The sequence below is a fragment of the Rutidosis leptorrhynchoides genome, chromosome 2 (assembly GCF_046630445.1).
Source record: "Rutidosis leptorrhynchoides isolate AG116_Rl617_1_P2 chromosome 2, CSIRO_AGI_Rlap_v1, whole genome shotgun sequence".
Classification (NCBI taxonomy): domain Eukaryota; kingdom Viridiplantae; phylum Streptophyta; class Magnoliopsida; order Asterales; family Asteraceae; genus Rutidosis; species Rutidosis leptorrhynchoides.
In genome coordinates, this window is record NC_092334.1 from 201,975,158 (window position 1) to 202,047,246 (window position 72,089).

Below are 72,089 nucleotides of genomic sequence, written 5' to 3' on the forward strand. Positions count from 1 at the left end.
TCAAATTACTAGAATACCTTGGAAAAGGCCGAATCATCAAGAAATATTTTCTTGATATTTTAGAGGTTAAATAGAATACAAGAGTCGTATAACATGGCACATGATGATGTTATGATCTGTGAATCATCACGTTCCATTTAGAAACTCAACATGAATTACTGTAATATAATCACGTTGATCAAGTGTCATTATATTATACTAACTCATGCTTCGGTTTCCAACACTACTTCAAAAACATTCATATTTTAAACTCAATGGTTTACAGAGTATAGGAACTAAACAGTTTCCTTTTTGATGTAATACAGATAGTGCAATGAGATAAATGATTCCAGATAAGAATAGTTATGGAAATATCTTCAGAAATATGGAGGATATTTATAATGAAAGATACGATGATATCTTAGAATTTCTAATATCAGAGGATGATGAAGAATATTGTCTGTAAGGGTTTAGTGTCAGGAGCAAGGTATTCGTTAATGACTTCAGCAGACACTGAATCATTTGGATTTTTTGAAGGCAGGTTCAGTCTTTGTGATTTGTCCACAGCCTCCTTCATACTTTGCTCAATCCGTTTTCCAGTTCCAAAACTTCTCTATTTCTGAGCTTTGTTAATACACTAATCTTTATCATCAAACTTTTTACTGCTAAGGTCGTTTACAGTTTTTGTTGCTTCATCAGCATTTCGAGAACTAGTTCGTGGTTCAGAGTGTTTTTCAGAAACTTCACATTCGAAGTATGTAAGCCTTGGAAATAGACGTTATGTATAACTGTTGGCGTCAACATGCTGTGAGATTTCAAAATACTGATTGCTAATTCCCAATGATTCATATGGCAATTCTCGTTACAAGAGGCAGATGAGTAAATGATGAGGTTTCGATTAATATAAAGATTCTTCAGAATGCCCAAGATCAGTGAAGTTGTTGGTAAGTTTATTGCTAATGTGGTGGAATATGAAAGGTTCTCCGGTAACAAAAGGGTAATCACATATATCAAAATTATGATAAGGCTACTCCGAATGAAAAAATCGAAGTTGTCTTGCTGGAGCTGTGATATAATTTGCTACTTTGCAAAGGAATTGCAAGGTTATTTTTGCTAATAAATGCCAAAAGATCTGACAAAGATATGTGTTGAATTATGACTTTGGTTTAGAGAGCTTTTTAAGTACATAACTGTGGGTAATATGTGGTTGGATCATCATCTCGATTGCTCATTATTTGAAGTGTCTTCAGAGATTTTCGAAGGGTTTGAACACAGATTGTAATCGTTTGTATACATTTGATGTTCTAACACACTTTTGAAGTCAAAGTATAGCTTTGAAAGATGTAGGAATCTAAAAGTGATGGTACCGGTTATATCTCAAATTGAATTCTGAGATTTTAAAAGCAGAATATGTAATTGGGTTTGAATGAGTATGGTTGTTTTGATTTCTATGAAAGAATGTATATTATTGTAAAAGTAGGAAATATAATTGATAATTTGCTTAATCTGATTCGAAGAATGTAACATATTAATTGTGAATTTATATATATCTCTCGGGTATTACCTACCCGTTAAAAAATTTTCACAATTAATATTTTGTACATAAGAATTTTATTACAGTCTTTATGAAAATATATATGTATATATTCTCCTCAGATGTAACATAGATTTTAATGAGTTAATACTAAATTAAACTCATTCGATTTACGGTTGGAACTAGAATTGAATAATTCCTTGAAGGCTTTAGAGGTTACATAAGTATTTCTTCAATAATATTGAAATTATGAATCAATACTTCGTTATTTGTTGAGATGTGATGTTGGTTTTCGTTAATTCTTGTGAACTTCACAAAGTACGAATGATGTTATCTGAAAAGTTTCGGTTACATCAATGATGAAGTGTAAAATCAAATATATACTTGATTTATTAGGAATTGGAATTTGTTGAATTGAGACGGAGATTGTAGTTAACGATGGTTAAGTCGCGGGCGAGGGATGTACATTATTGCATATTTGTAATATGAATTAACTGAGTAGTTAAGATTCACACACAATAGCTTAGCACGGAAAGATTTATTTTTTATTTCAAATATATATATATATATATATATATATATATATATATATATATATATATATATATATATATATATATATATATATATATATATATATATATATATATATATAATTTCTTCAGAGGGAATGAGTTAATTCTTCATAACTTGTTGATACAATATACACGTTATTGATTCGTAATGATGTCCACAGTGATTCTTGAATTGACGGAGTTTGTGATATTATAGGTGTTGTTGATTCTGATGTTGACTGTACTGACGATGCTGGTGACGTTGACGGTACTGTTGATGCTGTTGGTAAAACAAGTTTAACTTGTTAATCACACACCATTTTTGTCAGGGTTTCTACTCTTCCTTCTATCATTTTGGTTCGCTTAACTGATTTATGGTTAGGGCTAGATTAGATAATCTCTAAGACTTTAGAGATTATATAATCACCACGGAATGTTTCTCCAATGAAGTTATGAATTAATACTTCGTCAGTTATTGTTGTTGTTACTCCTTGGTATCTATGGTACGTATGACATTGATGCTCGTGGGACAGATTGTGAAGTTGAGGTTTACAACGCGGTTGTGGTTGGAGGTGGTAATGGTACTGTTGGCGTTGATGATGGTGGTACTGGTTATGCTACTGGTACTGCTGCTGGTGTTTGTAATCTCTGCACCATATTCTCCAAAGCCACTACCCGAGCGCGAAGTTCGTTAACTTCTTCTATTATTCCAGGATGATTATCGGTCGGAACGAGCGGATAAATAAAATCTAGAATTTGATGTAGTATATAATCGTGACAAGATACCCTGGAAATGAGAGAGAAAATGGTGTCTCGAACAGGTTCTCTGGTAAGTGCTTCAGGTTCTTCGCCAAGAGGGCAATGTGGTGGATGGAAAGGATCGCCTTCTTCTTGTTTCCAATGATTGAGGAGGCTACGAACCCATCCCCAATTCATCCAGAATAGGTGATGACTGATTGGTTGATCCATTCCGGTCACACTGCTTTCGGAGCTTGAGTGAGATTCCATTTCGGAATCCGAGTGACTTGAACTGATGACAAATTCCATTTCGTACGATTGGATAAAGGATTTTCGATATAAAATGTTTTTCGGCTATCGGGTGGTATTCTATTTACATAGGATATCTATATATAAAGATCAAAATATTTCATAGATTACGGAGGAATTTGCGGGATATGTCAGACAAAGTTTAAAGTAACAGATACGATAAGATATGATTTAGCAGATACGCTAAGATATGAATTTTGTCTATACACTACTCATGCAATTAATGTAGCAAGACGTGTCTAGACTAATAATGATAAGCAGGTAATTTCCTATGGATGATAAGCAGATGATTTCCGACTAGAAATGATAAGCAAAACTTTTGACATGCAGACACGGTCGAAGTCCATACTCACTAATGCATCCTAACGACTTATCAGTTAGACACACTAATGCAGACCTGGTTCGCTAAGACCACCGCTCTGATACCAACTGAAAGAACCCGTTCATATACATTATAAACGATTCACAATAGTTGATTACATTGCGAGGTAGTTGGCCTCTATATGATACATTTTACAAACACTGCATTTGTTTTTAAAAGACAATCTTTCTTTACATCAAAAATTGACAGGCATGCATACCATTTCATAATATCCACTATCCAACTATAAATTGATTTAATAATAATCTTTGATGAACTCAATGACTCGAATGCAACGTTCTTCGAAATATGCTATGAAAGACTCCAAGTAATATCTTTAAAATGAGCAAATGCACAGCGGAAGATTTCTTTAACACCTGAGAATAAACATGCTTTAAAGTGTCAACCAAAAGGTTGGCGAGTTCATTAGTTTATCATAATCATTTATTTCCATCATTTTAATAGACCACAAGAATTTCATTTCCAGTTCTCATAAATATACGTCCCATGCATAGAGACAAAAAATAATCATTCATATGGTGAACACCTGGTAACCGACATTAACTAGATACATATAAGAATATCCCCTATCATTCCGAGATCCTCCTTCGGACATGATATAATTTCGAAGTACTAAAGCATCCGGTACTTTGGATGGGGTTTGTTAGGCCCAATAGATCTATCTTTAGGATTCGCGTCAATTAGGGTGTTTGTTCCCTAATTCTTAGATTACCAAACTTTAATAAAAAGGGGCATATTTGATTTCGATAATTCAACCATAGAATGTAGTTTCAATTACTTGTGTCTATTTCGTCAAACATTTATAAAAGCGCATGTATTCTCAGTCCCAAAAATATAAAGGGTAAAAAGGCAAATGAAACTCACCATACTGTATTTCGTAGTAAAAATACATATAACGTCATTGAACAAGTGCAAGGTTGGCCTCGGATTCACGAACCGAAATTAATTATATATATTTATGTGTTGGTCAATATTTGTCTAACAAATTAGGTCAAGTCATAGTGTACCTCAATCTTAATGCTCGAGACTAATATGCAAAAGTCAACAAAAGTAAATTTGACTCAAAATAATTTCCAAAAATCTATACATGATTAATATATAGTTTAAATATCGTCGTTTTATATTTTTAAATATTTTTAAAAGATTTATTAGAGTAAATAATATAATTTATTTATTAATAAATAAAATTTTATATTATATTTATATAATAAAATATACTTTTATATATATTAAGTAATAAAATTTATAGGGTTCATTTAATATTATAAAGATAATATGATAGGTATTATTAAAGTAAGTTATTACACGTAGTAAAATATGTTTGTATCAAATATTTATTTGATAAAATAATATCTATAATGATAGTAAGTAAAAGTTGTATTATTTTGTAATAATAATTATTATTATAAAAATATCAATATTTATAATTACTAAGATGACATTATGATAAACGATAATTCTAATTATGATAACTTTAATATTTATGATAATTTTTAATATTATCTTTAAAATAATAATTCTATTTAAAATAATAATAATAATGATATTTTATAGTAACAATGACATTTCTATTAAAATGATAATTTTTGTTAAAATGATAGTTTTAATACTAACGATAATTTTAATAATAATAGTAATGATAAAAATAATAAGAATGATAATTTTATCTAAATCAATATCTTATAATATTTTAATTTCATCATGATACTCTTACCCATTATTTCCTAATCGTTTCGTTTAATTGCTTTTCTTCGTCTTTTATATCGTGTTCGTAATAATGATAGTAATAGTAATCAAAATAATTAGGTGTTACAAATATTAGTTTTAATTACACTAATATTAATAATGATAGTTACTATAACATTATTAACGATAATACTAATAATTATCTTAATGATAATATAGTAATAATAATATTAACAATAACAATAACCATTTTTAAATAATGATATATATATTAATAATGATAATAATAATAATAATACCAATAATAATAATAATAATAATAATAATAATAATTGGATAATAATAATACTAATTATAACTTTAACGATAATAACGATAGTAATAATAAAAAATAACAATTTTTTTAATGATAAATCCTTTTATTGATAAAGATAATAATAATAATAATAATAAGATAAAACTAGAACGACGATAATAACGACGATAATAATAATCATTTTTAATAATAATACAAAATTCGATGGACTATAACTTCAAATCCGTTCATCGAAATCATTCGATATCTAAATGAAAAGTTCTTAATTTTTCACTGGCTTTCCAACGACATGCATATCTTATACCTTATCTCAGTCGCATATATAACTAATTCAGGATTCAACATAACCTAACTAAAGGCAATATCAAAAGTATAAATATGCATAATCCTATATACTCGAGCACTAGTCAGGGATACACTATTAGAATGTAAAAGTTAAATTATGAGTACTCACGTATCAATATTGAGATTCAATATTGCAGAAAAGGTACGTAGACGTAACGGAGATGATAAACACTATATTGACCTCACGAGCATACCCATGAACCATACCCAATCACCTCCATAGCTATAACCCATAATTTCCTTAATCCAATCCCACTCTAAAAACAATTTCAAAATCACTCGGACAGCACTCTGACGTAATATTTTATGTATACTAATAATATCTTGAAATAATACGGAGTAAATATATATATGTAAATCGATTGAGAGAGTTTAGAGAAAAATATTTTCAAGTTTCTATGAAATAATGAAACCTATTGAATTCTATTTAAAATAGATTTTTGAATTATTAAAGTGAATTATTAAAGTATGAATTATTAAAGTGAATTATTAAAGTATGAATTATTAAAGTGAATTATTAAAGTATGAATTATTAAAGTGAATTATTAAAGTATGAATTATTAAAGTGAATTATTAAAGTATGAATTATTAAAGTGAATTATTAAAGTTAAAGTAAAGTAAAAATAAAGTAAAGGTAAAGTTTAAGTATAGTAAAAGTATAAAACTATGTACGTATAATACGCGTATAAATATATATAATATTAATTTAAATCGTTATATATATTTAATAAAATAAAATATAAATATCGTTATCTTTATCATACTGGTTAAGTAATGAGTTGTCAAAAGTGGTTCTAGATATTTATAAAAGTTATATACGTTTTAATAATAAAGTTCTTTTTAAACTGAAAACGTTTTTGTACGTTTGAAACTAAATCAAATAAATATAATAATTTTATTTTCCAAAACCAAATATATTTTTAAGAATCATTTTGTTTAAAGGTTAAAATAATGGAAATCTTATATCATAAAATGTTTTAGAAAAGTAGAATCATATATATTCATAATAGGTTTCAAGTTTTTAAATTACAGTTTGTTGGTGAAGCATGGGATAAAGTTCAAAGGTTAAATAAACGTATGAAATCATCTTAATGAAAAATGTCGAGTTACTTAACTTGTCGATATCCAACATCTAAGTTATTTACACTTCACGTTCTTACTTATAAATCACTTTACCATTTTCCGAATGTTGTCAAAAAGAATAGATTTCTTAAATCACAGTGGACCTCATAACATAGACCCGTAATCATATCATAATGTATCTGATAAATCAATCATTTGATATTATCTTCTAATTCCATCGATAAACATATTGAAACAAATACGTTCATGTAAAGTATTATACGTTTAATACTTTATTAATATTCTCAAGTTATAATATATATATACATATATATACATATTTATTTATATATAACGGTTCGTGAATCGTCGGAATTTGGTCGAGGTTATAATGAATGTATGAACACAATTTAAAATTCTTGAGATTTAACTTAACAAACTTTGCTTATCGTGTCGGAATAATATAAAGATAAAGTTTAAATTTGGTTGGAAATTTCCGGATTGTCACATGAACCATTAATCTTTCCTCTGGAACCACCAATCATTCAAAAGGAGATTGTCGAGGAACCAACCATTAAATCAGAATCCTATACTGATTCAGATTCAACAAATTCAGTTATGGAGAATCTGGAACCTCTAAGTATGGAAGACCGAATGAGAGCTAAACGCACTGGCCAAGGTCACGTAATTACTCAACCTGACATTAATGCGCCAGATTATGAAATCAAAGGACAAATCCTACACATGGTGACTAATCAATGCCAATTTAGTGGTGCGTCAAAGGAAGATCCAAATGAACATCTTCGAACATTTAATAGGATCTGCACTCTATTTAAAATCCAAGAAGTAGAGGATGAACAGATATATCTCATGTTATTTCCCTGGACTTTAAAGGGAGAAGCCAAAGATTGGTTGGAATCGTTACCTGAAGGGGCGATTGATACATGGGACGTTTTAGTTGAAAAATTTCTTAAACAATTCTTTCCGGCATCTAAAGCCGTAAGACTTCAAGGAGAAATTGTTACGTTCACACAAAAGCCAAATGAAACTTTATATGAGGCATGGACAAGATTTGGAAAGTTATTGAGAGGATGTCCGCAACATGGTTTAGACACTTGTCAAATAGTACAAATATTCTACCAAGGATGCGACATCACTACAAGAAAAGACATAGATATAGCAGCTGGTGGTTCCATTATGAAGAAAACCGCAACTGACGCTTACAAAATTATTGATAACACTGCTTCCCACTCACATGAGTGGCGCCAAGAAAAATATATCGTTAGATCATCTAAAGCAGCTAGAGCCGATTCTAGCCATGACTTAGATTCCATTTCTGCAAAGATAGATGCTGTCGAGAGACGAATGGAAAAGATGACTAAAGATATTCACTCAATACGAATTAGTTGTGAGCAGTGTGGAGGACCACATTTGACAAAAGATTGTCTCAGTATTGAACTAACAATGGAACAAAGAGAGAATGTTTCATACATAAACCAAAGGCCTGGAAATACTTATCAGAATAATTATCAAACTCCAAGACCAAACTACAATCAAAACCAGAATTATAACCGAAATGTTCCATACAACAACCAACAAGGTCCTAGCAATCAACAACTATCCAATAATACTTTCAACCAGCAAAGACCTATTTTTCAAAACAAACCACCACAAACCGATGATAAAAAGCCAAATTTAGAAGATATGATGTCAAAGCTAGTTGAATCTCAAACTCAGTTTTTCACATCTCAAAAACAAACCAATGAACAAAATGCTCAAGCATTTAGAAATAAACAAACTTCTATTCAAAATCTGGAACAAGAAGTAAGTAACCTAGCAAGGTTAATAGGTGAAAGAAAACCGGTAAGTCTACCTAGTGATACACATGCTAACCCCCAGAATGAAACAGCTAAAGCCATTACCACAAGAAGTGGTATTACACTTAAACCACCTGAAATACCTATAATTTCTGATGAAGCTATTCCTACTTCACAAGAACCACAGTCTGAACAAGATAAGGAAAAATAGCCGGTAGTTGAAAAGTTTAATGAAGATAACACAGTTAAGGCTAAACCTTATATTAAACCATACCAACCACCACTTCCTTACCCGAGTAAAATGAGAAAAGAGAGACTTGAAGCCGAGCAATCCAAATTCTTGGATATGTTTAAACAGATAAATGTAAATCTTCCTTTCATTGATGTGATTTCAGGAATGCCTAGATATGCTAAATTTCTGAAAGATCTAATCACAAATAGAAAGAAAATGGAAGAACTCTCGGTTGTTACAATGAATGCTAATTATTCTGCAGTGCTGTTGAATAAGATACCAGAAAAATTATCTGATCCAGGAAGTTTCACAATTCCATGTTTTCTGGCTATTCTTAGTTCAATAGAAGCATTGGCAGATTTAGGTGCTAGTATAAATCTAATGCCGTATTCACTATACGCTAAACTAGACCTTGGAGAATTGAAACCAACACGAATAAGTATACAACTAGCTGATCGATCAGTAAAGTATCCTAGAGGGATAATGGAGAACATGCTAGTTAAATTTGGTACTTTAGTATTTCCAGTAGATTTTGTTATTCTGGACATGGAAGAAGATTATCGAGTTCCTCTCATATTAGGAAGACCATTCTTAAACACAGCTAAAGCAATAATAGACGTGTTCAGTAAGAAACTGATCCTAAGTATAGAGGACGAGAGTGTTACCTTTTCAGTTGATAGAGCAATGCAACAACCGCAATCTGCAGATGATACATGTTATTATATTCAAACTATAGAATCACATGCAGAATTGTTAGAAGAATTTCCAGAATTACAAGGAACAGGAGAATGTTCTTTAGGAGAAGGAACTGAACCAGTTGATGAAACTGAAATGTTAGCTACACTTATGGCTAATGGATTTGAACCAACAACAGAAGAAATTCAAATGCTAAAAGAAGAAGACAGATATCGATATAAATCATCGATAGAAGAACCACCGACATTAGAGTTAAAGCCACTTCCAAACCATTTATGAATATGCTTATTTACATGGTGAATCTGAATTACCTGTAATAATATCGTCTTCTCTTACTAAAAATGAAAAATCTCAACTTATTTCTGTGCTAAAAGCTCATAAACCAGCTATTGCATGGAAAATTCATGATATTAAAGGAATAAGTCATTCGTATTGCACACATAAAATCCTTATGGAAGAAGGTCATAAAACGTATGTGCAACGCCAACGAAGACTAAATCCTAATATGCAAGATGTTGTTAAAAAAGAAATAATTAAACTGCTTGATGTAGGTTTAATTTATCCAATTTCTGATAGTTCATGGGTAAGCCCAGTTCAATGCGTGCCTAAGAAGGGTGGCATGACTGTCATCACAAATGAGAAAAATGAGCTTATTCCTACTAGGACTGTAACAGGATGGCGTGTTTGTATTGATTATAGAAAATTAAATGACGCCACCAGAAAAGATCACTTTCCCTTACCTTTCATTGATCAAATGTTGGAAAGATTAGCCGAAAATAGTTACTATTGTTTTCTTGATGGTTTTTCCGGATATTTTCAAATTCCAATAGCACCCGAGGACCAAGAGAAAACCACATTCACGTGCCCTTATGGTACTTTTGCTTACAAACGCATGCCATTTGGACTTTGCAACGCTCCTGCAACCTTTCAAAGATGCATGATGGCGATTTTTCATGACATGATAGAAGAATGCATGGAAGTTTTCATGAATGACTTTTCAGTCTTCGGTGATACTTTTGAAACATGTCTAGTTAATCTTGAACGAATGCTTATTAGATGCGAATAATCAAATCTAGTACTTAATTGGGAGAAATGCCATTTCATGGTTAAAGAAGGCATCGTTCTTGGACATAAAATTTCAAAGGAAGGAATTGAAGTGGATAGAGCTAAAGTAGATGTAATTGCTAAACTTCCACATCCCACCAATGTTAGAGGAGTTAGGAGTTTTCTAGGGCATGCCGGTTTTTACCGACGTTTCATAAAAGATTTTTCTAAAATTGCCACTCCTATGAATAAACTCCTAGAAAAGGATGCTCCATTCATCTTTTCAGATGAATGTATCAAATCTTTTAATATTCTTAAAGAGAAACTCACTAATGCATCGATCATGATAACTCCAAATTGGAATCTACCATTTGAACTAATGTGCGATGCAAGTGATTTTGCAATGGGAGCCGTTTTAGGACAAAGGATTGAAAAACGATTTCAACCTATTTATTACGCTAGTAAGACGTTACAAGGAGCACAAATGAATTACACAACTACTGAAAAAGAACTCCTTGCTATTGTCTTTGCTTTTGACAAATTTTGTTCATATCTCGTTCTAGCTAAAACGGTGGTCTATACCTACCATTCTGCTCTTAGATACCTATTTTCGAAACAAGATGCCAAACCAAGATTAATCCGTTGGATCTTACTCTTACAAGAGTTCGATATTGAAATCCGAGATAAAAAGGGAGCAGAAAATCTCGCCGCTGATCATCTTTCTCGTCTTGAAAATCCTGAATTAGAAGTTCTAAATGAATCGGCCATACAAGACAACTTTGCTGATGAATATCTATTGAAGATAGATTATAATGAAATTCCATGGTTTGCAGACTATGCAAACTACTTAGTATGTGGATTCCTTGAAAAAGGATTGTCGTACCAAAAACGAAAGAAATTCTTTAGTGATATAAAATACTATTTCTGGGAAGATCCACATTTGTTTAAAAGTTGTCCCAATGAAATAATACGCCGATGTGTATTCGAAGATGAAGCTAGTCAAATCTTAAACCATTGTCACATATGACCAACAGGAGGGCATTATGGGCCTCAACTCACAGCAAGAAAAGTTTATGATGCTGGATTCTATTGGCCTACAATTTTCAAAGACACACACCTTCTTTGCAAATCCTGTGATGCTTGTCAAAGGGCCAGAAAAATAAGTCAACGCGATGAAATGCCACAAAATGTCATTCAAGTATGTGAAGTATTTGACATTTGGGGTATTGACTTTATGGGTCCATTTCCAAAATCTCATAATAATCTCTACATTCTCGTTGCCATTGATTATGTATCTAAATGGATGGAAGCACAAGCTCTCCCAACTAACGATGCACGAGTTGTAGTCAACTTTTTAAAACGTCTGTTTGCTAGGTTTGGAACACCGAAAGCTTTAATAAGTGATCGGGGTACTCATTTTTGTAATAATCAACTTGAGAAAGTTCTCAAAAGATATGGAGTAACTCATAAAATCTCCACCGCTTATCATCCACAAACAAGTGAACAAGTTGAAAATACCAACCGAGCTTTAAAACGTATTCTAGAGAAAACTGTAGGATTAAATCTGAAGGAATGGTCCATGAAATTGGAGGATGCACTCTGGGCTTTTAGAACAGCCTACAAAACTCCAATTGGAACCACACCTTTTAAACTCGTTTACGAAAAAGCATGTCATCTTCCAGTAGAAATTGAACACAAAGCATTTTGGGCTTTGAAGACATGTAATCTTGATTTATATGAAGTCAGACGTCTACGATTAAGTCAACTAAACGAATTAGAAGAATTGAGACATGAAGCATACGAAAATTCGTTAATCTATAAAGAAAAGACAAAGAAATGGCATGATAAAAGAATCAGAAGTTCAAAAGAATTTAAGGAAGGAGACAGAGTTCTTCTTTTCAATTCACGATTCAAGCTATTTCCTGGAAAATTGAAATCAGGATGATCTGGACCATTCATAGTCAAAAGAGTTTTCCCATACGGAATAATAGAGTTAATAAATTCAAATGGGATTGAATTTAAGGTTAATGGTCACAGAGTTAAACATTACATACATGGTCCGATGGAAGTTGACAATGAAGTTAATCACAATTTCAACACCACAGCTAACTAAGTGTGGGGAGAATCAAGTCTTTAAAGGATAATATATATTTCTGTTAGAGTTAGATATTCTGTTTTCGTGTAGTTCTCGAAAATGGAACCCGAATGGTCTTTCCCTAGCAGACCCTAAAGAACTAGTCTTCTCCTCCCATTCTGAATTTTTATTTTTTTTAGGTTTTACGAGATGAAGACTTCCTGTGAACTAAACCATGGTCTAATGCTACACGCTTTGATCACTAAACGTAATAATGACACCCTTCCAATTGAATTGGTATCATTAATCAGAGGTAAATTGGACTGAGTAAGAAAAGAATCCAGGAACGAATATAATAAGTTACAGTTTGGTAAAGGAAAATCAAAATCCGCAGCGAAAAGAAGAGCACGACACCTTGAAAGATGTCACAAATGCGGAAAATGGTCACACGAAGGAAAATGCTCGACGAATCAGACATATTCCAATACCGAATTCGTTACTTTATGCAGAGATGGGCCGTTCATATGTTTCGAAGAAAAAACATTGAATGCTCGAGGTTAAGCCTATGTAGTTATGGAAAACCAATTAGTCCGACTATCTTATGAGTAGGCTAAAGCAGGTCACTGAGAATTCTATCTCACAGGTAAGTTTGTATAAATTTTATTTTTATTTTTATTGCTTTGAACCTTTTGATAATAAACGCTAATTTGTTTGCTATAAAGTATTAAATTGGTATTCGATAAAATTAGGTCTTGCGACCGAAATTATTGATATCATACAAAAATTTATTACATCACTGCGAAATTTACCGTTTATTCTTAAGGTATAAATATCTTTAATCATTCAACCCAAAATATTTCAAAAATTCATCATGAGTTAAACTAGGTTATGGAACTGAAATTACTTTACCGAAAAGAGGGGCGTTTATTTTTGATAATATTTGATTGATTAAAGTGGGATAAAAGACCAAAAAGATTTTTAATCTTATTTTTACTTTGTTTTTAAAATTAATATATAAATATTAAATTAATATTATAAACTTTTTAAAATCAATATATTTAAATTTGTAAATATTTGAAAACTAATATTTTTAATATAAGTTTGTTTGTATAAAAACAAAAATATAATATAAATTTGGTATGAATTTTTAATATTACTAATATGAATTTTTAATTTTATGCATTTTAAATTTAAGTTTGGTGTGAATTTAAAAACAAAAATTTACTTTATTTTGTTAAGTTAAAAATATGATTTTTAAAATTCGTCGTGAGTTGAAAACTAGGTCGCTGAACCGAAATTGCTCTACCCAAGGGAGGGACGAGAACTTTTATTATCATTATTTTTAATCTTATTGGATTAAAGTAAGCCAAAAATATTTAAAAAACCCAAAAATCTTTACTTTTAAAACCGCGCTTAAAAATGACAAATTTTAAAATTTTGTCGAGGGACGGACTAGGACAACGATCCGAAACGCCCTCATCCTAAAAAAAAAAAAAAAATTAAAATTTAAGTTAATCATATGTTTTAAAAGTTATAAGATTTTTATAAAAAAAAAAGTGAAAATCACTGTACCCGAACCCCATGCGATCGCATGGGGTTTGCACTGGAGCCTCATGCGATCGCATGAGGCTGGAATTCAGGTCAGATAGAAAAAGCTCAGCGAGCTGTGTTCTGTCTCCACAATACACACACACACATATACACGAACCATCTCACCAAATCACTCCTAAAATCGCCATTTTTCACCAAATTCAACCAAATTTCTTGTTACAATCCGCTCTAAACATGAAATTGTTCAGAAGTTTATCAAGAAAGGTAAAAATTACTCCCCTAAACTCTTAAAATTCCTAATTTTTGTGATATTTACCAATATTATACCTAATTTGATATTGTTAATTTCTAGTGTAATTAGAGTTAAATTGTTAGTATTTTATGCATGTATAGCCTAGATTGATGCTATTTAACATGATTTGAAGCCAAAAACTTCAAAATTTTTAGGAATCTAGGGTTTGTGTTCTTGAGCAATTTGGGGCTTTTTGATATAAACAGGTTATGGCCGATTTTTGTCATGAATTATTGCTAAATTAAGTAGTGCAATATGTTTAGGTAGCTAAATGATCCAAACTTTGATCCTAAACATAATTTTTGGAGATTAAAGTAGACTTTTTAAGTCTAAAATTCATGAACTTGATTAATTTGATATAATTGCCATTTGAGACTTGTTTAATTCTTAGTAATGGATGTTTTAACATGTTATTTGAGTTGAATGCTTATGAACTTTGTATACATTTTCATATATGATTATTTGAAAAAGTGTAGAATTGTAAAAATTGAAAAAATGTGTATAAGTTTAATTTTGATTTAACATGTTATTGTAATTGTTTCAATTTGTTATTTTGCTAACACTAATGCATATTTGGGTGCACAAATTTTGTGTTTAATGTGTTTTGCAGAGATTTACAGATACTGATGGTGCAACATCATCATCTAGACAACCACAACCAGAACCTGAACCAGAAACGCAATACGAGCCAGAACCCGAACAAGAACCACAACAGGAACAACAACATCTGCCTGATCAACATGTACCTTATTATGATCCGCTACAGTTTGCTAATGAATTCATAGTAATTTCGATGCATCCGCCTGTAGAATACCCAACGATTCCTGAACATACATTGCATCCTAATCTGAGATTCGATAGAAGCTGGAGAGATTACCCGGCATATCAAAGTAATAAATTCAAATTAGTAACAAAAGATGTAGAGGTGCCTAGGGCAATTGATTGGAATCCTTTGGAAAGGGTCCAACTAGCTGACCGTGTTAGGGAGCATCTGATTCAAAGGTATGGCAGTACTTCTTTTACTGATTGGGAACGTTTAGTCACCATTCGTAGACCTGTATATAAGGAATGGTGTGTTGAGCTGATGAGTACTATAGCATTAAATGTAGATGTAGATAGATTAGATGATAGAAGTTTTCTTAGATTTATACTTAGCCATAGGATGTATAGGATGTCCATGCTGGACATGGCCAGGGCTTTGCAGATATATACGCCCGCTGAATTACTACTACCCGATTGTATGAATTTGATTTATCGTGGTGAAAGGGTAGATAGGAATTTTGATGCGAACGCCGTCTGGAGGCGTATGTCAGATTATAATGTTTTTGGGCGGGCAGGAACACATACCTACTTACATATTAACATGATTTACAGATTTATTTGTTACTACTTACATGACTTACATACCAACACAGACTTACATGACTTACATACCAACACAGATTATAATGTTTTTGACCTTACATGATTTATTTTACCTAAAGTGTATTCGAGACCCAAGAGGTTTTGTTAATATCCCTTACTGTGTTGGTTTTTATTTGTCTAAGATGGTTGAAGGAATACAGGAAGGGGGGATAATTGGAGGAGGTATTTTTGTTACTCTAATTGGAGAGTATTTAGGTGTAGATAAGGATCAAGGGGGTCCACTTTTGGAATGTAGGGAATAGGTCGAGCCTTTAGGATTGAAGGTTTATGTGGGTGCTAAGGTATTGAAGAGTAGACGCAACCAGGCAATACCCTATGAAGGTAGTCATCCACAGGTAGAGAGAGGATCAGACGAGGAAATGGAGGAAGCGGATGACATTAGGGATGTCATTCGGGAGGCTATGACTGATGTCTACCAGCATATAGATGAGGTAGATATGACAAACGCAGAGAGATTTCGTCTGATGGAGCAGTGGCAAGCCCGGAATTATTACGATCATTCCAGGAAACGACAGCATGATAGATGGGACTATCATCAGCGTCAGATTATGAGCCGTCTGTCACCTCAGGATCACTACGTTCCGACCCGACCCGCTTACTATCCTCCAAACCAGCCCGAGATTAGACCACCATATACTCTCTACGATCCTAACCAGGCCTACCAGTAGACCTATCACCAACCATGGAACCCAGACGACGACATGAACTGGAACCCCTATCTAGATTGACATAGTTCCAGTTGGTAATTTCTATGATTTTTATCTTTTTATTATTTTTATTTATTTATGTTTAAACATATGATATTGTGATACATTAATGTATTGTTTAATATTTTTATTATGTTGTACTAATATTTCATATTTGATTTAAAAGTGGGATTTTAAGTCCCATTTCAAATTAACATGCTTGTTTATATTTGTATGTATGTATGTATGTATATTGTCAATTATACACAACAGGATAAAACAGCGCATTTTCAAAGACTGGCATTAAGTTCAGCAAAAGCTAATACTTTTGACGACAAAACGAAAAACAAATGTGATGTAACAACAAGGCGGAATGAACAAATGATGTGCACCATTTATCATTCAGCAAACAAACGCCAATATGTTTAGAAACTTTGGTAAAATTTAATCATTTTTCTACGCTAATCACCCTCAATAATTTAAAATGTTACTGATTTCTTGCAAATGAGGGCATTGCAAGATCTTAAGTGTGGAAAGGGGTTAAATTCTTTCGGATTTTTAAAAATTTTTTAATTTATACACTCGGTTACCATTAAAAATACTAGTAACGCAGTAGTTGTATTCGAATCTAATGCTCTCTGTTAATAAAGAACAGCCCTAGTCTTATATACTGACTACCCAATTCTAGTAAAAATTTTCAAAATTTTCAATTAAATGAATTCAAAATCATGTTTATACATATTTATGAACGATAAAAATAAGTGTTAACACTGAAATTATTGTTACCTTGGAAATGACATAAATTGAGAAACAAACTAAAATGTTAGAATTCATTTAAAATGGAATAGAGGACAATAAAAAGGCAAATAAAAGAAAATAAAAAGCCAAGTGTGAGAAAATTTTACCAAGTTATTTTGAACATATATCACATATTTCCGTAACAAATAATTGAAGATACTTTTGCTTTGGACTAATTTAATCAGTTTTACCCGATTTACTGTAAGAAAAGATGGATCTACACGATGAATCAACTCCATCATTAAAAGGAAGTAATGTCTTTCGAAAAAGAAACGCGCTTCTTGATTTAGGTCATGAAGTTGTCGTCCAGACCAGTTGTAGAGTCTACGAAAAACCTTGAAAAGTTTTCTCGAAAATCAGCAGGAAATCTACGGACCTCAGCATCAAACAGGGTCGCCAAGTGGTCATACTTATCCTAACCATGAGAGGATCTATCTCGTAAAATGGGGAGGACGCCGTGCAAATTAGCTTGATAAGACTAATGAATCAGACCCCCAGAAAGGATAATCTCCTTAAAAGATCAAAAATCAGCTTTTAAGCCTGATATTACTCAATCCTAGAGATTGACCTTAAAGATTGAGAATTACAAACTCATGGAATTCGATGATATCTAAACTCGAGCTTGAACGAGAAAATATTTTGATCAAAATTACAAACCGATTTGTTTTCTAAAAACCCATTTTTAATGCGTTCATTACCATTGAGCGTAAAATCCTAGGAATTCACCTGGAATTCATTAGGTCACCTGAACTAAATCGGGTGTCAACCGTAAGAACGGTGGTTGCATAGCATGGTCGAAGACAGGACCTTGTGCCAGATCGAAAAATTATAAGGGTGAGCTTTACTATTGCTCCTACAAAGGATAGTAATTGCATCCGACACGTTATAGACCATAATTAAAAGCATGTAGTAATTACATCCGACACGTTATAGACCATAATTAAAAGCATGTCAGGGGACATTGCCTTAACAGTTGCTTGTTCAACGCTTTCCTTTACAACCGGACGGTAGTTTACCGAAAGGTAATATACGGAGCAAGTATACTGGACGTGTTGCTTTCCCAATACAAGGTTAGCAAGTGGGTGACACAAAACCGTAAATTTTGAGCTAAAATTTTGAAATCTGAAACCCACCAAACCCACAAAAATAATTTGCAAACACCGGTGAAGGGTTATTCCGGAAAACTTATCTAGAGTAAAAGATAGATTTAATTTTCAAAAGATCAAATGTTTTCATAAAGATCCAATTTCCTTAAGGATCTAAATTTTTATAGTCATGGGGGACAGTAAACCACATCGTTACTACCATTGTTTATACCGCCGTATAGAAATCACTGATGTACAAAGTGTGAAGAATAAAGAAGTGATTCTAGTATTTTTATTTGAAGACTATATTTCTTGAGGACAAGCAACGCTCAAGTGTGGGAATATTTGATAATGCTAAAAACGAACATATATTTCATAGCATTATCCCTCAAGAATGACAAGCTTTTAGTTGCAATTTTTCTATTTACAAGTAATATTTATTTAAATAATAAAAGGTGAAGACAAAAGACAGATTCGACGAATTTAAGACACAAACGACCAAAAAGCTCAAAAGTACAAAGTACAATCAAAGTGGTTCCAATTATTGATAAGAAACGTCTCAAAATTACAAGAGTACAAGACGCGAAACGCAAAATACAAGATATTAAATTATACGCAAGGACGTTCGAAAATCCAGAACCGGGACCAAAGTCAACTCTCAAAGCTCGACGCAACGGACTAAAAATTACAAGTCAACTATGCACACGAATATAATATAATATTTAAATAATTCTTAAAATTATTTATATATTATATATATTATTATAAACCATCGGCAGAAGAAACAAGCTCATGTGAGCTGGAAAAGCAGGCCATGCAATCGCATGGCCTGACAGTTATAAAACCATGCGATCGCATGGAGGCCTTTTTCTAGCCACATGCCTATAAAAGGCAGGCTTTGCACGAACCTAAAACACATCTTTTTCTTCCTTCTTACTCACTCGTATATATATATATATATATATATATATATATATATATATATATATATATATATATATATATATATATATATATATATATATTTATATTTTAATTTTAAAATTCTAATAATAAGGGTATGTTAGCGAATGTTGTAAGGGTGTAAGTCAAAATTCTGTCCGTGTAACGCTACGCTATTTTTAATCACTTAAGTTATGGTTAATGTTATTTTTAATTTAATGTCTCGTAGCTAAGTTATTATTATGCTTATTTAAGCCGAAGTAATCATGATGTTGGGTTAAAATATTTAAAATTGAGTAATTGGACTTTGTACCATAATTGGGGTTTGAATAAAAGAACGACACTTGTGGAAATTAGACTATGGGCTATTAATGAGTTTTATATTAACTAAATGATACCTTGTTAATTTAATATATAGACTTATAATTTGACATATTTATATATAACCACATACGCTTGACTGGGCACGGTGGTCAGGATATCTATAAATACCAATAATTGTTCATTTTACTGGACACGGAACTGGATTAATAGTTAATAGACTTGTTGAAACAGGGGTGGATTACATTCAAGGGTAATTGGTGTAATTGTTAACAAAGTAGTAAAACCTTGGTTTAGACGCAGTCAATAACCTGGTGTATTCATTAAATAAAGTATTAAGACCTTGTTACAATTCGAATCTCCAATTAGTTGGAATATTTGACTTCGGGAATAAGAATAATTTGACGAAGACTTTCGCACTTTATATTTATGATTGATGAACTATTCTGGACAAATCCGTATGGACATATCAAATAATCCAGGACAAAGGACAATTAACCCATGGTAATAAAACTAAAATCAACACGTCAAACATCATGATTACGGAAGTTTAAATAAGCATAATTTATATTTTTCATATTTAATTGCACTTTTAGTTATCGCACTTTTACAAATTTTCATTTTATTTAATTGCATTTTTATTTATCGTACTCTTTAATTATCGCAATTTTATTTTATCGCACTTTTATTTATCGTTATTTACTTTACGCTTTAAATTAAGTCTTTTATATATTTAATATTTTACATTAGGTTTTAACTGCGACTAAAGTTTTAAAATCGACAAACCGGTCATTAAACGGTAAAAACCCCCTTTTTATTATAATAATATTATTTATATATTTTTGTATTTTTATAATTATAAGTTAAAAATATAGCGTTAAGCTTGTTTAATTTTCCCTGTGGAACGAACCGGACTTACTAAAAACTACACTACTGTACGATTAGGTACACTGCCTATAACTGTTGTAGCAAGGTTTAGGTATATCCATTCTATAAATAAATAAATATCTTGTGTAAAATTGTATCGTATTTAATAGTATTTCTTTATAAAAATAATACTATTTCCTAGTACACCTCGCACACATCAAGTATTTTTGGCGCCGCTGCCGGGGAAAGATTAAACGCCGGAAGCGAAACGCTATTTAAAAAAAGATTTTTATTAATTTTTAGTTTACTTTTATAAAAATACGCTTTTGTAAAAATACGTTTTAAATATACAAAAATATAAAAAGAAATACAAAATATTTATATATTTTTAATAGTTTGTTCTATATATATATATATATATATATATATATATATATATATATATATATATATATATATATATATATATATATATATATAGAATTATAAAGTTTCTTTATTTTTATTTTAATTTTTAAGTTTTTATTTATTTATATCATTATTTATTAAAACTGAAAAAAAATATAAAAACTCGAAGCCTGGTACTGTAGCAGCCCTTATACTGGCCCGAAACCCTAGCTCATGCGATCGCATTAGCCCGAAGGCAAAACTTCATGCGATCGCATGAAGCTGTCTGACACGCCACAGTTTGACTTTCCACTGCAATAATTACGGTTATTAATTATTATTATTATTTTTATTAAACCCTAATTAGGGTTATATTTTTATATTAATTAAGTTTAGTTTATTTATTTTGTATTTTAAGTATTAATTAGTTTTTATTAAATTATAAAATTAATACTTTTATAAAATAAATAATATAAAAATAATATTTTTATAAAAATTGTACTTTTTACAACTTTAAGTTTATTTTTATATTTTGTATCTTTTTATTCGTTTTAGCGTAATATTTGTATTTTTCGCTCGTAATTAGATCTAAATCATAGTTTTTGCCATAGTTATTTTAATTTCTAGATTTTTAGGCTTTGCCGTAAAATCCCTTAAGTGCTTTTTCTTTAGATTAAGATTTCGGTGCTCTAGAATTTTGCGGCGCCATTTTTATATTTTAGTTTCTTTTTAAGTTATTGCCATTTTGGATATAGAATTCCTTTAAGCTTTAATACCTTTAGACGTAACTTTTAATTCTTAGTTTTTAGTTCCTTTTTTTGTTTCGACGCGCTACTTTCTTATTTTATTTTTCGACTTTTTATTTTTCGACGTTTTCCGACGCGCTCTTTTTCTTTCTTATTTTTTCGTCGATCTAGTTTTTAGGACATAGAATTTTCTATTCCTTCTCTAAAATTTCAACGGAAAAATTATTTTAAGCGGTTAAATTGATAGACATCCAAATTTTCTGCTTCGTAGTAATAGTTGGATTTGTTAGTGGCTGAGTTGTGAGCTTCCGATTTAAAGGGTTCTGGCTCCCTGCTGCATCTATTGGCTATTCGAAAAGTGGGCAAAAGCAGAAAAGTCTATTAATTTGATAACTTTAATAATTTTTATTTTTTATAACTAATAGGATATTCAGTGAATGCACCGAGTAAAACGTTCACCACCTTTTGTACGTTCACCACCTGTAACTCGATCAAGACATCTAGCAAATATTGTCGCCGTTGATTTTTCTTTAGAATCGTCATCCAGTCGACCAATTACTCCAATTCAAATTTCCGATAATCCATTTTTTGAACCCGACCTCACAATTGAGAATCCGGGGGATATTTGAAATGTCCCGTTCTTATTGATTAAAAACGTTCCATATTAATTGATTTCGTTGCGAGGTTTTGACCACTATATGAGACGTTTTTCAAAGACTGCATTCATTTTAAAACAAACCATAACCTTTATTTCATCAATAAAGGTTTAAAAAGCTTTACGTAGATGATCAAATAACGATAATCTAAAATATCCTGTTTACACACGACCATTACATAATGGTTTACAATACAAATATGTTACAACAAAATAAGTTTCTTGAATGCAGTTTTTACACAATATCATACAAGCATGGACTCCAAATCTCGTCCTTATTTAAGTATGCGACAGCGGAAGCTCTTAATAATTACCTGAGAATAAACATGCTTAAAACGTCAACAAAAATGTTATAGGTTTAACCTATATATATCAAATCATAATAATAGACCACAAGATTTCATATTTCAATACACATCCCATACATAGAGATAAAAATCATTCATATGGTGAACACCTGGTAACCGACATTAACAAGATGCATATATAAGAATATCCCCATCATTCCGGGACACCCTTCGAATATGATATAAATTTCGAAGTACTAAAGCATCCGATACTTTGGATGGGGTTTGTTAAGCCCAATAGATCTATCTTTAGGATTCGCGTCAATTAGGGTGTCTGTTCCCTAATTCTTAGATTACCAGACTTAATAAAAAGGGGCATATTCGATTTCGATAATTCAACCATAGAATGTAGTTTCACGTACTTGTGTCTATTTTGTAAATCATTTATAAAACCTGCATGTATTCTCATCCCAAAAATATTAGATTTTAAAAGTGGGACTATAACTCACTTTCACAGATTTTTACTTCGTCGGGAAGTAAGACTTGGCCACTGGTTGATTCACGAACCTATAACAATATATACATATATATCAAAATATGTTCAAAATATATTTACAACACTTTTAATATATTTTGATGTTTTAAGTTTATTAAGTCAGCTGTCCTCGTTAGTAACCTACAACTAGTTGTCCACAGTTAGATGTACAGAAATAAATCGATAAATATTATCTTGAATCAATCCACGACCCAGTGTATACGTATCTCAGTATTGATCACAACTCAAACTATATATATTTTGGAATCAACCTCAACCCTGTATAGCTAACTCCAACATTCACATATAGAGTGTCTATGGTTGTTCCGAAATATATATAGATGTGTCGACATGATAGGTCGAAACATTGTATACGTGTCTATGGTATCTCAAGATTACATAATATACAATACAAGTTGATTAAGTTATGGTTGGAATAGATTTGTTACCAATTTTCACGTAGCTAAAATGAGAAAAATTATCCAATCTTGTTTTACCCATAACTTCTTCATTTTAAATCCGTTTTGAGTGAATCAAATTGCTATGGTTTCATATTGAACTCTATTTTATGAATCTAGAAAGAAAAAGTATAGGTTTATAGTCGGAAAAATAAGTTACAAGTCATTTTTGTAAAGGTAGTCATTTCAGTCGAAAGAACGACGTCTAGATGACCATTTTAAAAAACATACTTCCACTTCGAGTTTAACCATAATTTTTGGATATAGTTTCATGTTCATAATAAAAATCATTTTCTCAGAATAACAACTTCTAAATCAAAGTTTATCATAGTTTTTAATTAACTAACCCAAAACAGCCCGCGGTGTTACTACGACGGCGTAAATCCGGTTTTAAGGTGTTTTTCGTGTCTCCAGGTTTTAAATCATTAAGTTAGCATATCATATAGATATAGAACATGTGTTTAGTTTATTTTAAAAGTCAAGTTAGAAGGATTAACTTTTGTTTGCGAACAAGTTTAGAATTAACTAAACTATGTTCTAGTGATTACAAGTTTAAACCTTCGAATAAGATAGCTTTATATGTATGAATTGAATGATGTTATGAACATCATTACTACCTTAAGTTCCTTGGATAAACCTACTGGAAAAGTGAAAAATGGATCTAGCTTCAACGGATCCTTGGATGGCTCGAAGTTCTTGAAGCAGAATCATGACACGAAAACAAGTTCAAGTAAGATCATCACTTGAAATAAGATTGTTATAGTTATAGAAATTGAACCAAAGTTTGAATATGATTATTACCTTGTATTAGAATGATAACCTACTGTAATAAATAAAGATTTCTTGAGGTTGGATGATCACCTTACAAGATTGGAAGTGAGCTAGCAAACTTGAAAGTATTCTTGATTTTATGAAACTAGAACTTTTGGAATTTATGAAGAACACTTAGAACTTGAAGATAGAACTTGAGAGAGATCAATTAGATGAAGAAAATTGAAGAATGAAAGTGTTTGTAGGTATTTTTGGTCGTTGGTGTATGGATTAGATATAAAGGATATGTAATTTTGTTTTCATGTAAATAAGTCATGAATGATTACTCATATTTTTGTAATTTTATGAGATATTTCATGCTAGTTGCCAAATGATGGTTCCCACATGTGTTAGGTGACTCACATGGGCTGCTAAGAGCTGATCATTGGAGTGTATATACCAATAGTACATACATCTAAAAGCTGTGTATTGTACGAGTACGAATACGGGTGCATACGAGTAGAATTGTTGATGAAACTGAACGAGGATGTAATTGTAAGCATTTTTGTTAAGTAAAAGTATTTTGATAAGTGTATTGAAGTCTTTCAAAAGTGTATAAATACATATTAAAACACTACATGTATATACATTTTAACTGAGTCGTTAAGTCATCGTTAGTCGTTACATGTAAGTGTTGTTTTGAAACCTTTAGGTTAACGATCTTGTTAAATGTTGTTAACCCAATGTTTATAATATCAAATGAGATTTTAAATTATTATATTATCATGATATTATCATGTATGAATATCTCTTAATATGATATATATCCATTAAATGTCTTTACAACGATAATCGTTACATATATGTCTCGTTTAAAAATCATTAAGTTAGTAGTCTTGTTTTTACATATGTAGTTCATTGTTAATATACTTAATGATATGTTTACTTATCATAGTATCATGTTAAATATATATATATATCCATATATATGTCATCATATAGTTTTTACAAGTTTTAACGTTCGTGAATCACCGGTCAACTTGGGTGGTCAATTGTCTGTATGAAACATATTTCAATTAATCAAGTCTTAACAAGTTTGATTGCTTAACATGTTGGAAACATTTAATCATGTAAATATCAATCTCAATTAATATATATAAACATGGAAAAGTTCGGGTCACTACAGTACCTACCCGTTAAATAAATTTCGTCTCGAAATTTTAAGCTGTTGAAGGTGTTGACGAATCTTCTGGAAGTAGATGCGGGTATTTCTTCTTCATCTGATCTTCACGCTCCCAGGTGAACTCCGGTCCTCTACGAGCATTCCATCGAACCTTAACAATTGGTATCTTGTTTTGCTTAAGTCTTTTAACCTCACGATCTATTATTTCGACGGGTTCTTCGATGAATTGAAGTTTTTCGTTGATTTGAATTTCATCTAACGGAATAGTGAGATCTTCTTTAGCAAAACATTTCTTCAAATTCGAGACGTGGAAAGTGTTATGTACAGCCGCGAGTTGTTGAGGTAACTCAAGTCGGTAAGCTACTGGTCCGACACGATCAATAATCTTGAATGGTCCAATATACCTTGGATTTAATTTCCCTCATTTACCAAATCGAACAACGCCTTTCCAAGGTGCAACTTTAAGCATGACCATCTCTCTAATTTCAAATTCTATATCTTTTCTTTTAATGTCAGCGTAGCTCTTTTGTCGACTTTGGGCGGTTTTCAACCGTTGTTGAATTTGGATGATCTTCTCGGTGGTTTCTTGTATAATCTCCGGACCCGTAATCTGTCTATCCCCCACTTCACTCCAACAAATCGGAGACCTGCACTTTCTACCATAAAGTGCTTCAAATGGCGCCATCTCAATGCTTGAATGGTAGCTGTTGTTGTAGTATTGGTGATTCTTATCACCGTTTTCCTCCCACTTTCTTTTGACTTGCTTCACATTGGCCTCTTCAGCAGTCTGTTCTTTAATCCTTTCTTCAATCTGGTTCACTAGTTTGTGAGCCATTCTACATGGCTGTTGTATGGAGGCGGGCTCGTGTGAACTTATATCTTCTTGGATTCTTTCCGGTAATCCTTTCACAAACGCTTCGATCTTCTCTTCCTCATCTTCGAATGCTCCCGGACACAATAGGCACAATTCTGTGAATCGTCTTTCGTACGTGGTAATATCAAATCCTTGGGTTCGTAACCCTCTAAGTTCTGTCTTGAGCTTATTGACCTCGGTTCTGGGACGGTACTTCTCGTTCATCAAGTGCTTGAATGCTGACCACGGTAGTGCGTACGCATCGTCTTGTCCCACTTGCTCTATATAGGTATTCCACCATGTTAACGCAGAACCTGTGAAGGTATGCGTAGCGTACTTTACTTTGTCCTCTTCAGTACACTTACTTATGGCAAACACCGATTCGACCTTCTCGGTCCACCGTTTCAATCCGATCGGTCCTTCGGTTCCATCAAATTCCAAAGGTTTGCAGGCAGTGAATTCTTTGTAGGTGCATCCTACACGATTTCCTTTACTACTAGATCCAAGGTTATTGTTGGTATGTAGCGCAGCCTATACTGCGGCTATATTTGAAGCTAGAAAAGTACGGAATTCCTCTTCATTCATATTCACGGTGTGTCGAGTAGTCGGTGCCATTTCCTTCAAAATAGTCAAATGGAACAAGTTAATCATACAGAATATTAAGAGTAGTTAATAGTATTTCATAGCATAATATGAACTCATTTATAAAAGTTTTTTCTTCATATTAGCGTTTTATAAGTTTAAATTCGGGTAGTACCTACCCGTTAAGTTCATACTTAGTAGCTAATATACAATTCAACTACTACAATTCTATATGAAAAACTGATTATAATGATATTTCGCGTTCAAACTTTTACACAATATTTTACAAACTTACAACACACTTATTTTACATATAGCATGAAATATAGCACACAATAAATTTGATACAAGATGGTTGTGAAGATAATTCTAGCTAGTACACAAGTCGTTCAGCAAAGGCAATAAAGACACGTAATTCATACGTCCAGAAACAAGTCATGCATTCTGGTTTTACTAGGATTACTTCCCATCCTTGGTCTTGTGGAACATAACCGTTATGGCCGTTGATAAGACAGCGTGTTGTAACGTCGTCAAAGGGACGAGGGTTACGTAATGTCCAACAGTCCCGTAACAATCTAAAAACCTCATTTCTTACCCCAATTACCGACTCCGTCACTTGTGGAAACGTTTTGTTTAATAGTTGTAGCCCGATGTTCTTGTTCTCACTTTGGTGAGAAGCGAACATTACTAATCCGTAAGCATAACATGCTTCTTTATGTTGCATGTTAGCCGCTTTTTCTAAATCACGAAGTCCAATATTCGGATATATTGAGTCAAAATAATTTCTTAACCCATTGCGTAAAATAGCATTTGGGTTCCCCGTAATATATGCGTCAAAGTAAACACATCGTAACTTATGGATTTCCCAATGTGATATCCCCCATCTTTCGAACGAAAGCCTTTTATAAACCAAGGCATTCTTGGAACGTTCTTCGAATGTCTTACAAACTGATCTCGCCTTAAATAGTTGTGCCGAAGAATTCTGACCGACTCTAGACAAGATTTCATCAATCATGTCTCCGGGTAGGTCTCTTAAAATATTGGGTTGTCTATCCATTTTGTGTTTTTATACTGTAAAATAGACAAGAGTTAGATTCATAAAAAAATACTTATTAATACAAGCAATTTTTACATATATCATAAAGCATAAGCACACTATATTACTTATATTACACCACACGAATACAACTATCTTATTCCGACTCGCTTGTTTCTTCTTCTTCGGTTTTGGTTCGTTTTGCCAAGTTTCTAGGGATATATGATGTTCCCCTAATACTAGCCGTCGTTATCCACATTGGTTTAGAAAAACCTGGTGGTTTAGAGGTTCCCGGGTCATTGTTACAACTTAAGGACTTCGGGGGTTGACGATACATATAAAGTTCATCGGGGTTGGAATTAGATTTCTCTATATTTATGCCCTTTCCCTTATTATTTTCTTTTGCCTTTTTAAATTCAGTTGGGGTAATTTCTATAACATCATCGGAATTCTCGTCGGAATCCGATTCATCGGAGAATGGTAATCCTCCCAATATTTTGCTTCCTTGGCGGAAACACCATTGACCATAATTAACCTTGGTCGGTTGGTTGAGGATTTTCTTTTACTTAACCGTTTTAATATTTCCCCCACCGGTTCTATTTCTTCATCCGGTTCCGATTCTTCTTCCGGTTCCGATTCTTCTTCCGGTTCCGACTCTTCTTCCGGTTCCTCTTCGGGAACTTGTGAATCAGTCCACGAATCATTCCAATTTACATTTGACTCTTCATTATTATTAGGTGAATCAATGGGACTTGTTCTAGAGGTAGACATCTATCACATAATATCAAACGCGTTAAGAGATTAATATATCACATAATATTCACATGTTAAAAATATATAGTTTCCAACAAAATTTGTTAAGCAATCATTTTTCAAGTAAACACGATCGAAGTCCAGACTCACTAATGCATCCTAACAAACTCGATAAGACACACTAATGCAAAATTCTGGTTCTCTAAGACCAACGCTCGGATACCAACTGAAATGTCCCGTTCTTATTGATTAAAAACGTTCCATATTAATTGATTTCGTTGCGAGGTTTTGACCACTATATGAGACGTTTTTCAAAGACTACATTCATTTTAAAACAAACCATAACCTTTATTTCATCAATAAAGGTTTAAAAAGCTTTACGTAGATTATCAAATAATGATAATCTAAAATATCCTGTTTACACACGACCATTACATAATGGTTTACAATACAAATATGTTACAACAAAATAAGTTTCTTGAATGCAGTTTTTACACAATATCATACAAGCATGGACTCCAAATCTCGTCCTTATTTAAGTATGCGACAGCGGAAGCTCTTAATAATTACCTGAGAATAAACATGCTTAAAACGTCAACACAAATGTTGGTGAGTTATAGGTTTAACCTATATATATCAAATCATAATAATAGACCACAAGATTTCATATTTCAATACACATCCCATACATAGAGATAAAAATCATTCATATGGTGAACACCTGGTAACCGACATTAACAAGATGCATATATAAGAATATCCCCATCATTCCGGGACACCCTTCGGATATGATATAAATTTCGAAGTACTAAAGCATCCGGTACTTTGGATGGGGTTTGTTAAGCCCAATAGATCTATCTTTAGGATTCGCGTCAATTAGGGTGTCTGTTCCCTAATTCTTAGATTACCAGACTTAATAAAAAGGGGCATATTCGATTTCGATAATTCAACCATAGAATGTAGTTTCACATACTTGTGTCTATTTTGTAAATCATTTATAAAACCTGCATGTATTCTCATCCCAAAAATATTAGATTTTAAAAGTGGGACTATAACTCACTTTCACAGATTTTTACTTCGTCGGGAAGTAAGACTTGGCCACTGGTTGATTCACGAACCTATAACAATATATACATATATATCAAAATATGTTCAAAATATATTTACAACACTTTTAATATATTTTGATGTTTTAAGTTTATTAAGTCAGCTGTCCTCGTTAGTAACCTACAACTAGTTGTTCACAGTTAGATGTACAGAAATAAATCGATAAATATTATCTTGAATCAATCCACGACCCAGTGTATACGTATCTCAGTATTGATCACAACTCAAACTATATATATTTTGGAATCAACCTCAACCCTGTATAGCTAACTCCAACATTCACATATAGAGTGTCTATGGTTGTTCCGAAATATATATAGATGTGTCGACATGATAGGTCGAAACATTGTATACGTGTCTATGGTATCTCAAGATTACATAATATACGATACAAGTTGATTAAGTTATGGTTGGAATAGATTTGTTACCAATTTTCACGTAGCTAAAATGAGAAAAATTATCCAATCTTGTTTTACCCATAACTTCTTCATTTTAAATCCGTTTTGAGTGAATCAAATTGCTATGGTTTCATATTGAACTCTATTTTATGAATCTAAACAGAAAAAGTATAGTTTTATAGTCGGAAAAATAAGTTACAAGTCATTTTTGTAAAGGTAGTCATTTTAGTCGAAAGAACGACGTCTAGATGACCATTTTAGAAAACATACTTCCACTTTGAGTTTAACCATAATTTTTGGATATAGTTTCATGTTCATAATAAAAATCATTTCCTCAGAATAAAAACTTCTAAATCAAAGTTTATCATAGTTTTTAATTAACTAACCCAAAACAGCCCGCGGTGTTACTACGACGGCGTAAATCCGGTTTTACGGTGTTTTTCGTGTCTCCAGGTTTTAAATCATTAAGTTAGCATATCATATAGATATATAACATGTGTTTAGTTTATTTTAAAAGTCAAGTTAGAAGGATTAACTTTTGTTTGCGAACAAGTTTAGAATTAACTAAACTATGTTCTAGTGATTACAAGTTTAAACCTTCGAATAAGATAGCTTTATATGTATGAATTGAATGATGTTATGAACATCATTACTACCTTAAGTTCCTTGGATAAACCTACTGGAAAAGTGAAAAATGGATCTAGCTTCAACGGATCCTTGGATGGCTCGAAGTTCTTGAAGCAGAATCATGACACGAAAACAAGTTCAAGTAAGATCATCACTTGAAATAAGATTGTTATAGTTATAGAAATTGAACCAAAGCTTGAATATGATTATTAACTTGTATTAGAATGATAACCTACTGTAAGAAACAAAGATTTATTGAGGTTGGATGATCACCTTACAAGATTGGAAGTGAGCTAGCAAACTTGAAAGTATTCTTGATTTTATGAAACTAGAACTTTTGGAATTTATGAAGAACACTTAGAACTTGAAGATAGAACTTGAGAGAGATCAATTAGATGAAGAAAATTGAAGAATGAAAGTGTTTGTAGGTGTTTTTGGTCGTTGGTGTATGGATTAGATATAAAGGATATGTAATTTTGTTTTCATGTAAATAAGTCATGAATGATTACTCATATTTTTGTAATTTTATGAGATATTTCATGCTAGTTGCCAAATGATGGTTCCCACATGTGTTAGGTGACTCACATGGGCTGCTAAGAGCTGATCATTGGAGTGTATATACCAATAGTACATACATCTAAAAGCTGTGTATTGTACGAGTACGAATACGGGTGCATACGAGTAGAATTGTTGATGAAACTGAACGAGGATGTAATTGTAAGCATTTTTGTTAAGTAAAAGTATTTTGATAAGTGTATTGAAGTCTTTCAAAAGTGTATAAATACATATTAAAACACTACATGTATATACATTTTAACTGAGTCGTTAAGTCATCGTTAGTCGTTACATGTAAGTGTTGTTTTGAAACCTTTAGGTTAACGATCTTGTTAAATGTTGTTAACCCAATGTTTATAATATCAAATGAGATTTTAAATTATTATATTATCATGATATTATCATGTATGAATATCTCTTAATATGATATATATCCATTAAATGTCTTTACAACGATAATCGTTACATATATGTCTCGTTTAAAAATCATTAAGTTAGTAGTCTTGTTTTTACATATGTAGTTCATTGTTAATATACTTAATGATATGTTTACTTATCATAGTATCATGTTAAATATATATATATCCATATATATGTCATCATATAGTTTTTACAAGTTTTAACGTTCGTGAATCACCGGTCAACTTGGGTGGTCAATTGTCTGTATGAAACATATTTCAATTAATCAAGTCTTAACAAGTTTGATTGCTTAACATGTTGGAAACATTTAATCATGTAAATATCAATCTCAATTAATATATATAAACATGGAAAAGTTCGGGTCACTACAATATTCAGGGACAATTCAGAGATCCTGAACCATTAATCTTTCCTCCGGAACCACCAATCATTCAAACGGAGATTGTCGAGGAACCAACCATTAAATCAGAATCCTATAGTGATTCAGATTCAACAAATTCAATTATGGAGAATCTGGAACCTCTAAGTATAGAAGACCGAATAAGAGCTAAACGCACTGGCTAAGGTCACGCAATTACTCAACCTGACATTAATGCGCCAGATTATGAAATTAAAGGACAAATCCTACACATGGTGACTAATCAATGCCAATTTAGTGGTGCGCCAAAGGAAGATCCAAATGAACATCTTCGAACATTTAATAGGATCTGCACTCTATTTAAAATCTGAGAAGTAGAGGATGAACAGATATATCTCATGTTATTTCCTTGGACTTTAAAGGGAGAAGCCAAAGATTGGTTGGAATCGTTACCTGAAGGGGCGATTGATACATGAGACGTTTTAGTTGAAAAATTTCTTAAACAATCATTTCTGGCATCTAAAGCCGTAAGACTTCAAGGAGAAATTGTTACGTTCACACAAAAGCCAAATGAAACTTTATATGAGGCATGGACAAGATTTGGAAAGTTATTGAGAGGATGTCCGCAACATGGTTTAGACACTTGTCAAATAGTACAAATATTCTACCAAGGATGCGACATCACTAGAAGAAAAGACATAGATATAGCAGTTGGTGGTTCCATTATGAAGAAAACCGCAACTGACACTTACAAAATTATTGATAACACTGCTTCCCACTCACATGAGTGGCACCAAGAAAAAGATATCATTAGATCATCTAAAGCAGCTAGAGCCGATTCTAGCCGTGACTTAGATTCCATTTCTGCAAAGATAGATGCTGTCGAGAGACGAATGGAAAAGATGACTAAAGATATTCACTCAATACGAATTAGTTGTGAGCAGTGTGGAGGACTACATTTGACAAAAAATTGTCTCAGTATTGAACTAACAATGGAACAAAGAGAGAATGTTTCATACATAAACCAAAGGCCTGGAAATAATTATCAGAATAATTATCAAACTCCAAGACCAAACTACAATCAAAACCAGAATTATAACCAAAATGTTCCATACAACAACCAACAAGGTCCTAGCAATCAACAAGTATCCAATAATACTTTCATCCAGCAAAGACCTATTTTTCAAAACAAACCATACAAACCGATGATAAAAAGCCAAATTTAGAAGATATGATGTCAAAGCTAGTTGAATCTCAAACTCAGTTTTTCACATCTCAGAAACAAACCAATGAACAAAATGCTCAAGCATTTAGAAATCAATAAGCTTCTATTCAAAATCTGGAATAAGAAGTAAGTAACCTAGCAAGGTTAATAGGTGAAAGAAAACCGAGAAGTCTACCTAGTGATACAAATGCTAACCCCCGGAATGAAACAGCTAAAGCTATTACCACAAGAAGTGGTATTACACTTAAACCACCTGAAATACCTGTAATTTCTGATGAAGCTATTCCTACTCCACAAGAACCACAGTCTGAACAAGATAAGGAAAAATAACCGGTAGTTGAAAAGGTTAATGAAGATAACACAGTTAAGGCTAAACCTTATATTAAACCATACCAACCACCACTTCCTTACCCGAGTAAAATGAGAAAAGAGAGACTTGAAGCCGAGCAATCCAAATTCTTGGATATGTTTAAACAGATAAATGTAAATCTTCCTTTCAATGATGTGATTTCAAGAATGCCTAGATATGCTAAATTTCTGAAAGATCTAATCACAAATAGAAAGAAAATGGAAGAACTCTCGGCTGTTACAATGAATGCTAATTGTTCTGCAGTGCTGTTGAATAAGATACCAGAAAAATTATCTGATCCAGGAAATTTCACAATTCCATGTTTTCTGGGTAGTCTTAGTTCAATAGAAGCGTTGGCAGATTTAGGTGCTAGTATAAATCTAATGCCGTATTTACTATACGCTAAACTAGACCTTGGAGAATTGAAACCAACACGAATAAGTATACAACTAGCCAATCGATCAGTAAAATATCCTAGAGGGATAATGGAGAACATGCTAGTTAAAGTTGGTACTTTAGTATTTCCAGTAGATTTTGTTATTCTGGACATGGAAGAAGATTCTCGAGTTCCTCTCATATTAGAAAGACCATTCTTAAACACGACTAAAGCAATAATAAACGTGTTCGGTAAGAAACTGACCCTAAGTATAGAGGACGAGAGTGTTACCTTTTCAGTTGATAGAGCAATGCAACAACCGCAATATGCAGATGATACATGTTATTATATTCAAACTATAGAATCACATGCAGAATTGTTAAAAGAATTTCCAGAATTACAAGGAACAGGATAATGTTCTTTAGGAGAAGGAACTGAACCAATTGATGAAACTGAAATGTTAGCTACACTTATGGCTAATGGATATGAACCAACAACAGAAGAAATTCAAATGCAAAAAGAAGAGAACAGATATCGATATAAATCATCGATAGAAGAACCACCGACATTAGAGTTAAAGCCACTTCCAAACCATTTGGAATATGCTTATTTACATGGTGAATATGAATTACCTGTAATAATATCGTCTTCTCTTACTGAAAATGAAAAATCTAAACTCATTTCTGCGCTAAAATCTCATAAACCAGCTATTGCATGGAAAGTTCATGATATTAAAGGAATAAGTCCTTCGAATTGCACACATAAAATCCTTATGGAAGAAGGTCATATAACGTATGTGCAACGCCGATGAAGACTAAATCCTAATATGCAAGATGTTGTTAAAAAAGAAATAATTAAACTGCTTTATGCAGGTTTAACTTATCCAATTTCTGATAGTCCATGGGTAAGCCCATTTCAATGCGTGCCTAAGAAGGGTGGCATGACTGTCATCACAAATGAGAAAAATGAGCTTATTCCTACTAGGACTGTAACAGGATGGCGTGTTTGTATTGATTATAGAAAATTAAATGACGCCACCAGAAAAGATCACTTTCCCTTACCTTTCATTGATCAAATGTTGGAAAGATTAGCCGAAAATAGTTACTATTGTTTTCTTGATGGTTTTTTCGGATATTTTCAAATTCCAATAGCACCAGAGGACCAAGAGAAAACCACATTCACGTGCCCTTATGGTACTTTTGCTTACAAACGCATACCATTTGGACTTTGCAACGCCCATGCAACCTTTCAAAGGTGCATGATGGCGATTTTTCATGACATGATAGAAGAATGCATGGAAGTTTTCATGGATGACTTTTCAGTCTTCGGTGATACTTTTGAAATATGTCTAGTTAATCTTGAACGAATGCTTATTAGATGCGAACAATCAAATCTAGTACTTAATTGGGAGAAATGCCATTTCATGGTTAAAGAAGGCATCGTTCTTGGACATAAAATTTCAAAGGAAGGAATTGAAGTGGATAGAGCTAAAGTAGATGTAATTGCTAAACTTCCACATCCCACCAATGTTAGAGGAGTTAGGAGTTTTCTAGGGCATGCCGGTTTTTACCGACATTTCATAAAAGATTTTTCTAAAATTGCTACTCCTATGAATAAACTCCTAGAAAAGGATGCTCCATTCATCTTTTCAAATGAATGTATCAAATCTTTTAATATTTTTAAAGAGAAACTCACTAATGCACCGATCATGATAACTCCAAATTGGAATATACCATTTGAACTAATGTGCGATGCAAGTGATTTTGCAATGGGAGCCGTTTTAGGACAAAGGATTGAAAAACAATTTCAACCTATTTATTACGCCAGTAAGACGTTACATGGAGCACAAACGAATTACACAACTACTGAAAAAAAACTCCTTGCTATTGTCTTTGCTTTTGACAAATTTCGTTCATATCTCGTTCTAGCTAAAACGGTGGTCTATACCGACCATTCTGCTCTTAGAGACCTATTTTCGAAACAAGATGCCAAACCAAGATTAATCCTTTGGATCTTACTCTTACAAGAGTTCGATATTGAAATCCGAGATAAAAAGGGAGCAGAAAATCTCGCCGCTGATCATCTTTCTCGTCTTGAAAATCCTGAATTAGAAGTTCTAAATGAATCGGCCATACAAGACAACTTTCCTGATGAATATCTATTGAAGATAGATTATAATGAAATTCCATGGTTTGCAGACTATGCAAACTACTTAGTATGTGGATTCCTTGAAAAAGGATTGTCGTACCAAAAACGAAAGAAATTCTTTAGTGATATAAAATACTATTTCTGGGAAGATCCACATTTGTTTAAAAGTTGTCCCGATGAAATAATACGCCGATGTGTATTCGGAGATGAAGCTAGTCAAATCTTAAACCATTGTCACACAGGACCAACATGAGGGCATTATGGGCCTCAACACACAGCAAGAAAAGTTTATGATGCTGGATTCAATTGGCCTACAATTTTCAAAGACGCACGCCTTCTTTGCAAATCCTGTGATGCTTGTCAAAGGGCCGGAAAAATAAGTCAACGTGATGAAATGCCACAAAATGTCATTCAAGTATGTGAAGTATTTGACATTTGGGGTATTGACTTTATGGGTCCATTTCCAAAATCTCATAATAATCTCTACATTCTCATTACCATTGATTATGTATCTAAATGGGCGGAAGCACAAGCTCTCCCAACTAACGATGCACGAGTTGTAGTCAGCTTTTTTAAACGTCTTTTTGCTATGTTTGGAACACCGAAAGCTTTAATAAGTGATCGGGGTACTCATTTTTGTAATAATCAACTTGAGAAAGTTCTCAAAAGATATGGAGTAACTCATAAAATCTCCACCGCTTATCATCCACAAACAAGTGGACAAGTTGAAAATACCAACCGAGCTTTAAAACGTATTCTAGAGAAAAAGGATCAAATCCGAAGGAATGGTCCATGAAATTGGAGGATGCACTCTGGGCTTTTAGAACAGTCTACAAAACTCCAATTGGAACCACACCTTTTAAACTCGTTTACGGAAAAGCATGTCATCGTCCAGTAGAAATTGAACACAAAGCATTTTGGGCTTTGAAGAAATGTAATCTTGATTTATATGAAGACGGACGTCTACGATTAAGTCAACTAAACGAATTAGAAGAATTGAGACATGAAGCATACGAAAATTCGTTAACCTATAAAGAAAAGACAAAGAAATGGCATGATAAAAGAATCAGAAGTTCAAAAGAATTTAAGGAAGGAGACAGAGTTCTTTTCAATTCACAATTCAAGCTATTTCCTGGAAAATTGAAATCAAGATGGTCTGGACCATTCATAGTCAAAAGAGTTTTCCCATACGGAACAATAGAGTTAATAAATTCAAATGGGATTGAATTTAAGGTTAATGGTCACAGAGTTAAACATTACATACATGGTCCGATGGAAGTTGACAATGAAGTTAATCACAATTTCAACACCACAGCTAACTAAGTGTGGGGAGAATCAAGTCTTTAAAGGATAATATATATTTCTGTTAGAGTTAGATATTCTGTTTTCTTGTAGTTCTTGAAAATGGAACCCGAATGGTCTTTCCCTAGCAGACCCTAAAGAACTAGTCTTCTCCCCCCATTCTGAATTTTTATTTTTTTTAGGTTTTACGAGATGAAGACTTCCTGTGAACTAAACCATGGTCTAATGCTACACGCTTTGATCACTAAACGTAATAATGACACCCTTCCAAGTGAATTGGTATCATTAATCAGAGGTAAATTGGACGGAGTAAGAAAAGAATCCAGGAACGAAAATAATATGTTACAGTTTGGTAAAGGAAAATCAAAATCCGCAGCGAAAAGAAGAGCACGACACCTTGAAAGATGTCACAAATGCGGAAAATGGTCACACGAAGGAAAATGCTCGACGAATCAGACATATTCCAATACCGAATTCGTTACTTTATGCAGAGATGGGCCGTTCATATGTTTCGAAGAAAAAACATTGAATGCTCGAGGTTACGGCTATGTAGCTATGGAAAACCAATTAGTCCGACTATCTTATGAGTGGGCTAAAGCAGGTCACTGAGAATTCTATCTCACAGGTAAGTTTGTACAGATTTTATTTTTATTTTTATTACTTTGAACCTTTTGATAATAAACGCTAATTTGTTCGCTATAAAGTATTAAATTGGTATTCGATAAAATTAGGTCTTGCGACCGAAATTATTGATATCATACAAAAATTTATTACATCACTGCGAAATTTACCGTTTATTCTTAAGGTATAAATATCTTTAATCATTCAACCCAAAATATTTCAAAAATTCGTCATGAGTTAAACTAGGTTATGGAACCGAAATTACTTTACCGAAAAGAGGGGCGTATATTTTTGATAATATTTGATTGATTAAAGTGGGATAAAAGACCAAAAAGATTTTTAATTTTATTTTTACTTTATTTTTAAAATTAATATATAAATATTAAATTAATATTATAAGCTTTTTAAAATCAATATATTTAAATTTGTAAATATTTGAAAAATTAATATTTTTAATATAAGTTTGTATGTATAAAAACAAAAATATAATATAAATTTGGTATGAATTTTTAATATTACTAATATGAATTTTTAATTTTATGCATTTTAAATTTAAGTTTGGTGTGAATTTAAAAACAAAAATTTACTTTATTTCGTTAAGTTAAAAATATGATTTTTAAAATTCGTCGTGAGTTGAAAACTAGGTCGCTGAACCGAAATTGCTCTACCCAAGGGAGGGACGAGAACTTTTATTATCATTATTTTTAATCTTATTGGATTAAAGTAAGCCAAAAACATTTAAAAAACCCAAAAATCTTTACTTTTAAAACCGCGCTTAAAAATGACAAATTTTAAAATTTCGTCGAGGGACGGACTAGGACAATGATCCGAAACGCCCTCATCCTAAAAAGAAACAAATTTTTAAAATTTAAGTTAATCATATGTTTTAAAAGTTATAAGATTTAAAAAAAAAAAGTGAAAATCACTGTACCCGAACCCCATGCGATTGCATGGGGTTTGCACTGGAGCCTCATGCGATCGCATGAGGCTGGAATTCAGGTCAGATAGAAAAAGCTCAGCGAGCTGTGTTCTGTCTCCACAATATACACACACATATACACGAACCATCTCACCAAATCACTCCTAAAATCGCCATTTTTCACCAAATTCAACCAAATTTCTTGCTACAATCCACTCTAAACATGAAATTGTTCAGAAGTTTATCAAGAAAGGTAAAAATTACTCCCCTAAACTCTTAAAATTCCTAATTTTTGTGATATTTACCAATATTATACCTAATTTGATTTTGTTAATTTCTAGTGTAATTAGAGTTAAATTGTTAGAATTTTATGCATGTATAGCCTAGATTGATGCTATTTAACATGATTTGAAGCCAAAAACTTCAAAAATTTTAGGAATCTAGGGTTTGTGTTCTTGAGCAATTTGGGGCTATTTGATATAAATAGGTTATGGCCGATTTTTGTCATGAATTATTGCTAAATTAAGTAGTGCAACATGTTTAGGTAGCTAAATGATCCAAACTTTGATCCTAAACATGATTTTTGGAGATTAAAGTAGACTTTTTAAGTCTAAAATTCATGAACTTGATTAATTTGATATAATTGCCATTTGAGACTTGTTTAATTGTTAGTAATGGATGTTTTAACATGTTATTTGAGTTGAATGCTTATGAACTTTGTATACATTTTCATATATGCTTATTTGAAAAAGTGTAGATTTGTAAAAAATGTGAAAATGTGTATAAGTTTAATTTTGATTTAACATGTTATTGTAATTGTTTTAATTTGTTATTTTGCTAACACTAATGCATATTTGGGTGCACAAATTTTGTGTTTAATGTGTTTTGCAGAGATTTACAGATACTGATGGTGCAACATCATCATCTAAACAACCACAACCAGAACCTGAACCAGAAACGCAATACGAGCCAGAACCCGAACAAGAACCACAACAGGAACAACAACATCATCCTGATCAACATGTACCTTATTATGATCCGCTACAGTTTGCTAATGAATTCATAGTAATTCCGATGCATCTGCCTGTAGAATACCCAACGATTCCTGAACATACATTGCATCCTAATCTGAGATTCGATAGAAGCTGGAGAGATTACCCGGCATATCAAAGTAATAAATTCAAATTAGTAACGAAAGATGTAGAGGTGCCTAGGGTAATTGATTGGAATCCTTTGGAAAGGGTCCAACTAGCTGACCGTGTTAGGGAGCATCTGATTCAAAGGTATGGCAGTACTTCTTTTACTGATTGAGAACGTTTATTCACCATTCGTAGACATGTATATAAGGAATGGTGTGTTGAGCTGATGAGTACTATAGCATTAAATGTAGATGTAGATAGATTAGATGATAGAAGTTTTCTTAGATTTATACTTGGCCGTAGGATGTACAGGATGTTCATGCTGGACATGGCCAGGGCTTTGCAGATATATATGCCCGCTGAATTACTACTACCCGATTGTATGAATTTGATTTATCATGGTGAAAGGGTAGAAAGGAATTTTGATGCGAACGCCGTCTGGAGGCGTATGTCAGATTATAATGTTTTTGGGCGGGCAGGAACACATACCTACTTACATATTAACAGAGCCGAGCTTCGTATAATTCATAAATTTTTGGCTAACTCGATTACACAGAGAGGTCACAACAAGGAAAAATTGACCTTACATGATTTATTTGACCTAAAGTGTATTCGAGACCCAAGAGGCTTTGTTAATATCCCTTACTGTGTTGGTTTTTATTTGTCTAAGATGGTTGAAGGAATACAGGAAGGGGGGATAATTGGAGGAGGTATTTTTGTTACTCTCATTGAAGAGTATTTAAGTGTAGATAAGGACCAAGGGGGTCCACTTTTGGAATGTAGGGAACAGGTCGAGCCTTTAAGATTGAAGGTTTATGTGGGTGCTAAGGTATTGAAGAGTATACGCAACCAGGCAATACCCTATGAAGGTAGTCATCCACATGTAGAGAGAGGATCTGACGAGGAAATGGAGGAAGCGGATGACATTAGGGATGTCATTCGGGAGGCTATGACTGATGTCTACCAGCATATAGATGAGGTAGATATGACAAACGCAGAGAGATTTCGTCAGATGGAGCAGTGGCAAGCCCGTAATGATTACGAGCATTCCAGGCAACGACAGCATGATAGATGGGACTATCATCAGCGTCAGATTATGAGCCGGCTGTCACCTCAGGATCACTACGTTCCGACCCGACCCGCTTACTATCCTCCAAACCAGCCCGAGATTAGACCACCATATACTTTCTACGATCCTAACCAGGCCTACCAGTAGAACTATCACCAACCATGGAACCCAGACGATGACATGAACTGGAACCCCTATCCAGATTGATATAGTTCCAGTTGGTGATTTCTATGATTTTTATCTTTTTATTATTTTTATTTATTTATGTTTAAACATATGATATTGTGATACATTAATGTATTGTTTAATATTTTTATTATGTTGTACTAATATTTCATATTTGATTTGAAAGTGGGATTTTAAGTCCCATTTCAAATTAACATGCTTGTTTATATTTGTATGTATGTATATTGTCAATTATACACAACAGGGTAAAACAGCGCATTTTCAAAGACTGACATTAAGTGCAGCAAAAGCTAATACTTTTGACGACAAAATGAAAAACAAATGTGATATAACAACAAGACGGAATGAACAAATGATGTGCACCATTTATCATTCAGCAAACAAACGCCAATATGTTTGGAAACTTTGGTAAAATTTAATCATTTTTCTACGCTAATGACCCTCAATAATTTAAATTGTTACTGATTTCTTGCAAATGAGGGCATTGCAAGATCTTAAGTGTGGGAAGGGGTTAAATTCTTTCGGATTTTTAAAAATTTTTAAATTTATACACTTGGTTACCATTAAAAATACTAGTAACGCAGTAGTTGTATTAGAATCTAGTGCTCTCTGATAATAAAGAACAGCCCTAGTCTTATATACTGACTACCCAATTCTAGTAAAATTTTTCAAAATTTTCACTTAAATGAATTCAAAATCATGTTTATACATATTTATGAACGATAAAAATAGGTGTTAACACCGAAATTATTGTTACCTTGGAAATGACATAAATTGAGAAACAAACCAAAATATTAGAATTCATTTAAAATGGAATAGAGGACAATAAAAAGGTAAATAAAAGAAAATAAAAGGCCAAGTGTGGGAAAAATTTACCAAGTTATTTTGAACATATATCACATATTTCTGTAACAAATAATTGAAGATACTTTTGCTTTGGACTAATTTAATCAGTTTTACCATATTTACTGTAAGAAAAGATGGATCAACACGATGAATCAACTCCATCATTAAAAGGAAGTAAAGTCTTTCGAAAAAGAAACGCGCTTCTTGATTTAGGTCATGAAGTTGTCGTCCAGACCAGTTGTAGAGTCTACGAAAAACCTTGAAAACTTTTCTCGAAAATCAGCAGGAAATCCACGGACCTCAGCATCAAACAGGGTCGCCAAGTGGTCAGACTTATCCTAACCATGAGAGGATCTGTCTCGTAAAATGGGGAGGACGCCGTGCAAATTAGCTTGATAAGACTAATGAATCAGACCCCCAGAAAGGATAATCTCCTTAAAAGATCAAAAATCAGCTTTTAAGCCTGATATTACTCAATCCTAGAGATTGACCTTAAAGATTGAGAATTACAAACTCATGGAATTCGATGATATCTAAACTCGAGCTTGAACGAGAAAATATTTTGATCAAAATTACAAACCGATTTATTTTCTAAAAACCCATTTTCAATGCGTTCATTACTATTGAACGCAAAATCCTAGGAATTCACCTGGAATTCATTAGGTCACCTGAACCAAATCGGGTGTCAACCGTAAGAACGGTGGTTGCATAGCATGGTCGAAGACAGGACCTTGTGCCAGACCGAAAAATTATAAGGGTGAGCTTTACTATTGCTCCTACAAAGGATAGTAATTGAATCCGACACGTTATAGACCATAATTAAAAGCATGTCAGGGGACATTGCCTTAACAGTTGCTTATTCAACACTTTCCTTTACAACCGGACGGTAGTTTACCGAAAGGTAATATACGGAGCAAGTATACTGGACGTGTTGCTTTCCCAATACAAGGTTAGCAAGTGGGTGACACAAAACCGCAAATTTTGAGCTAAAATTTTCAAATCTGAAACCCACAAAAATAATTTGCAAACACCGGTGAAGGGTTATTCCGGAAAACTTATCTAGGGTAAAAGCTAGATTTAATTTTCAAAAGATCAAATGTTTTCATAAAGATCCAATTTCCTTAAGGATCTAAATTCTTATAGTCATGTGGGACTGTAAACCACATCATTACTACCATTGTTTATACCACCGTATAGAAATCACTGATGTACAAAGTGTGAAGAATAAAGAAGTGATTCTAGTATTTTTATTTCAAGACTATATTTCTTGAGGACAAGCAACGCTCAAGTGTGGGAATATTTGATAATGCTAAAAACGAACATATATTTCATAGCATTATCCCTCAAGAAAGACAAGCTTTTAGTTGCAATTGTTCTATTTACAAGTAATATTCATTTAAATAATAAAAGGTGAAGACAAAAGACAGATTCGACGAATTGAAGACACAAACGACCAAAAAGCTCAAAAGTATAAAGTACAATCAAAGTGGTTCCAATTATTGATAAGAAACGTCTCATAATTACAAGAGTACAAGACGCGAAATGCAAAATACAAGATATTAAATTATACGCAAGGACGTTCGAAAATCTGAAACCGGGACCAAAGTCAACTCTCAACGCAACGGACTAAAAATTACAAGTCAACTATGCACACGAATATAATATAATATTTAAATAATTCTTAAAATTATTTATATATTATATATATTATTATAAACCGTCGGCAGAAGAAACAAGCTCATGTGAGCTGGAAAAGCAAGCCATGCGATCGCATGGCCTGGCAGTTATAAAACCATGCAATCGCATGGAGGCCTTTTTCTGGCCACATGCCTATAAAAGGCAGGCTTTGCACGAACCTAAAACACGTCTTTTTCTTCCTTCTTACTCACTCGTAAGATATATATATATATATATATATATATATATATATATATATATATATATATATATATATATATATATATATATATATATATATATATATATATATTTATATTTTAATTTTAATTTTAATTTTAAAATTCTATTAATAAGGGTATGTTAGCGAATGTTGTAAGGTTGTAAGTCGAAATTCTGTCCGTGTAACGCTACGCTATTTTTAATCACTGTAAGTTATGGTTAATGTTATTTTTAATTTAATGTCTCGTAGCTAAGTTATTATTATGCTTATTTAAGCCTAAGTAATCATGATGTTGGGCTAAAATATTTAAAATTGGGTAATTGGGCTTTGTACCATAATTGAGGTTTGAATAAAAGAACGACAATTGTGGAAATTAGACTATGGGCTATTAATGGGTTTTATATTAACTAAATGATACCTCGTTAATTTAATATATAGACTTATAATTTGACGTATTTATATATAACCACAATACGCTTGACTGGGCACGGTGGGCGGGATATCTATAAATACCAATAATTGTTCATTTTACCAGATACGGAACTGGATTAATAGCTAATAGACTTGTTGAAACAGGGGTGGATTACATTCAAGGGTAATTGGTGTAATTGTTAACAAAGTAGTAAAACCTTGGTTTACACGCAGTTGATAACCTAGTGTATTCATTAAACAAAGTATTAAGACCTTGTTACAATTCGAATCCCCAATTAGTTGGAATATTTGACTTCAGGAATAAGAATAATTTGACGAAGACTTTCGCACTTTATATTTATGACTGATGAACTATTATGGACAAATCCGTATGGACATATCGAATAATCCAGGACAAAGGACAATTAACCCATGGTAATAAAACTAAAATCAACACGTCAAACATCATGATTACGGAAGTTTAAATAGGCATAATTTATATATTTCATATTTAATTGCACTTTTAATTATCGCACTTTTATTTATTTTCATTTTATTTAATTGCATTTTTAATTATCGTACTCTTTAATTATCGTAATTTTATTTTATCGCACTTTTATTTATCGCAATTTCATTATCGTTATTTACATTACGCTTTAAATTAAGTCTTTTATATATTTAATATTTTACATTAGGTTTTAACTGCGACTAAAGTTTTAAAATCGACAACCCGGTCATTAAACGATAAAAACCCCCTTTTTATAATAATAATATTATTTATATATTTTTTGTATTTTTATAATTATAAGTTAAAAATATAGCGTTAAGCTTGTTTAATTTTTCCTGTGGAACGAACCGGACTTACTAAAAACTACACTACTGTACGATTAGGTACACTGCCTATAAGTGTTGTAGCAAGGTTTAGGTATATCCATTCTATAAATAAATAAATATCTTGTGTAAAATTGTATCGTATTTAATAGTATTTCTTTATAAAAATAATACTATTTCCTAGTACACCTCACACACATCAGCGGCTCCGGGAACTAAATCAATATGGAATTCAACTTGTCTATGCGGAGGTAATCCTGGCAAATCTTCTGGGAATACTTGAGGAAACTCACGAACAACTAGATCATCTTCTAATCCAACTTCTTTGGATTTGAGTTCTTTCACGTGAGTGAGAATGGAAGGATATCCCTTCTTTAGATATCTTCGAGCTCTCATACAAGAAATAATATTAAGGTTTACCTTACTCTTATCTCCTTGGATGACTAAGTTCTCACCATTCTCAAGAGGTATATGGATAGACTTTTCCGCACAATTAATATCCGCATGGTTCTTAGATAACCAGTCCATACCAATAACAACATCGAAACTTCCTAACTCAACGGGAATTAAATCAACTTCGAACAGATTGTTTGACAAATTTAAGGCACAACCTCGCATAATCTTATCTACTTTTATCAACTTACCGTTTGCCAATTCTAAAGCATATCTAGTGTCTAAGGCAGTTAAAGGCCTATTTATCACAACACTAAAATCCTTATCTATAAAACTTTTATTAGCGCCGGAATCAAATAAAATAGATGCTAAATGATTATCGATGAGGAACGTACCCGTGACTAACTCTGGGTCTTCACGAGCTTCCTTCGTGGTAATCTGAAAAGCTCGGCCCTTAGCCGTTTCACCCTTCTTAATCTTAGGACATTCTTTCTTCAAATGCCCTGCTTGACCACATCCAAAGCAAACATTCTGATTGTTCTTATCGTTCTTATCACTTCCTGATAAACGAACTTTACAATCGTTTGAAAGATGTCCCTGCTTCTTGCATCACTCACAGACTACAGTACACACACCAAAATGATGTTTCGTGCATCTGCTGCAATAGGGTTTCTTTCCTGCATACTTGCTATTTGAACTCTCCACCTTAGCAGTTCCTTGCTTTTTAGAATTGCCTTCTTGGTTTTCCATCCCACTTACCCTTCTCAGTCGTAACCTTCACATCCGTCTTAACATTGATTGTTTGACGTCGCACTACTTGCGCCATTAAATCATGCGCCATACGAATAGCACTCTGAATCATTTCTAGTTTTGATGACAGTACATTAACTTGAATGTCTTCTGAAAAACCCCAAATATATCTCTCAACTCTATTATATTCTGGAGTGACCATGGTTGGGCACATTAAAGCTAACTAAAGAAATTGATTAGTATATCCTGAGATATCCATTCCTTGTAACTTTAAGTTCCACAACTCAGTTTCTAGCCTCTGAATCTCATTCCTTGGGCAATACTCATCGATCATCTACTTCTTGAATTCTTCCCATGGCGTATTATATGTAACATCAATACCCACAGACTTGGTAAAATAATTCCACCAGGTTAAGGCTCCATCCAAAAGTGTAGTGACCCGAACTTTTCCATGTTTATATATATTAAATGAAATTGATATTTATATGATTAAGTGTTTCCAACATGTTAAGCAATCAAACTTGTTAAGACTTGATTAATTAAAATAGGTTTTATATAGACAATTGACCACCCAAGTTGACCGGTGATTCACGAACGTTAAAACTTGTAAAAACTATATGATGTCATATATATGGATATATATATAGTTAACGTGGTATTATGATAAGTAAACATATCATTAAGTATATTAACAATGAACTACATATGTAAAAATAAGACTACTAACTTAAGGATTTCGAACGAGGCATATATGTAACGATTATCGTTGTAACAACATTTAAATGTATATATATCATATTAAGATATATTAATATATTATAATATCATGATAATATAATAATTTAACATCTCATTAGATATAATAAACAATGGGTTAACAACATTAATTGAGATCGTTAACTTAAAGGTTTCAAAACAACACTTACATGTAACGACTAACGATGACTTAACGACTCAGTTAAAATGTATATACATGTAGTGTATTTAGATGTATTAATATACTTTTGGAAGACTTCAATACATATATCAAAACACTCATACTTAACAAAAATGGTTACAGTTACATTCCCATTCTTTTTTCATCAAGAATTCTAGTCGTATTCATACCCGTATTAAACACAGCTACTAGACGTACTTACTATGGGTATATACCAATAGGAACTAGCATGGGATTCCACTCTTGATTATGTCATGCATGACTAATCAATTTTAACTTCAACCATGAACTAGTCAACTAACTAGAACTCCTTTTAACCCCACTCACCACTCACCACTTACCACTCATCATTCACTCCATTTCACTTCCAATTCTCTTTCTAATTCTCTCTCAACACACACACACACACACACACACACACACACACACTCACTTATGAACGAATTTTTCCAGTAGCTAATCATCATCTTCATCAAAAATTACTTCAATAATCAAGCTATAATCATCTTAGAAAGAACACTTCAAGAACACTTTAAAAATCCTTTCAAGTTTACTAGTTTACTTCCAAGCTTCCTAATCCATTCCAAGTAATCATCTAAGATCAAGAAACCTTTGTTATTTACAGTAGGTTATCTTTCTTATTCAAGGTAATATTCATATTCAAACTTTGATTCAATTTTTATAACTATAAACTATCTTAATTCGAGTAAAAATCTTACTTGAACTTGTTTTATGTCATGATCCTACTTCAAGAATATTCAAGCCATCCAAGCTCCTTTGAAGCTAGATCATTTATTGTCACTTCTAGTAGGTTTACCTACTAAACTTGAGGTAGTAATGATGTTCATAACATCATTCGATTCAGATATATAAAACTATCGTGTTCGAAGGTTTAAACTCGTAATCACTAGAACATAGTTTAGTTAATTCTAAACTTGTTCACAAACAAACGTTAATCCTTCTAACTTGACTTTTAAAATCAACTAAACACATGTTCTATATCTATATTATATGCTAACTTAATGATTTAAAACCGGAAAACACGAAAAACACCGTAAAACCGGATATACGCCGTCATAGTAACACCGCGGGCTGTTTTGGGTTAGTTAATTAAAAACTATGTTAAACTTTGATTTAAAAGTTGTTCTTCTGGGAAAATGATTTTTCTTATGAACATGAAACTATATCCAAAAATTATGGTTAAACTCAAAGTGGAAGTATGTTTTTCAAAATGGTCATCTAGACGTCGTTCTTTCGACTGAAATGACTACCTTTACAAAAACGACTTGTAACCTATATTATTGACTATAAACTTATACTTTTTATTTTTAGATTCATAAACTTAAGTTTAATATGAAACCATAGCAACTTAAAACACTCAAAACGGATTTAAAACGAAGAAGTTATGGGTAAAACAAGATTGGATATTTTTACTTGTTGTAGCTACGTGAAAATTGGTAACAAATCTATATTAATCATATCCTAGCTAACTTATATTGTATTATATATGTATTCTAAGATATTATGTAATCTTGGGATACCATAGACACGTATGCAAATGTTTTGACATATCATATCGACCCATCTATATATATTATTTGGAACAACCATAGACACTCTATATGTAGTAATGTTGGAGTTAGCTATACAGGGTTGAGGTTGATTCGAAAAATATATATACTTTGAGTTGTGATATAGCCTGAGATGTGTATACACTGGGTCGTGGATTGATTCAAGATAATATATATCGATTTATTTCTGTACATCTAACTATGGACAACTAGATGTAGGTTACTAACGAGGACAGCTGACTTAATAAACTTAAAACAGTAAAACGTATTAAAAATGTTGTAAATATATTTTGAACATACTTTGATATATATGTACATATTTGTTATAGGTTCTGAATCGACCAGTGGCCAAGTCTTACTTCTCGACGAAGTAAAAATCTGTGAAAGTGAGTTATAGTTCCACTTTTAAAAATCTAATATTTTGGGATGAGAATACATGTAATTCTATAAATGTTTTACGAAATAGACACAAGTAAATAAAACTACATTATATGGGTGAATGATCGAAGCCGAATATGCTCCTTTTTATCATGGTAGCCTAAGAATTTGGGAACAGACCCCCAAATTGACACGAATCCTAAAGATAGATCTATCGGGCCCAACAAGCCCCATTCTGGAATTTGGAATGCTTTAGTACTTCGATTTTATCATGTTCGATGGGTGTCCCGGAATGATGGGGATATTCTATATGCATCTTGTTAATGTCGGTAACCAGGTGTTCTCCATATGAATGATTTTTATCTCTATGTATGGGTTGTATATTGAAATATGAAATCTTGTGGTCTATTACTATGATTTGATAATATATAGGGTTAAACTTATAACTCACCAACATTTTTGTTGACATTTTAAGCATGTTTATTCTCAGGTGATTATTAAGAGCTTTCGCTGTTGCATACTAAAATAAGGACAAGATTTGGAGTCCATGCTTGTATGATATTATGTAAAAACTGCATTCAAGAAACTTATTTTTGATGTAATATATTCTTATTGTAAACTATTATGTAATGGTCGTGTGTAAACGGTATATTTTAGATTATCATTATTTGATAATCTACGTAATGCTTTTTAAACCTTTATCGATAAAATAAAGGTTATGGTTGTTTTAAAAGTGAATGCAGTCTTTGAAAAACGTCTCATATAGAGGTCAAAACCTCGCGATGAAATCAATTAATATGGAACGTTTATAATCAATATGAACGGGACATTTCAGTTGGTATCCGAGCGTTGGTCTTAGAGAACCAGAATTTTTTGCATTAGTGTGTCTTACCGAGTTTGTTAGGATGCATTAGTGAGTCTGGACTTCGACCGTGTTTTTCTTCAAAAAAAAAAAAAACGATTGCTTAACTTTTTTGTTGGAAACTATATATTATTTAACATGTAATTATTATGTGATATATTAACCTCTTAATGTGTTTGATATTGTGTGATAGATGTCTACCACTAGTACAAATCTCATCGACTCACCTAATAATAATGAAGAGTCGAATATACTTTGAGAAGATTCACAAATTCCCGAAGAGGAACCGGAAGAGGAGGAACCAGAAGAAGAGGAACCGGAAGAAGAGGAACCAGAAGAGGAGGAATCGGAAGAGGAGGAACCGAAAGAAGAAGAGGTTTCAGAGGAAGAAATATTGATACCTACAGTAAATTGTTTAAATAAAAGAAAATCCTCAACCAACGGACCAAAGTTAAAAATGGTCAATGGTGTTTCCGCCGAGGAAGCAAAATATTGGGAAGATTACCAATTTTCTGATGAATCGGATCCCGATGAGGATTCCGATGATGTTATAGAAATTACCTCGACCCAATTTAATATAGCAAAAAAAATAATAAGGGAAAAGATATAAAAATAGAGAAACCTGATTCCAACCCCGGTGAGCTTTATATGTATCGGCAACATCCGTATTTCCTAAAGTGTAACAATAACCCGGGAACCTCTAAACCACCAGGTTTTTCTAAACCATTGTGGAAAATGACGGCTCGTATTAGAGGAACACCATATATCCCTAGAAAATTAGGAAAGTGAACCAAGTCTGAAGAAGAAGAAACCAGTGATTCAGATTAGGGAGTTGTAATCATGTTGTGTATTATATGTATTATAGTGTGCTTATACTTTTATGTTCTATGTAAAAATTGCTTGAATTGTTTGTTATTTATCTTTTACGAATCTAATCTTTGTCTATTTTACAGTATAAAAACAAAATGGACGTTAAGGGTAGACAACCGAATATTTTAGAAGACCTACCAGAGGATTTGATTGAGGAAATCTTGTCTAGAGTCGGTCGGAATTCATCAGCACATTTAGTTATGGTGAAATTAACTTGTCAAACATTTGAAAGACTTTCCAGAAATGCCTTAGTTTATAAAAGGCTTTCCTTTGATAGGTGGGGTATATCAGATTGGGGAGACCGTAAGTTACGCCGTGTTTTCTTTAAAGCGTTAAATGCGGGGAACCTAAATGCAATTTTACGCTACGGGTTAAGAACCTATTTTGACTCAACATATCCCAACATAGGATTTCGCTAGTTAGAAAGAGCTTCTAACATGCAACATAAAGAAGCATGTTATGCTTACGGGTTAGTGATGTTCGGTTCTTACCAAAGTGAGAAAAAGAACATCGGATTACAACTTTTAAATAAAACCTTTCCACAAGTGACGGATTCAGTAGTTGAGGTGAGAAACAAGGTTTTTAGATTGCTACGAGGCTGTTGGGCATTACGAAACCCTCGTCCTTTTGACGACATTACAACATGCTGCCTAGCCAATGGTCATAACGGTTACTTTCCACAAGACCAAGGATGGGAAGTCATTTTAGTAAAACCAGAATGCATGACCTGTTTCTAGAGTTATGAATTATGTGTCTTTATTTCCTTTGCTGAACAACTTGTGTATTAACTAGAATTACCTTTATAGCTGCTGAATAGAAAAGATATTATGTTCTATATTTCATCCTATATGTATAATGGTGGTATTGTAAGTTTGTAAAATATTGTATAAAGGTTTGAACGGGAAATATTATTGTAATAAGTTTTTCATATAGAAGCTTAGTAGTTGAGTTGTATAGTAGCTAGTAAGTATGAACTTAACGGGTAGGTACTACCCGAATTAAAACTATAAAATGCTAATATGAATAAAAAGCTTTTATAAATAAGTTCATATAATGCTACGAGATACTATTGACTACTCTTAAATTCTATATGATTAACTCAATTCTTTTGACTATTTTTGAAGGAAATGGCACCGGTGACTCGTCAGAATTTGAACATGAGCGAGGAAGACTTCCGTGTTTTCCTTGCAGCAAACATAGCCGCAGTACAGGCTGCGATGCAAAATAACAATAACTCTCGATCTAGCAATGGAACTAATTCCACAAGAAATCTTGTAGGATGCTCCTACAAAGAATTTACTTCCTGCAAACCTTTGGAATTTGATGGAACTGAAGGACCATTAGATTGAAACGGTGAACTGAGAAAGTCGAATCGGTGTTTGCTATAAGTAAGTGTACTGAAGAGGACAAAGTTAAGTACGCTACGCATACCTTCACAGGTACTGCGTTAACGTGGTGGAACACCTATCTTGAACAGGTATGGCAAAATGCTGCTAACGCACTACCGTAGTCGGCATTCAAGCAATTGATGAATGAGCAGTACCATCCAAGAAACGAAGTCAATAAGCTCAAGGTAGAGCTTAGAGAGTTACGAACACAAGGGTTCGACATTACCACATATGAACAACGATTCACAGAGTTGTGCCTATTATGTCCAGGAACGTTCGAAGATGAAGAAGAGAAGATCGACGCGTTTATAAAAGGATTACCAGTAAGGATTCAAGAAGATGTGAGTTCACACGAGCCCGCTTCCATACAAAAGGCAAGTCGAATGGCTCATAAACTCATAAATCAGATTGAGGGAAGAATTAAAGAGCAGGCGGCTGAAGAAGCCAACACGAAATAACTCAAGAGAAAGTGGGAAGAAACCAGTGACAAGGGTCACCAATACAACAACAACAACAACAACAACAACAACAACAACAACAACAACAACAATAACAACCACAACCGTAACAACAATCGCAACAATAACCGCAATCCCAACAATAACTACAACAAACGTCCCAACAACAACAACAACTGCAACAACCGTTCCAACAACAATAACAATCCCAACAACAACCTCAATAAAAACAACGGCAACAAAAACCAAAAATGCCAAAGGTGTGAAGAGTACCACCAGAATGGGTTCTGCAGGACATTTTGCACAAAGTGTAAAAGAACTGGCCATAGTACGAAAAAGTGTGAGGTCTACGGACCAAAGTTTAACAGAACTAAAGGAACAAATAATGGCAAAACAAGTAATGCCGCCTTTGTTTGTTATGGATGTGGAAAACCGGGCCACATTAGAAGTAATTGCCCGAATCAGGGGAATACTAATGGGCAGGGCCGCGGAAGAGTTTTCAATATTAATACGGTAAAAGCGCAGGAAGACCTGGAGCTTGTTACGGGTACGTTTCTTATTGATAATAAATCTGCTTATGTTTTATTTGATTCGGGTGCGGATAGAAGCTATATGAGTAGAGATTTTTGTGCTAAGTTATTTGATTCATGTACTTAACGAAAATGGTTACAGTTACATTCCCATTATTTTTTCATCAAGAATTCTAGTCGTATTCATACCCGTATTATACACAGCTACTAGACGTACTTACTATGGGTATATACCAATAGAAACTAGCATGGGATTTCACTCTTGATTATGTCATGCATGACTAATCAATTTTAACTTCTACCATGAACTAGTCAACTAACTAGAACTCCTTTTAACCCCACTCGCCACTCACCACTTACCACTCATCATTCACTCCATTTCACTTCCAATTCTCTTTCTATTTCTCTCTCAACACACACACACACACACACACACACTCTTATGAATGAATTTTTCCAGTAGCTAATCATCATCTTCATCAAAAATTACTTCAATAATCAAGCTATAATCATCTTAGGAAGAACACTTCAAGAACACTTCGAAAATCCTTTCAAGCTTACTAGTTTACTTCCAAGCTTTCTAATCAATCCCAAGTAATCATATAAGATCAAGAAACCTTTGTTATTTATTGTAGGTTATTTTTTTTATTCAAGGTAATATTCATATTCAAACTTTGATTCAATTTCTATAACTATAAACTATCTTAATTCGAGTAAAAATCTTACTTGAACTTGTTTTGTGTCATGATCCTACTTCAAGAACATTCAAGCCATCCAAGCTCCTTTGAAGCTAAATCATTTCTTTTCACTTATAGTAGTTTTACCTACTAAACTTGAGGTAGTAATGATGTTCATAACATCATTCGATTCATATATATAAAACTATCGTATTCGAAGGTTTAAACTCGTAATCACTAGAACATAGTTTAGTTAATTCTAAACTTGTTCACAAACAAAAGTTAATCCTTCTAACTTGACTTTTAAAATCAACTAAACACATGTTCTATATCTATATGATATGCTAACTTAATGATTTAAAACCGGAAAACACGAAAAACACCGTAAAACCGGATATACGCCGCCATAGTAACATCGCGGGCTGTTTTGGGTTAGTTAATTAAAAACTAGATTAAACTTTGATTTAAAAGTTATTCTTCTGAGAAAATGATTTTTCTTATGAACATGAAACTATATCCAAAAAATATGGTTAAACTCAAAGTGGAAGTATGTTTTCCAAAATGGTCATCTAGACGTCATTCTTTCGACTGAAATGACTACCTTTACAAAAACGACTTGTAACCTGTATTTCCAACTATAAACTTATACTTTTTCTATTTAGATTCACAAACTTAAGTTCAATATGAAACTATAGCAACTTGAAACACTCAAAACAGATTTAAAACGAAGAAGTTATAGGTAAAACAAGATTAGATATTTTTACTTGTTGCAGCTACGTGAAAATTGGTAACAAATCTATATTAATCATATCCTAGCTAACTTATATTGTATTATACATGTATTCTAATATATTATGTAATCTTGAGATACCATAGACATGTATGCAATTGTTTTGACATATCATATCGACCCATCTATATATATTATTTGAAACAACCATAGACACTCTATATGCAGTAATGTTGGAGTTAGCTATACAGGGTTGAGGTTGATTCCAAAAATATATATACTTTGAGTTGTGATCTAGCCTGAGACGTGTATACACTGGGCCGTGGATTGATTCAAGATAATATATATCGATTTATTTCTGTACATCTAACTATGGACAACTAGATGTAGGTTACTAACGAGGACAGCTGACTTAATAAACTTAAAACAGTAAAACGTATTAAAAATGTTGTAAATATATTTTGAATATACTTTGATATATATGTACATATTTGTTATAGGTTCATGAATCGACCAGTGGCCAAGTCTTACTTTCCGACGAAGTAAAAATCTGTGAAAGTGAGTTATAGTCTCACTTTTAAAATTCTAATATTTTGGGATGAGAATACATGTAATTTTATAAATGTTTTACGAAATAGACACAAGTAAATGAAACTACATTATATGGGTTAATGATCGAAGCCGAATATGCCCCTTTTTAGCTTGGTAGCCTAAGAATTTGGGAACAGACCCCCAAATTGACGCGAATCCTAAAGATAGATCTATCGGGCCCAACAAGCCCCATTCTGGAATTGGGAATGCTTTAGTACTTCGATTTTATCATGTCCGATGGGTGTCCCGGAATGATGGGGATATTCTATATGCATCTTATTAATGTCGGTTACCAGGTGTTCACCATATGAATGATTTTTATCTCTATGTATGGAATGTATATTGAAATATGAAATCTTGTGGTCTATTACTATGATTTGATAATATATAGGTTAAACCTATAACTCACCAACATTTTTTTTGACGTTTTAAGCATGTTTATTCTCAGGTGATTATTAAGAGCTTCCGTTATTGCATACTAAAATAAGGACCAGATTTGGAGTCCATGCTTGTATGATATTATGTAAAAACTGCATTCAAGAAACTTATTTTTGATGTAATATATTCTTATTGTAAACCATTATGTAATGGTCGTGTGTAAACGGTATATTTTAGATTATCATTATTTGATAATCTACGTAATGCTTTTTAAACCTTTATCGATAAAATAAAGGTTATGGTTGTTTTAAAAATGAATGCAATCTTTGAAAAACGTCTCATATAGAGGTCAAAAACTCGCGACGAAATCAATTAATATAGAACGTTTATAATCAATATGAACGGGACATTTCAAAAAGAGTACATGATGCGAACTTCACTCGATCATTGTCTGCGCACTCACTGATTTGGAATACTGATTCTAGTTTTTCAAGCCACCTCATTAACCCTACGGGTCCTTCCGTTCCTGAAAAACTCTGGGGCTTGCAACCCATAAATGTCTTGTAATTGCATCGTTGCTGAACGTTTGCCACTTCGGGTCTCCTTTTGTTCGCGGCATTTGCTGTACGTCCTGCTTCAGCGTTAGCAACTGCTTCAGCTACTCTTTGAGTTACCATCTCCTCAATTTGAGCAGTACTCATTCCCGTGTTTGGATTTCTCTTCGAAGGCATTTTCTAACTACAGACAATTCAAATATTCGAGATATTATAAGTAATATATATATATAATAGTCATATTAATAATAATACTATATATTTTAATAATAATAATAATAATAATAATAATAATAATAATAATAATAATAATAATAATAATAATAATGGTAATGGTAATAATATTAATTATACTAATAATCTTATTTCTAATATTGGTAATACAAATAATTACTTAATAACAATCAATAATAAATAATAATAATAATAACAATAAAAATTAATAATGAAATAATAATAATAAGAGTATTAGTAATAACTACCTCAAAGGAGTAGCCCTTTTAAAAAAATGTCCAAGTCCGGGTTTGAACCCGCGACGTCCCGCTAACCCGATAACATCCTTAACCATTACGCTATGTGTTTCAATTCTGAAATAACACCCAACTTAAATTGTTTTTAACCTTTACTTCTGTATCCTTCTTCTTCCTTTTTCTAAAAAAAATGCCCGAGCCCTGGCTTGAACCCGCGACCTCTTGTTCAAGACAAACACATCCAACCCACTTAGCTGTTGGTTATTTTCATGTTATAATTCCCTTTATTATTTGCTTATCATGTAAAAATAAAACGTTTACCATCATCATCCTTACTCTATTCACTATCACGACCCCCGTCTCAATTTCCCAAGATGTGGTGTGAACTTCAACATAGTGTCCCAGGTCATAGTCAACGTAGCAGCGGAAACATAAATATTATTACATCACGGTCTCTGTTTTTAGTGTTGGTACATCGTGGTTACAAAATACAAGTACAGACATAGTATAAATACAATATACATCATAATCTAGCCTATCAATACTAGATTTAACAAAAGACATTTTTTAAAACTTCCACGATGCCCGACCTGAAAGTGCTTCCAAAAGTTAAGTACCTGAGATAAATAATTAAAAATGTCAATATAAATATTGGCAAGTTCATAGGTTTAATTACAATGCATAAATTAAAGGACATCAAGATTTCATGTATAAAACAGTTAAAAAGTTATTCTAGTTCATGAGCTTTCGATATCGAACATTAACGTAAAAGTACCCGAAAACAAGCGTCACTTAAGGTCTAATTGCAAGTGGTCGAAGGTTATGCATCCGATAGCCTAGTAGGCCTATCCTGATATGAGGAGTCATCCTCAAATAAATCTATTCATAAAATTCGCGTTTACCAAACCGGTAATTAACGATATCAAAATCGGGCTTTCTAAATTGACCTTTGTTACTCAACATAGAATATAGTTGTAAGTACTTGATTCCAATATGTAAAACAATAAACAAGTATTATCTCATCCCAAAAGTACAAAAGATTAATTAAAAATGGGACTACGAACTCACAAGTAGAGAGGTGTGAAGCGTTCACGGTAATTGGTCAGATTGTGTTCGGTGTTCCGGACTTGAGACCTAATAACATTTTAATAGGTCAGAGATCTTACTATATGATATAGTACTTATTTTAGGGTTTAATATCAATCCCCTAAGTAATCTTACATGTCCAAATTGATTCTTGGTTTCAAAAGTTACTAGTTCATAGTTTTAGAAAAAGACTGTTTTCGACTAGTTTTATCATGACATAAGTGTAGGCGTTTCTAAAGATCTAGATATCCATTTTAAGTGAACTTAGTATCTCGGGAAAGGTATTTGAGTGTAGGTTCTAACCATATAAGGTTAGCCTCTAAACTCAGAACATAAGTTGGTCAAAAGTTCATTTCTTTACAAGTGTGCAAAACAGTTCAGTTTTACACTATACAATCTTTTGCAAATTTAAAAATAGGAGAACTTATCTATTTGACTCAAGAACTTTACAGAAGCCTTGGAACATATAAAACTGCTTGTTCTCAAAAGTAATAGTCTCAAAGTCTTAATTAACCTTGTCTTTGGAGATAAGGTTTTAGACTAATTTCTGACTTCAACAAATTCTTGTGTCAACTAGATAGGACTATATCTTGATGATTTATTAATGGATTTAAGTTATTTTACTGTCCTTGGTTTCCTTATTAAGTGTACTAATTATATCAGAAGACTTTGGTTCGAAATCTATTTTATATTTTAAGCTATGCATGATTCTTTCACCTTTGGTCAGATTGCCATGAATCTGAACCTGTTTCACAAAATAAAATTCTAAAATGACTTTCCCTTTGATTTAAATCATTAAACTTTTACTAGAAGTCTCAAAAACATATATGAACATCATATAAATTCAAGAGTTCCATAGAGCAACCATAAGTTGGTGTTTAGGTCATAGACTTCAAGTAAAAATTTGGATAGCTTAAAGATAAAATAGTTTTACGTAGTATAACCACTTTGGTTCTTACTTTAACTTTATTTTAATAGATTGGACATATATAGATCTTAATTATACTGATATAGTATCAAAATCAAGGTTAGCTTTATAATCATCCTTGAGTGAATTAACACTCTAGATCTAGCTTTTTACACCATGAAGGTTCTTGATTTTTGACTAGAAATGATGAAGAGATTAAGTTAGATAGTTATACCTTGATGAAATCTACTTCTAAAGCTTCAATAATATGATTATTAGATGGCCTAAGATCTGTATTTGAGAGTAAGAAAGAGTAGAGAGGGAAAGGGGAATGGAGAAATGGATGAATGAGAGGTAGAAGTGAGCTTTATATAGAGATCATGGTGGTGGTGGTGTGGGACGTGGCACAAGGAGAGGAGGGGGAGGGAGTGACTCATCCTTGCTCATTAATGAGGATCATGATTATGTCTTGCATGATGCTTAGCTTAATGTAGAAGCATTAGAGAAGATATTTGAGAAGATATTTTGATGATGGTGTATGATGATGATGAAAATGTTGATGATGATGGTGTTCTAGTCAATTTTTGGTTTTGCAAGTGTACATGTACTTGTGTAGGCTTTTTAATGTTAAATCCTAAGATGTTTACTTGTATGTTTAGGGTTTAGGAAGTAAGCTAAAGTTAAGTTCTAATAAGGATAGGTTAACGTTGATAGAAATGGTTAAGTTCAAAGAATTCAAGACTAGTTGTGAAAATGAAGAAGTGTAGAAAAGTTTCTATCTTTTAAACAAATGTTCAAATGAAATTGTCTAAAATTTTTATTCTAAATACTTAGTTAACAAGTTTATTTATTAAATTAATATATATATATATATATATATATATATATATATATATATATATATATATATATATATATATATATATATATATATAAAAGTATAATTTTCAACTTTAGGGTTTATGGTAATGAATTAGGGTTCATAGTAGTGAACTAGGGTTTATGATGATAAGTTAGGGTTTATAACTTTATGCAGATATGTAAAGTAATACCCAATCAAGTAAAGCTTAAAATGCATCCTTAGGGCTATACAAACCCTAAAATAAACCAAGACATAGATTAATAAATTTACTCGTCATGTCAGAAAAGGTAACTTAAAGAAATCAACTAGAGAACTTAAGTCGAAAAGCTAGAGTTGTGACATTCACTAACTTAATTATCATGATATTATTATCATACAGTTTCATCATCCTACGCTAATCATCATCATCAATCATATATCACGATCGATCTCCATCATCATCATAATACTACCAACATCATTTATCATTTTCATACATCGAAGCATCATCATCAATATTATACTTAATCATCATCTAAAACATATCATCGTCTAATTCATATCATAACTCATCACTTCGTTAATGTAATAGGTATAGAAATAGAATAGATTGAGTAGCAGAGAACCCATCACTGTTTCCTTTATTTCCTTTATTGATCACTACTACTCATGATCCCTATTATCTAACATCCTACATCCTTTTAAACGTCATCGTGATTATTTCTGTACCATGTAAATTTATCCTCATTCTCATATATACACGGTCCAACATAGCATTAGTAACTTGGTGGCCCAAAATGAAATATGAATATGGTGACCCAACAAGAATCTCACGGCCCAACATGTTAAGTATATGGGAACCCATTTGGCAATTCTAATAACCCACTGAAATTTTGTGGCATTTTATAGCTCTGTAATATGATATACCGATTAACAAAAGAATGATTAAATGCAAAAGCTAAATATGAGTGTGTCACTTATCACCTTGTTAATATATGTGATTCTTTTTGTCGGCAATCTCATTGTAACTAGTCCCACTTACTTGCCCATTACCAAGAGTCAAAAGTATCCTTGTTTCTTTATTAAAAAGTAAAAGAAGTACTCCAATTGCAGACGTGTTGTGGGTTATTTGCTAGGAGATTGTCGGCCATAAAAATTAAAGTAGTATTACTTAAGTATAAAAGGTGGTTTATGGGATGTTGGTTCTTGGATAGAAAAAATAAACGGAGCAAAAATATGATGGTAGTGGTTGTGATGGTTTGATTTAGTTGATTATATATCTATATACGTGTATATATATATATACATATATATATATATATATATATATATATATATATATATATATATATATATATATATATATATATATATATATATATATATATATATATATATATATATATATATATATATATGTAGAGTGAGACTAAATAGATGGTGGTTTAATGATAAAAGAGGTGGCGGTTGAAGTGGGTCGATGGTTGCAGCGAAAATAGTAAGCAATTAGAAAAATAGATTTGTTACGGTGGAGGTTGGTTCATGATGATTCTAAACAGAAAACGAAGAAGAGAAAGAAAATATGAAACGTGGTTTGTGTAAACAGATAATCAGGAGCACTAGATCGAACGTTACAATGATGGTTTTGTGATGATAGTATTCGAAGGTTTGCAATAGTGAGCAAGGAGTGTTTGGTTTATGTGGAACTCGACCAAATTGTTTTAGTCGTGGGTTTTCAATAGAAACATAATGGTTCGTGCAACATGGGAGTATTCGAGGTGGTGATGATTATGGTGGAGATAGAGGTGAAAGGTGATTTGATTCCCGGTTGAAGTGGTGATCGATTAAAGTAGTAAAGGTGGTGATGGGATAAACCAAACGGTAGCATTACTATCTTAGAACAGAAACAGGGTGATGAGTGTGATGGTTTTAGGGTTGTGTTTCGATTGATGATAGTGTACGAATTTATATGTTTATATGTATATGATTGAAGAGGTGGGTGGTTAGGGTGGTGTGTGGTGATTCTCTGTTAGAGTGTTCGGGGTTGTGTTTCCGTAGGTGACCAGTTATTTTGGTCGTTGGACAGAAAAACAAAGAGCAGAAGAAGAAGAGGAAGGAAAGGTGGTGTTTGTTGTGTTGAATCCCAATTCATCTAATATATATGTACATACAAATGAAGTTACACTTAATAAAAGTAATATAATAATATCAATAATAATAGAATAATAATAATAATATATACTAACTTAATCAAATGGATAAATTGAAACGTGCAAAAGAACAGTTAGCAGCCTAATAATTTGGAGTCACTCTACCGACAGTTTTCACGGACCGCTAAATCGTACCCTGTTGTTAAATCAGTGGCGGATAAAAAGTACTCAGATGAATTCCAAATTTTTAAATTAAATATAATTATTTATTTTGGTCATTATGGTATAAGATTCGATCTTTAATTTGTTAAATAAAAATTACCCCAACTGTCCCTTTCAATTCTGGGTAAAATATAAAAAGTGTTAAAACTTAACAAATAGTTCCTAAATACATTTTTAATAAGCCTAATATGTATAGAACTCATTTTCGTATCACCATTTATTTTAAAATTATATAAGTTTGAATTTAACTTGCTTAATATCAATTGGAACATCAAACGAGTATTACAATCATTTAATATTTATTATTACTATACTTTATTTATATATAGTTATGTTGTAAATAATAATTATTATTATATTCTATTTTTATTTTATTTTTCATAATTCGTTTTAATAACAACAACATATAATGTTTCAAATTATACCTCCAAATATTATATATACACATACACACATATCTATTTACAAATAGTTGTCCGTGAATCGTCGGAAGTGGTCGAAGGTCAATTGAATATATGAAACAGTTCAAAATTTTGAAATTCGGTTTAATAGACTTTGCTTATCGTGTCGAAACCATATAAAATTAAGTTTAATTTTGGTCAAAAATTTCCGGGTCACTACACATACAACATCAACCAATACTTGAAATGAAACAATCAACGAGTTTCCTTGTCATTTCATCATTATTCAAAGAGTCTCCACCACATGCATCAATAATTGTCTATTACTTGTAAAGATAGAAAACATTAATCCGAGACAGGTGATTAAGCTTTAGGCCATAGACTAACTGATTTGCGTTTTGATGAAAAAGTTATTTGAAAACTTGAGGGTTTCAAAATTAAGTTTTTGAAAATTCAACAAATCAGTGTATGACTTAAAAGCTTAATCCCACACTTAAAGTGTTGATTGCCTTTCATTTTAAGACTTTTGAAATAATGTAGCAATTTATGCATTTAAGCTCAAGACAAGTAGGAGAAGTAAATTTGTCCTAAGAAACGTTGAAAATTTTAGTTTAAGTTTTACTTTCTCATTTATTCAATTAACCTAATTATCCTAATCTAACTACTACTAAAGCTATAGAAAAATAAACACAAGGGTTGCCGCCCGAGAAGCGCTTGTTTTTGTTCGAGTCACGAGCCTGACTCTAGCATTATTTCTCAGGAAATCTAGGCGGCTCCCTTGCATCCATCAGTAAACACAAGAGGTAATATTAGAACATACCGATGAGATTGAAGCGGACATAGAATAAGGTATGTCCAATGAGAGGAGAAGGTGGTTCGAAGTGAATGCTTTGTTTAACTTGAGGTATAACAAAGCTATCAACTTCTTTTACCTCCTTGATTTGTGTGGGTCCTTGATTTGTGCGGGTTGGTCAAACGGATCCTCATCACTCCATGATGTGTATGTCATTATGAATTTGAGTGATGGTTTATATGGTAGCCCTGACGCAAAACCCGTCTTTCTTCTTTGTGAGTTCAGGTTGGTTGTAACATTGTACTCTAAGGATGGAGGTGGGACGATGTCCATTGACATCTCCAATGTGGTAGCAAAATTAACAACTACTTCGGTGCTAGAATCCTCCATCTTTTTCTTATCCGGGCTTTCCATTTCAATTTCTTCATCCACCTCCTCGCCACTCTGGTTGGGAGTTTCAAGTATGATTGGTTCAGAGAGTTCTTCTAGAACGAAATCCTCTCCTACAATTAAAAGATCGAAATAAGGTGGGAGTGAAGATTTGGTATGTGTGGAGTGATTATTCTTCTTGTCTTCTACTTCTATCTTCTTCTCTTCATTCTCGGAATAGAAGGTGACTTTCCTAGTGGAGATGGTATTTACTTCGGCATTCGCATAAGAAGGACATACAGACTCGTCGATCATGAAAGTAACCTTTTCTCCACGGGCTCTCAAGGTGATAGTCCGTGAATAAACGTCAACGATCACTTTGGCTGTATTCATGAAAGGCCTTCCTAAGATGATAGGGGTTTTCATGTCTTCTTTATAGTCCATAACCACAAAGTCAGTTGGAAAGAGGAATTTGTCGACCTTAACCATGACGTTCTCAGCTATTCCCTTAGAATATCTAGTGGATTGGTCAACTAGCTGGATGCCCATTTTGGTAGGGTTAAGGTTTCCAATTTCGAGTCTCTGGAATAGTGAGTAGGGCATGAGATTGATGTTGGCACCAAGGTCAGGGAGAGAATAGATAGTACCAGATTGGTAGATAGAACAAGGAAGGGTAAATCGTCTGGTATCCCCTAGTTTTTCAGGAAGAGTATTTAAGAGAATGGATGAACAATCCGCGTTCAGCGGGACATTGAGTACTTCGGGTACCTTATCCTTGGTTGATAGCAGTTTCCTAAAATACTTCTTGCTATGAGGATTTTTAGACACAGTGTCCAAAAATTTACCGTCAAGCTTGAAAGATTTCATCTTGTTGTGTCTTTGCTTGAGACGACTCGGGAATGGAACGGGTGTTTTCCTATCGGGTTTAGGTGATGACTCAATGACTACTATCGAACGGGTATTAGTTAGTTTCTTCTCCTTAGAAGAAACCGAAGGTTGGCTATGTGCCACCTTTGAGTCATTTTTAGGAAAACCTAGAGAATCGAGACGTTGATTTAGCTGGCTTATTTGATTTTCAAGACTACTCAAGTGATTAGTCATGACTAAGTCAGCTGCGTCTTGTCTTGCTGTGATCATGTGGATGATTCGCAGTAGGACATCGTCTGGACTTGTCTCTGGTGGGGTAGTGGGTTTAGTGGGTGGGTTATGTGGATGAGCTAGGATCTTATCAGAGTAGACAACAGAGTCCTCACATTCAGCCTTGTATACCTTAGCTGGATGTGGGTTAGTACAATTCTGGCATAATTGTACTTGAGACACATGTTTCAGGAGTTTCTTTTGCTCTTTGATTTCTTTGGTGAGGTTTTCAATTTGGTCCAAGAGAAATTTGATGGTTTTATTTTCGATAGGATCGGAGGCGGAAAGCGGTGTTGCTGATGAATCGAGCTCTTCCGTGTTCCAATCGTGATGGTGCATAGTCATCTCCTCGATCAATCTCCAAGCCTCGTCTGCGGTGAATTTCATGAAGTTACCTTGTGAAACAGCATCAAGAGTAGACTGATTGTTCCGATTCAGTCCGTTGTAGAAGGTTAAAATTTGAACAGAGCTCTCAAGACGGTGGTTCGGGCATCTTCGAAGCAAATATTTAAATCTCTCCCATGCAATGTAGAGTGATTTATCGTATGCTTTTTGAAAGTTTACGATGTCATTCCTAAGTCTGATTTGTTTTGATGGGGGAAAGTACTTGATTAAGAAAGTTGTTGCCATTTCCTCCCATGAGGTGATAGAGTTGGGTTCCAACCCCTCGAACCAGGCTTTTGCATGAAAAGTTAAGGAATAAGGGAACATATACAGATGAACTACATCTTGTTCAACCCCATTTTGCTTATATGAGTTGGATAAAGAGAGGAATCTATCTAAGTGAGAGTTGGGATCGTCACTTGGTAAGTCATGGAACTGACAGTGATTCTGAATGAGTTGTATGATGCTATGCTTAAGCACAAAAGACGCTCCGTTAACCTCTGGATAGAGTATCGGTCCTCCTCATCCTTCTAACGAGGGTTTGGTGATGTCAGCGAGAGAGATGCGTGCGGCCATCGTCAAACTATCGGTAGGTAACTGTGGATCTCTTTGTATGGGTACAATGTATGATATCGGATAGAAGAAAGGATGTGTCGGAAGAATTCTTAGCGGTCTAAGTAGGTTAATCCATCCTAAAGGTTCACTAATAAGGAAGTCCATTTTAAACTTTTTAGTTAAACTAAATTAAGCTAATATTATCTAACCTGACTACGGTAAACTAGTAACTTCTGACAAAGCTAGCCTCAGTCAAAAGGGTCTCTTAAAAACTAACTAATCTAAACAGGCTCCAAATCGTAGTACCGCTCCCCGGCAGCGGTGCCAAAAATTTAACTACTCCCGTGATATGCCCGAATCTGACGGTTTATTTATGCGGTGTCGTTAAGTCGCAAAACGTCAATTCAGGATATCAACAGAAGAAGTTGATTGTTTAATTTATATATGCTGGGCCTAAATCTATTATTCCTTCCTATGGGTTAGCAAGGGCAAATATGACCTAGGGTCGTTCCTTGAGCGATCGAATTTGAAATGGAGCTTATTCAGATAATTTAGTAATTAAGATTGGGTTTGTACACAATTTAGTATCTAAGACTAGTGGCCAGGTACACCTTCTGTGGAGAGGTAGGATCCTTTTGGTCCCAATAAATTGGCGACTGTTCGGAAAATCCAAAAATCAAGTCCAACCGGTTTATTCTAGACACCACTTTATCCGGAATATCAAATTGTGTAAAGGAAATAGTTGGGTTGATTTGATTTATAATTATATTTAAAATATTAAAGCAATATAACTAAAATAAGCTAGCTATCATGCAACAGCTAAGGACAGAGAAGACGTGGTTCATCGTGATTTAAAATAACGTAGTGTCGGGATGATTGCGAGACACTCATTGGATAGATATACCTTGGTGTAAACACTAGATTCCCTACTAAGCGGTTTCCCGATTAGCATGTCACGAGGAACTAAGCTTTGAAAATTCTGATCGGATGGACTGTGCTCAACTCCCGACGCTTTATCCGGTTTAAGGATATAAGCGGCCCATCTTGGATGCAGTGCACACCTTGGGTGCACGAATAAAGTAGCATAGCCATATAATATCCAACCTTTCTTAACACCTTAGTGTATCACCCAATTGGGTGGTTATGGTTATGCTTCGAATTTCTTTATGTCATTGGTTTGGTAAAATCTAAGGGTTTGTAGACAAATTAGAACTTCTGATAGTTCTCAGTCATCCTTAAAGATTTATAAGCTTAGTTTGTATTGTAGTGCGTTAAACTCCTATTTATGACTTAAACCAGCCCTTACTTAAATCTACCCAATAAATCCCTTAGTTATCCACCATGTACTAGACTTATAGTGGTTCCATAGCTTCTAACCATGACCATGCTCAAGTGGTCCTATAGTACATCAACACTGTACTCTACTGTTGCAACAGTATTTCCTCGAGTCTTATACTCTTGACCAATGTCTAGATCTGGTCCTATGGTAATTCCCCATGTACTTTATAGTATTTCTGATGGGTTCATACCTTGACCAATGTATAAGCACAGATAATTAATTACCTTATAATTGTCTACTTTATAAAAGGTTTTAATCACGTTTATTGGTGGAAGGACAATAATAACGAGGTTTAATATCATAGACAGAAAGTAACTACGAAACGATAATCATCCCTAACTAACATTATTAAATTATGGCAAACAATCAAGCAATTACTCACACATTATGGCAACAAGCATTTATAATATTAATAAATCACAAACATCTAACAAAAATATTATAATAAATTAATAAAAGAAAGGATAGATGTTACCGAATAATGTCGGCAGAATAACACTTGTATTTCTTCATAATATTCATAGCGTTACAATGCTTGATAGCTTCTACTACTAACTACATACTAATCTCCTATTGATCACTAGAGAGCAACAATAGAGAGATAATTACATTTCCTAATCTCTGTACTTTTCTCTCTCTAGATTCTAGAGAGAGAAAGTAGAGAGAGAACTAATCTCCTATAGATCACTAGAGAGCGACTATAGAGAGATATTTAGAGAGAGAAATGAAGAATGGTGTGTGTTGAAATGATGAGATGAAACCCCCATTTATAGGAAATGCTCGATGGCAAAAATGTAAATAAATGGCTGAAAAACGGCTTGTCGCTTGGTAGGCCGTTTGGCAAGCCGTTTGGCAGGAGGTTTGCGAGCCAGGTAAGCCGTTTCTTATTTACATTTCCTGGAAGGCCATTTTCACTCCTGGCAGGCCGTTTGGAAAGGGGTTTGGCAAGCTGTTTGCTGGATCGAACTTGTCTTTCACCGTTTTCGCTCTAGAATCTTCGTTTTAGCTCTGTTTTTGACGATTCTTGCGCCCACGCGTTCGTAATTGAATATCCTACAATGGGAGATTAGGTAAATAAACTTTTCTAAATATTATAAAATAAGTTATTTAAACGCGAGTTAATCGTCTTAGCCGGTTTTGCTCGTTTTTTCCCGTTTTCCATCCGTTTTTAGTGATTCTTGAAACATAGCCTTTGTAATAACTAGATCTACCAAATTAACCAACAAAGTGATTATTTTGGCGATAAAGTTTGGAACTTTATGGTTTTAGAGCTCAATATCGGGTGTAAAAACGTGACTTTTTGGCCGATATCAATTAACAATTGTTTTCAAAAATATTAAACATATTTTCGATTTTTGCTAGAAACATACTATATGCAAAAGATCAACTTGTCAAAAAGACTTGAATTATACCCAATGAGTTGTAATCATGTGAATTCAACAATTTCCTTGAAATCCAAGGACCAATCAGAGTGCGACATGTGACGCGATAATCATATGTGATTGAAAAAAATTTCAATTTTTTTTTAATTTTTCAAAAAAAAAAAAAATTTATTACTTTTTTTTCACTCACATGTGATTGAATTTGACATGCAGAATCACATATGATTGACATGCAGAAATATATAAATATCATAAATCATAAGTATTGTTGAAAGTACAACATTTCTTTCAATCTCTTTTAAATATAATAACAAAGAGTACAATAGGTCATTTGAAGTAGACACAACTAATCATAGCCATCCATTCAATTCCACATCAATGATCTAAACCATTCATTATTTCCTAGTCTTGATTATGACCTATTAATCTTAGCCTTGAATTAGTTGATTACAAAAATACCCTTATAATACAATGAAATGGTGGACTATTTTCAAATTTCAAATAAATTAAAGTATATAATTGTCAAGATGAAATGGTTGACCCTCTATGACCATTAATGCACTTTAAGTTATCCTTATTAACTACGATATGATTATCCTTAAAACTTTGAAATTTGAAATCCATTAAAGTTAGTAGAGGAAGGTAGTAATCCTTATCAACTATGATATTTTTAGTAATTGTATTGTAATTATTCATGAAATATTATTTAGCACATCACTTCCTAAACGATAATAATAAACGACATCTCAATTTTTGGTCGTGAATATACATCTCAAATTTGGATCGGTTAATAATGAAATATATAACACAAAATTGGATATTATCTAATTACCTCTCTTCACATTTTTATATACACGATAACAAATTTGGAAGTGATTGCTACGACCCCGAAGTATGTATAGTGTTAATGTGAAACATGCTTATTAGAAGGTTCCTTAGAAGAGGGCTATATAAGGAACCTAAGTAGTCCTAATTAGATAGCCATTGTATTGTAAACTAGTTTAAGAAGCTGTGGAATGTAAATATACCGATTCTCTCTAATACCGAATCTGTTCTTACCTTACGGAGTCTCACTTAATCTCATCACATATTCTAATCTCACTATAATATGAGCGTCCAAGGAATGATATTAAGTAGTCCTAATTAGATAACCATTGTATTGTAAACTAGTTTAAGAAGCTGTGGAATGTAAATATACCAATTCTCTCTAATACCGAATATGTTCTTACCTTACGGAGTCTCACTTAATCTCATCACATCTTCTAATCTCACTATGATCTGAGCGTCCAAGGAGTGATATTACATCACTATATCGATTCAGAGATCGAAGATTACAGAATCTGTACACTCTCGGTTAGATTGAATCGATATCATCGAATTTGATAATCTGACGCTCAGATTCTTGTGATAAGTTCAGCGAAGGTTTATTATGTGTATTAGAAAGAGTTTCGATCATCATTACAGCTTTTTAACAACAATTATGGAGAATCAAGTTGATTTTTGAGTTTTAAGTCACTTAAGGCTTTTCACTTTATACTTTGAGTTTTAAGTGACTTAAGGCTTCTTATTTTGTGTTAACCTAATCTATATCGAATATGGGTGTGATACTTGTTATTCTTATCAGTTTCTGATACAGAATCTGATATACCGAATCTGCTACCGTATCGAACCAAATACCGAGTCTGCTACAGTACCGAACCAGATACCGAATCTGACATTTTTGTTAGATTTTTGTAAACTAGAAACTTAGATTGTGTGTAATATCGAATCTTTACCCAATCTACCTCATTCTAAACATGTCTACTCAAGACACATTAATCATAGGATCAGATTCCCGACCTTCAGTGTTGTTTGATGGCAAATACACTCAATGGCTACACCGTATCACTCAGTACATAGACTACAAGGGTGAGAAGGCAAAATACATATAGGCTTCTTTGAGAGATGGTCTAGCTGTAGAGTATCATCTGGATACTGGTATGCCAATTCCAGTCTATGAACTTTTTGGAGAGAGACATGAGAGAGCTCAGGGTGACATAGAGGCTAAGAATATTGTTATGCAAGCCATCCTGTATGAGTTGTTTGAAAATATTGATAGCAATACCACTGCAAAAGACATATGAGAAGAGATTAAACGACAACAAGAAGGTTATGACATATCGGATGTCACCAAACTGAATAAGGTTCTGGGTTCTTATGAAGATTTCAAGCAGGAACCAGAAGAACAACTCAAGGATACCTACCGATGTTTCAATGGTGTTCATAATGAGTTGAAAAGGTGCAAGATTACAAAAGTGAATGCTGAAATCAACATGAAGTTTCTCAAAAAGCTCAATGCTGATTATTGGCTTCCTTATGGAACCATAATTCGATCTACCAAAGAGATTAACAAGTTGAATATTCATGAGCTTGTTGGAGTTCTTATGCATTATCAACCGGTGTCTAAACTTAAAGAGGAAAGGAAAGAGTCTTTTTCGTATGATCTACTTGCCCTCATAGCTAAAAATAAGGGCAAATCTTATATCACTTCCAGAAGCTTATGCAAGAAAGTGCTTGTTAAAGAATCAACTGATTCTGAAGAGTTGAATCTTTCTGATGTTGATGATTCTTACCTTGAACTAGTCAAAATAGCTGCCATGTTCACCAAAGCCTTGAACAAACACAAGTTCAAAGGCAAATCAAGCAATCAACGCAAGAACTCATCTTCTTCCTCCTATTACAAGAAACCTGATCCATCAAAACATCAACGTGCTGATGATTCTAAGAAGGATGACTCAATCTGTTTCAATTGTGGCAAAGCTGGTCATTACTCTCGTGAGTGCAAGATGCCTAATAAAAAGGATGCAACTTACAACAAGAAGAAAATGTTGATGGCGAAGATTGTGAAAACTGGGGAAGAGCTGAAACCGATTGATGATACTTGGTTTAACTGGACTGATGATTCAGATTCAGAGGTGGAACATGCAAATGTCTGCAAGGTGACAAAGCTCATCAAATCAAAGGAAGCAATGGAGAATTCTGACTCGGCATCTGACGATGATGAGGTACAATCAACTAAAATCCCACCTGATTTTAACCAAATGCAAAATGTTTTGATGAAGAATTTGGTCTCAATGTCAAAAGAGGTAAAAGGTTTAAAATCTGAAAACAAAGTTTTGAAAGATAAAATCAAACTTAATGAGACTAAACCTTCATCATCCAAATCACAATCGGAAATGAATAGATTGAAAGTCCAACTC

General features: G+C 33.0%; 2 non-coding genes across 2 annotated transcripts; both read right to left on the reverse strand.

The window, feature by feature from the left end:
- Positions 1-7,907: 7,907 nt before the first annotated feature.
- Positions 7,908-8,014, reverse strand: LOC139895270 (small nucleolar RNA R71). Its single transcript, XR_011775729.1, has one exon. It is a non-coding gene; the product is annotated as a small nucleolar RNA R71 (small nucleolar RNA).
- Positions 8,015-32,955: 24,941 nt separating this feature from the next.
- Positions 32,956-33,062, reverse strand: LOC139895271 (small nucleolar RNA R71). The gene has a single exon (XR_011775730.1). It is a non-coding gene; the product is annotated as a small nucleolar RNA R71 (small nucleolar RNA).
- Positions 33,063-72,089: the final 39,027 nt, after the last annotated feature.